The 62,461-nt window shown below is 54.1% G+C and overlaps 1 protein-coding gene across 1 annotated transcript; it reads left to right on the forward strand.

Annotated features, from left to right (window-relative positions):
• The first annotated feature begins 7,771 nt into the window (after nucleotides 1-7,771).
• On the forward strand, nucleotides 7,772-36,095 carry SLC22A2 (solute carrier family 22 member 2). The gene is given in 11 exon segments (NM_001082115.1): nucleotides 7,772-8,224; nucleotides 9,738-9,841; nucleotides 14,053-14,207; nucleotides 17,570-17,738; nucleotides 21,568-21,682; nucleotides 22,410-22,516; nucleotides 24,090-24,304; nucleotides 26,346-26,454; nucleotides 26,746-26,858; nucleotides 30,665-30,764; nucleotides 35,618-36,095. Coding segments are annotated over 11 exon segments (1,665 nt in total). The 5' UTR covers nucleotides 7,772-7,813; the 3' UTR covers nucleotides 35,685-36,095.
• The last annotated feature ends 26,366 nt before the right edge of the window (nucleotides 36,096-62,461 follow it).

Here is a 62,461-nt window from a genome sequence, read left to right on the forward strand (position 1 = left end):
CCTGTCCTTTGCAGGGGGCCCGGCCCTGACCTGTCCTTCGCACCAGCAGCTGTGCTTGTGTAGCTTTGTTGTTGTTGTGTGTGTGTGTTTTTTTGTTTTTTTTTTTTTTTTTTTTGACAGGCAGAGTGGACAGTGAGAGAGAGAGAGACAGAGAGACAGAGAGAAAGGTCTTCCTTTGCCGTTGGTTCACCCTCCAATGCCCGCCACGACTGGCGCGCTGTGGCCAGCGCACCGCACTGATCCTATGGCAGGAGCCAGGTACTTATCCTGGTCTCCCATGGGGTGCAGGACCCAAGCACTTGGGCCATCCTCCACTGCACTCCCTGGCCACAGCAGAGAGCTGGCCTGGAAGAGGGGCAACCGGGACAGAATCCGGTGCCCCGACTGGGACTAGAACTCGGTGTGCCGGCGCCGCAAGGCGGAGGATTAGCCTAGTGAGCCGCGGTGCTGGCCCCATAGCTTTGGTTTTGCCATCCTTGTTTCCTCATCTGCATCCACCGTTTTATAAAACAACAGGGTGGGCGCTGTGGCATAGAGGGTAAGGCCACAGCCTGCAGTGCCGGCATCCCACATGGGTGCCGGTTTGAGTCCCAGCTGCTCCACTTCCAATCCAGCTCCTTGCTAACACATCCGGGAAAGCAGTGGAAGATGGCTCAAGTGCTTGGGCGCCTGACACACGTGGGAGACTCGGATGAGAACCCTGACTGCTGGCTTCGACCTGGCCCAGCCCTGGCCATTGCAGCCAGTGGATGGAAGACTCTCTCTCACTTTCTCTTTTTCTCTCTCTCTCTCTCCTCTCTCTCTTTCCTTCTGTCTCCCCCCCCCCATCACTCTGCCTTTCAAATAAATAAATAAATCTTAAAGAAAAAGGAACTGACAACTAGCAGACAATGTGCCAGTTCATCCATCCGCACTCAGCAGGATGTGTTTTAGACAACTGGGTCTCTGGTGTGATCACAATGATAGCGTCACACTAGCACAAGTAAAAGTAACTCTGTAACATCACCTACTGTCCTGTCCGTATGAAACTTTTCCCACTTGTCTCAAAGCTCATTTTATAATTATATCCAGACATAGTCACTCCTCGTGTTTGGCTAAAACTGCCAACCAGTACATTCTTCTGCTTGCTTCGTTATTGTCCGTTTTTGTGACTTATTCCCAACATACCCCTGAACTGACAGATCTGGAGCCTTGATCTGGTTTAGGTTCCAGGTTGCGTGCCGGGAACTACCCGTGTGTGACCTGTGGCCTGCGAAGTCAAGGTGGCCCCTGTTTTTAACGGACACTTGATGACTGTGTGCACTTCTAGGGCGCCGTGTGCCGTCTCAGCCCAAGTCTGCAGAGTGTAATGCCCACATCAGTACTACTACATTCACCACCTCGAGAGTTCGCTGTTTCTTTGCAGGAAGAACCTTCAAAATCTGCCCTTCCACGTGACGTGAGATACGCACCACGGCTGTCTGCGGCCACGCCAGTGCTGCAGGACGGTGGACTTACTCCTCCTGCTGCAGCTTCGTCCTGTTCACCACAGCTTCACGTGTGTCAGCCTGACCCACCCCCCACCCCCACCCCCGCAGGTGAGCTTCTTCATCTCTTAATGAATTTAGCATCGAGTGTGGATTGATGCCAAGGTGCGTTGTTTTAGGGAAGTTTTAAAGCCTTAAGAAATCACGAATTTCAGATATACTCATCATGTTTGAATCCATTGCAGTCCCAATTGTCCCATTCTGTCCCGTTTGGGCTGAGGGGAACATCCTTCGGGGGCCCCTGTGTCCGCTAGGTAGCCACCGGTCTCTGCTCTCAGGTTTCCTGCCCAGCAGGGTGCCCCAGGCTTATCTGCTGGTTTCCTCCCCCTGCTGTGGAATCAGAGTTTCCCAGGAGATGCCTGCTCAGGACCTGGGTGGCAACCAAACGTGCACGTGGTGGCCAGGGATTCACAGTCCCCGTGGCAGGCGCACAACTCTGCTGTCTGTGAACGCGAAGCTGTTTCTCACACCTGTTTTGTACATTCGAGTCAGTTGAGAATCCATCGCTGCACTGCCTTGGACTCCAGCACACCTGTGTTGAAATCCTGATTAAACAGCTTGGCGTTGGGGGTGCGTATTGCAACTTTCCTCCATGCTCCAGATAAGCTATCTGAAGAAATACCTCCATTGAAGAGGAAATTGGTTGTTAGTCTAAACTTTAAAAATATAAGAGCTTAGAATTATGCAGCAGAAACCTTCCAGATCCTTCTCTTGTCATTCCCCATCTCAAAAGCAGTCTCTGTAGCCTTGTTGCAGTCCCTCTCTTTAAGGAGAGCAGTCCAAGCAAGAAGTGGACTCGCTCCTGGGTTTCTAGAGAGGTTAAAGGCCCCAGAAAATTCTGTTTGCACTCAGATGCTAATGAAAGTTTGCTTTAGGCAAACAGAACCAGAGAAAGGGCCAGAGTCCTTGGACCAAGAAGCCCTGAGTGACGAGGACCTGAGTGACGTCCACCTGCACCTGCAGCAAAAGGAGGAGAAGCAAAGAAGCCCCGGTGGCTTCTGGGAGGACATGCCTTTCCTGCCAGTCAGCAGAGTGCCTCCCACATGAGGGGCTCCCAGGAGGGTCAGTTTTAGGGGAGGAGGGCCCACTTCTGCCGCTGGCTCAGCTGACATATTTGGGGTGGCATGTCCCAAACCCCACCTCTAACCCAGAAGCCTAAGGTGGAACAAAATTCTGTGTACTGAAAGACAAACTCTCTTTGGGAGCAAAATCCTTCCCACTTAACCAGCTGGCTCCTGTAGCTGCTGGCTCCCAACAGCTCGTTACAGAGGCTGGTAATGTCTCTGGGCGGCCTTTGTGGCTATGCGGGGCTCACGCCCAGCCTTGAAAGGAACAGGGTCCTGGCCTTCGGTGACTTCCAAAGCCCCGGGCTGGAGTGAAGGTGGGGGGTGCAAGAGGGTAGAGCAGGCGAGCTGCCTGGAGAGAGGGTCCCTGGGCCCCGCCTCCAGTCTCATTGCAGTTTCCCAGCTCAGAGGACATGAGCACAGAGCGAGCGTGCTCCCAGGAACCCAGCAGCAGGGAAGGTAGGGAAAGGGGAGACTCACCTCCACGCATGGTGAGCTTGCTGGCCACTGCCCGCCTGCACCCCGCTTCAGAAGGGTCCACAGTGCCCCTGACCAGCTGGCCGTGGGGTGTGCCGAGACCCCGCCTCCTCTTAGGAGGTGAGAGAGAAAGAGGGGCACCCTACGGAGTAAGGAGGAGAGAAGCCTGCAATGGGGAGAGCTGGAGTGGGGTACCCCAAAAAGACAAGAGGAAGCTGTCTTCAAATGGCAGCATTCTGCGCAGGGAGGTTCTCCCTGAGTTGTCTCTGACCCCAAAAGGGAGAATGAAGCCCCCGGTGCAGAAGATTCTAGAAGGCGAGCCTGGCTGCGCTGTGAGAACCGTGCTTCCTGCAGCCGTCGGGACGGTCCCAGTGCAGGAAGCATCTGTGTGTGACGACTTGGGGCCGATGCTGTTGAGGAACGGAAGCCTCGGGTGGGGCCACTCCGCTGTCTCTGGGGCCTCTTCCCCCGTGGGGTCCAGGAGTCCTCAGTTCCAGGCTAGGCCTGACCACGGAGCCCTGCGCCCACCCACCTGGCCGCGGTGCCCATGGGCAGTGGGGGTGGAAGAAGATGAAGGCAGGTATAAGGTGGGGGAGGGGCAGAAGGCGAGGGGTCAGGGGAGTCTCGGCTTCGGACTTGGGTTGTAAAGGCTTCTTGACAAGAGAAGCAGTGAGCTTGCCCGCGGACGTGAAACTTGGGGGGCAACTGCACCCATCCATTTCCCGCTCCTCATCCCTCCTGCCCCAAAGCCCTCACCCCTGCTAGCTGCCTAGAGAGCACCCAGCTCCATCCGTGTGAGACCTCGAATCACTTCTCATCCCAGGAGGACCAGCCTAGCAAAGCAGCTTACGCTGACCCGAGTGCACCAGCCACTGGCTGCTGAAATCACGCTGCGGAATGGAAGACCCCAGCCCTGCCCCCTGTTGCCAGCGGGTCCTCCTGTCTCCGCCCTGCCCCCTCCAAACACCTGACTCCCGGCCTGCCATCGCGTGGGTCCCTCCATAAGAAACCACCCTCCGGGACCACCCCAGTCTCCTTGCACTGGGAGCCGAGAAAGGCAGCCTTGGCACAGCCAATCTGCCCTGATGCCAAGCCAAAGACAGCAAGCTGGTCCAATCTGTATTTACATAACCAAGGAGAAAAGATTGAGAAATACTTCCGATATCAATCACAGTAAATTATCAGATTTGGGGGATTAAAAGATTGTTCGGCCTTGGACCAGATGGCCCCTGGCCACCTTTCCGAATGGGTGACAAGCTGCATGGTGAGTGACAAGCAGCCAGAGTCCCAGGCTCGCCCTGCGAGCACTGAGCCCGGGCTCCACTCCCTGGCTGAGCTAGTGCCCCACTGGCTGGCCCCTCTGGCTGCTCACGGCCTGTGTGGCCCTGCCCTAGAGTGACACCTGTCCCTTATCTTGTACAGCAGCTGTGTGGTGGCTTTGCAAAGGGCTGACAACCACACAGATTCGTGCTGTGAGTGACCTGAGGTCTTAGCTCCTCCGTGTCTGGCTGTTTCTGCCCGGCGATCTGCACTGGAGTCCATGGCCCTTCTCCTTGGCCCTAGGCTGTTTCTCGCCCCTGGCCTGGCACCCGCTGGCTCGCGGCATGAAGGTCCCTGGGTGCAGGTGTTGGTGAATTCCCAGAACGAGGCCATCAGGACCGACTCTGAGTTCCTGGGAATGGAGCGAAGCTCACAGCCTTGGTCACTGGCTCTGCCCACCCCCACTGCCAGCTTCCAGTGAACAACAGGGGGGAGGGTCAGGCCAGGGACCCGAGGACAGACACAGTCTCCACTTCTGACTCAGGCGGGACTCGCCTGCCGCCGGAGAAGCCCCGGAGCGGCTCTGAGCCCACACACACGGCGCAGGGCCAGGCGGCGGCAGTGCCTGGACACCACGAAGCACAGCCCTCAGGCCACGGGGCGGGAGCCAACTTGCTCGCTGGTGCCTGATGCCCAGCCTCTCGCTGTTAGAAGGAAACGGAAGGTGGGACTGGCACCTGGGACGCCGGCATCCCATATGGGTGCTGCTTCCTGTCCCTGCTGCTCCACTCCAATCCAGCTCCCCATTAATGCAGCAGAAATGGCCCTCATGCTGGCGTCTCTGCCACCCCCTGGGGAGACCCGGAAGAAGCTCCTGGCTCCTGGCTTCAGATCCACGCAGCTCCGCCTGTTGCAGCCAATTGGGGAGTGAACCAGCGGATGGAAGACCTCTCTCTCTCTCTCCCCTTCTTCCCTTCCCTCTCTCTCTCCCTCTCTCTCTTTCCCTCTCTCTCACACACTCTCTCTCTCTCCCTCTCTCTGTAACTCTAACTTTCAAATAAATAAACAAATATTTTAAAAAAAGAAAACAGAAGCTTGTAGCACAGTGAGGGCGAAGACTCCTATGGGTTGGTACTTTTATTTATTTTTAAAATGGATTTATCTGAAAAGTAGCAGGACAGACAGGAAGAGAAAGAGAACCATCTTCCATCTACTGGCTTCACTCCCCAAATGCCCAAAAGAGCCAAAGCCAGGGTCTGTGAACTCAGCCAGGGTCCCCCGCGTACACGGCAGGGACCCAGCGGCTGGAGCCATCGCCTGCTGCCTCCCAGGCTGCACATCAGCAGGAACCCCGGTCAGGAGCCGAGCCAGGCCTCACACCCAGGCACTCTGATCCGGATATGGGCATCCCAAGCGGTGATTTAACTGCTGCCCCGAACATCCACCCCGAGTCAGCACTGCCAGACCACACTGCCGTAGCCACGGACTAGTCCACAGAAAAGAGGAGGAAGAGGAAGAAGAAGAAAAGGAGGGGCCAGTGCTGTGGCTGGTTAAAGCCCTGGCCTGAAGTGCCGGCATCCCATATGGGCGCCAGTTCGAAGCCCGGCCGCTCCACTTCCGATCCAGCTCTCTGCTGTGGCCTGGGAAAGCAGTAGAGGATGGCCCAAGTCCTCGGGCCCCTGCACCCACGTGGGAGACCTGGAAGAAGCTCCTGGCTCCTGGCTTTGGATCGGCGCAGCTCCAGCCAACTGGGGAGTGAGCCATCAGATGGAAGACCTCTCTCTCTCTCTCTCCGCCTCTCTTCTCTCTGTGTAACTCTGACTTTCAAAGTGAAATAAATAAATCTTTAAAAAAAAAAAAAAAAAACTGTCGTGGCCACAGAGAAAGGTGACCTGGAAAGTGGTCCCTGAGGACAGAGGAAAAGCTGGGGACCTCAGGGACTCCTCAGAACAAAGAGGAGGAGGAGGAGGAGGAGGAAGGGGCTGAGGAAGAAGAAGGAGAGAAAACTGCACTAAACGTCTGTTGCTAGGCCGGTGCCGCGGCTCACTAGGCTAATCCTCAGCCTTGTGGCGCCGGCACACCGGGTTCTAGTCCTGGTCGGGGCGCCGGATTCTGTCCCGGTTGCCCCTCTTCCAGGCCAGCTCTCTGCTGTGGCCCGGGAGTGCAGTGGAGGATGGCCCAAGTGCTTGGGCCCTGCACCCCATGGGAGACCAGGAGAAGCACCTGGCTCCTACTTTCGGATCAGCGCGGTGCGCCGGCCGCGGCGGCCATTGGAGGGTGAACCAACGGCAAAGGAAGACCTTTCTCTCTGTCTCTCTCTCTCACTGTCCACGCTGCCTGTCAAAAACAAAAACAAACAAACAAACAAACAAAAAAGTGTGTTGTTGCGCTCACACATCCACCCCAGGCGGTGTCATGATGGTACACGGTTAGGATCCCCCGTCCACAGCAGAGGAAGATTTCACGCCATCTTGCATTTGGGTGCAGCCAACGCCATCCTGAAGAGACACCCCTAACAGACAGGAACGTCTAGGACAAAAAGACAGCGACAAAAACGCACCTGCCTGCGTCTGCACCCGCACCGGAAGTGCGCTGGACGTTTCCTTCTTTGAGGGACGCTTCCGGTTGAAAGGCAACGCGTGGCAGATCAGAATCAACACTCAAAAAAGCAGAATTACAGATGCCAACCTGGGCCTGCAACGCCAGCATCCCCTCACCAAACCTGTGTTCGAGTCCCGGCTACTTCGCTTCTGATCCAACTCCCTGCTAACGCATCAGGGGAAGCAGGGGAGGACAGCCCAAGTGCCGGGGTCCCTGCCACCCACATGAGAGACCCAGCTGGAGCTCCTGGCTCCTGGCTGCAGCCTGGCCCAGCCCCAGTTGCTGCAGCCACCTGGGGAGATCTCTCTTTCTCTCTGATGCTCAGCATTTTAAATAAATATTTTTTAATGGCAATGGCTTTCCCTTTAAAAAAAAATAGGCAAAATCAAAGCAGGCAGCTGAGTGCACACCCAGGGCACACGGGTGTGAGAAGGAGCCAGCGACTGGATCCGCAAACCACCCTGAAGCCAGTCAAGCGCTCTGACCTGAGCCCCTGGTTCACATTCCTCTGGGCAAGTGCCCCTTCCCCTAGCGCCTTGTGGCTGAGATAGGACTATATTAATTTCCTGGCTAGGGAGAGATTAACGGGCGGTGATAGGGCGAGCACTCGGATTTCTCCCTGTGGGATACAGAGAGGGAATTGTTCGTGGTGCAGGGGAAGGGATGTTCCCATAGGCGGGACAGCACAGCCCGGGGCAGCAGCAGGACACACACCCCCCAGAGTGGGCCCAGGGTGAAGTCAGCCCTGAAGGCGGGCGGCTTCATAACTGAGCCACCCTCACCCTTTGACTTTTGGTCCGGCCTGCGCTGAGCTGGCCGCACCTGCTCTCAGCCGCACTCCGGCAACACAGGGGCCGCGGCAGGCGGACTCTGCCTCCAGACACCATGCCCACCGTGGACGACATCCTGGAGCAAGTCGGCCACTTCCACTTCTTCCAGAAACAAACCTTCTTCCTCCTGGCGCTCATCTCCGCAGCCTTCACGCCCATCTACGTGGGCATCGTCTTCCTGGGCTTCACCCCCGACCACCGCTGCCGGAGCCCTGGCGTGGCCGAGCTGAGCCAGCGCTGTGGCTGGAGCCCCGGGGAGGAGCTGAACTACACGGTGCCGGGCCTGGGCGCCGCCGACGGGGCCTTCGTCCGCCAGTGCATGCGCTATGAGGTGGACTGGAACCAGAGCTCCCTGGACTGTGTGGACCCGCTGGCCAGCCTGGCCCCCAACAGGAGCCACCTGCCGCTGGGCCCCTGTCAGCACGGCTGGGTGTATGACACGCCCGGCTCCTCCATCGTCACCGAGGTAAGTGGGCTTGGGCCGCAGCAGAGAAAAGCAAACAATTGAGCTTTTCAAGAAAAATAGTCAGGGAGAGCCTGGCCCTGGTAGCTGTGCCTGGACATGCTCTTTGGACTCGGTGCACCTTGCAAAATCTTACTCCCCAAATGCAAGGAGGAGGCGTCTCGTTTGTCTGGCGTGTGAGTGGGTTAGCAAAGCTTCCTCAAATCTGACGGTGATGGTTCTAGTCTATGCAAGTCTCCGCAGTAAGGAAAACACCAGGCACATCCGTGCTCCTGCAAAGGAGGTGGGAAAGAGAATGCTCCCCTTCCTCCCTCTCTGGAGGCGCCATTCCTCCACCGGGCACAGGGACCTGAAGTCCGCTTTGCTGTGGGATGCAAGCTGCTTTTCCCTCGATGCTTTTCCCCTCTTTCATTTGCTCTAAGTGTCCAAATCAAACCATCTGGGGCTGGAGATTATGCACCAGTACTGTCATTTTATTAAAATACAGTCTCATGGAAATCGAAGTGTGGAGGCCAGCAGCGTGGCACAGTGGGTTAAGCTGCTGCCTGGGATGCCAGCATCCCACGTGAGCTCCAGTTGGAGTTTTGGCTGCACGGCTTCTGACCCAGCTCCCTGCTGATGCGCCTGGGAAAGCAGAGGAAGGTGGCCCAAGCACTGGATGGAGTTCCAGGCTCCTGGCTTCGGTGTGGCCACGCTCAGGCCATTGTGGCCATTTGGGGAGTGAACCAGCAAATGAAAGATCCCTCCCCCCGTCTTTCAAGTAAATAATTTTTTAAAAAGTGTAATCATGAAGCTTTATTTCAATAAGTATGGAGAGAACAGAGAGAGAGAGAGAGAGAGAGGTTATTGGAGCAAGGCAAAACAGAGAAGGGAAATTACTCTGAAAAAAGTTGCCTGGCTTAGTACAAAAGGTCTGCTTGGTTGCCATGGAGACAATCTGTCCAAGCAGACCTGCAGGCGGGCAGGCTGTGAGGGGGCAGATAGCTCCAGGAATTGGGGGGTGGAGGACTCTAAGGGGTTCTACAGGGCGACCCCGCCCAGCCCTCCACACTGAGGCCTGGAGGAGAGCAGAGCTGCGCCCCAGGCCGCGGAGTGGCTGAGCCGAGTTAGCTCCAGAAGCTGCATCTCCGGACCCCCAGGCCGGCGCCCGCTGCACCTGGGCTCCTGCCTCTTCTTCCAGCGAGAGCAAGTGCCCCGGCCTTTAGCAGGACAGCAAAGCGGCACTCCGCGGCCCAGCCCACGGCCGGGCGTGTCTGTATCCCATCCACACGCCTGTTTGCCTCTGTGTAGTCAAACTAGGACGGGAAAAAGGATTTTGGCTGATTTGGCCCAGACCACAGCTCAGCCTAACGAGGTGGGGCCGTGGCAAGCGCGAGGGAGCTTGCGTGGCAACGCTCGTGGGCAGAAAGGAAGCCAGCGGTGCAGCAGGCGCGTTCCGGGAGCTCCCCGGGCTGAGTGCCCCCAGCCGGGTGCTAACACAGCCTTATTTTCCTTCTCTCCTGATCCGGGCCGGCAGTTTAACCTGGTGTGTGCCCGCTCCTGGATGCTGGACCTGTTTCAGTCGGCAGTGAACATCGGCTTTTTCATCGGCTCTGTGGGCATCGGCTACCTGGCAGACAGGTAGGGGGGAAGCACCTGCAGTGGAATTTCAGGAACCCCATAGGCTTGGCAAAGACCGGGATTCACCTGGCTCCGGCTGAACACCGTCTTTTCCCCAGACACACAGACCGCAGCCCCGGCTCCCGGGCCTGTTGGTTCTGCAGGCTTAGCTTCCCCGGCTTTGATGCCTGATTCCCCACGCTCTGGGGTGGTAGAGCGATGCCACAACACGAGCCAGCAGCTTCGGGTTCGCAGGAAGAGGAACAGACGGCGATTTAATCCCTTTTGTAATCTCCAGTCTGTTTCCAGGCCTCCTGCCACCCACCTGCATGTGGGTTCCCAGGGCTCCTGAGCCCTGTCCCATCCGCTACTTGTCTCCCGTGCACTGGGAGCCGCCGGCACCAGGCCCAGTGCAGGCTCCCCCACTGCCCAGCAGACCACAGGATTCCTGGCCTGTGGGACCCTGTGGCCAGATGTGACGATCCGTGTAGAATGTAGGATATGACCTTCCGAGAGGGAAGCGGGGTCTGTCACGCCAGGAAAGCTGTGGGCGCCTGCACGGGGTCAGCGTCCCCAGAGAGGGAGACGAGGCATGGTCCCCCCAGATGCGTCCATGCTCGGGGGGTTGCTGCGCAGTGTCAGCCCCCGCTGGGGGCCCGGTGCCTTCAGTTGGCCGACGCGGTGGAATTCCACCATCGCTGTGCCACACGTTCCCTGTAACAGCGTCTTCGCCCTGCTGACGACCACTTAGCTATTTCTAGGAGTCCTCAAGAGGGAAAGACATGGAATAACTGGCTTTATACTCGATACGCATTTCGGACAACTTGGCTGTTGGGGTTAATCATTTAATATTCCTAACACCAGGTGGGTGCTGAGTGTTTGCCATTGGCCAGTTTCGTTCTCTGGAATCATCAGGCAGTAACACCTGACGTCCACCTGTGTATCAGTACTTGCGAGAGGTGCTTAGAAAGTTCATGGGAAATGCATGCGATAAACCATACCAGGACCTCAAAAGGTCTTGCACCAAATAAGCTTATCTTTTCAAACTCCATCTTTCCACAAACTCTTTGAGGTAACTTTGTATAATATATATAGATGACATACTGTATGTATTCTGTAAATCTACCCCTTTAAAAAAAAAAGATTTATTTATTTGAAAGGCAGAGTTACAGAGAGAGAGAGAGAAAGAGAGAGAGAGAAAGAGAGAGAGGTCTTCTATCCACTGGTTCACTCCCCAAATGGCCGCAATGGCCAGAGCTGGGGTGGTCCAAAGCCAGGAGCTTCTTCTGGGTCTCCCATGTGGGTAAGGGGCCCAAGCACCCGGGCCATCTTCCACTGCTTTTCCAGGCCACAGCAGAGAGCTGGATCAGAAGTGGGCGCCCCAGGCCCTGTCTACCTCACTCTTACACGCACTCTCCGTGCCTTGCTGTCCAGTCCCTGACGTGCCCCAGTCCTGCGAGTATATCAGACACAAGGAGAACATTCTCACCAAGCGCCTCCTATCCTCAGGCTGGATTCAAACTTGCAAACATGGTAAAGGTGAATCATGACAATTTCATGTGTCACGCGTGCAGACACACGCAGGCTCACGCACACACCCGGGGGCCTGAGGGCCTGCTGGCACAGGAGAGAGGAAGGAGGCAGCCGAGGCACCAGGCCAGCAGCGGCTGCATCCATCACCCACACCCAGCCTCCTGGCCACGGCTGCTGCTGGGCTGGCCGTGGGAGGTGTAGACGCGGATGGGTGTTTTTTATTTTTGTTGCCGCGGGAAGGAGGACAGCTTGGGAGACCACCCTTGAGTCAAGAGTGACTCATCGGCAGGGGAGTCGGAGTCCAGGGAGCGCACAGGGGACAGTTTCAGCCGTGAGTTAATTATTCTCGTCCCACTCAGCAAGTAGGAGGCCGCTCCGGACTCCCCAGGGACGGTGCATTCCTGAGTCACCATCTCCAGTCAATTATCCACCTGCTGAGTGACCTCACTACTCCGTTCTGGGGGCTGAAATCCGCCCCGTCAAGGCGATTACTCATTATTCTTCCCCAGAGGGTTGGACCTCAGGATGCTGCTCAAAGCTCCTGGAAAAATGGAATTAGAACGCAAGCCGATGCGTGAAAGCTTTCACCAATGCACTTTTGTAAACTTCTTGGAGGCCCCCCTGGTGTGCCTGGATTTCAAAACAATATTGCCTCAAAAGAAACGTAATTTTGAATTCCAGTTCTCATGGACTGTTGGAAGGACTCTCATACACACCTCTGATTTTTCTTAAGTTGCCTGGGGCTTTGTCGTCCCTTCTACAGGGTGCAGGTTGGCCTAGCGGAGCTGGGGAACCTTTTATCTGCCAAGGGCCAAGTGCATATTTACAACATCCTTCTTGGGCCGTATAGACGGATCAACCTAAACGTGAGCTGCTGTAGACTTACCGACTTTCGATTCCCAGCTGCGGTTGCCTTGGCAGGACCAGACAAAATGATTTTCCAAGCCTTACAGAGCCCACAGGCTGGGCGTTCCCCACCGCAGGAAAGTAACAAGACAATTACCACAGAGCTGAAAAGAAATGCGAAGAATACAGCTTTTGCATACTGAACGCCTCCCGAGTCGTTTTTAGACTTTCTACAATGTGAGAAGAATCTCACGGAAACCCATTTATCCCAGATCAAACCAACATTAAATAAAACACATCATCTTCCATGGAGGATTCTAAAACTCTACACAAACATCTGACTAGGGTATCTTCTAGAAAACTAAAAACCGGAAGACATTAGGAAGAGGTGGAAAACAAGAATACCGAGTTTTATTCCGAGCCAACACTTTGAGGGTCCGTTTTGCAGATGGAAGAAAAGAAGGGTACAGTCATATGTTAGTGACTTTGAAAATGAATCGTCTACAAGCTAATTAATTCCTTCTTCTACAGCTTCCTAAACAAGCAAACGCTCACCAGTTCTAGGTTCTCACTGAATGATTGCTCGTGCTAGGTGCTATGAACTCGTAGATGGTTAACCATGGGCTGGCTGTGAGGGACATGGTCCATTCATTTCAAGCTATGGAAGTGAGGTCCCCAGACAGAGCCGGCTGGAAATGTGCACGGTTGCATAGCGTTTCCGTGGTTACACTGGACATGAGTAACCTCGTGAGCATCGCGGTCAAGTAGGGTGAAGCGATTAGGAAGCAAGCACTCGGGGCTACGTGCTGATGGCACGTGTGTTGGCGCGATTTAGCCGATTGCCGGTCACGGCTGTGTTCAGCGAGCAGCGGACAAGTTTTCCGAAAGTTGCATCAGCAAGGCTCTGAGAGCCAGCACCACGGTTCACGTACCGTGGGGGCAGCCAGGCTCCCACCCGTCCAGGGTCTTCCCAAAGCACGCACCGACGGCTGCGTACCAGTCACCTGGCATCCTCGTCTATCTCACTCGGGATCAAAACAGACTTTTCAAGTACAGTCTCGGGGCAGGCACGGTGGGGCAGCAGGTTAGGCCACTTCTTGGGATGCCTGCAGCCCATGTCAGAGTTCATATCAGGGTTCAAGTCCCAGCAGCTGATACGGCTTCTTGCTAATGCATCCTGGGAGGCGGCAGATGGTGGCCCCAGCCCCCAGGATGGTGTCCTTGGCTCCTGGCTTCATCCTGGCCCAGCCCTGGCTGTTGAAGGCATGTGGCAGGGGAGGGGGAACCAGGAAGTAGAAGATCTTATATATCTCCTCGCTCTCTCTTTCTCTTTCTCTCTGGCATTCAGGTAGATTAAGATAAATACAAATAAACCTTAAAAGTGACTCAAGTGGACTTTATCCTCAGTAGCTTGTGGATGAGATACCGAAGCACAGGGAAATGAAAGCCCAGCTTCCCATGTGCAAGGCGCACGTCAGCCACACAGGCTCTTGTTAGAGGTCACATCCCGATCCAGGCGGTCCGGGTGGCCACCGTCCCAGCCGATGCCCAGCATGGGTGAGGAGGAGGGTCCTGGAAGGGCCCCTGAACACCTGCCACAGCGTGGACCCAGAAGGGGCCTTGGCCCTGGTGGGTGGGGCTCACCTGTGCTTACATTGAGGCAGAGTGACCTGAACGGGGCTGACTCAGGGATTCCGTGTGGACCTCAGTCCACGACCCCCCGACCCCACCCCAGCATGTCCATAACTTAGAGCTAAGCTCTGCTCTCGTCTGCAGTTCCCTAACTCTCGTGAGTTTTTTTTCTTTGAGAACCAGCCCCAGTTCACTTTCTCTCCCCCCCCCACCCCCCGCAGGTTCGGCCGTAAGCTCTGCCTGTTGGTCACAATCCTCATCAATGCTGCAGCCGGGGTCCTCATGGCCGTTTCTCCCAACTACACCTGGATGTTAATTTTCCGCTTGATCCAAGGGCTGGTCAGCAAAGCAGGCTGGCTCATAGGATACATCCTGAGTAAGAATGCGGGGCTGAAGCTGTGGTGGTGTGGACACGGGTGGCCGGGGGCCGGGTGCTGGGCGGACAGCAGCTTTCCCGTCATCCTGGGAGGTTTCTCTTGCCGTGGAAAACAACTTCTAAAATATTTGCAGTCAACTCGTTCTGCATTTCCCCCAAAAAAAGCAAAGAAGGCAGAAACCAGGGCAGGCAAGCAGCGTGCCTCCCAGCCTCAGAGAACTCTCCAGCTCTTGGTTTCTGGCCCCTGGAGCGCCCTCCAGCCCGCCAGGCCTGTTCACTTAGGAGCCTGGATGCTGAGAGATTTGTTTGACTTTTAAAGGGCCCTGTGGCTTTGCGTAAATCCATTCCAGTAACCACAATGATCCTCCACGTACCCACAATGCAAGTCCTGCAATCAACCTAGCATTCCACACACCGTCTACGGCCCAGGAACATACTTAATACCTCCTCATTAAGAGTCAGAGCGTGGCTAGCTTCCGGGGCGTGGAGAGCACTTGAAGTCTAGCGGGGTAGTGTGCTTGAAAGAAGAGTGAGAAGAATTAGCACCTTAATCAGGTGTTGAGAGTGAACAGCACCTCCCTTCCCCTTCGGGCACATCCCGACAGCAGGTGTACAGCGGGGACACGCACAGATAAAAATACAAATAACACAGCTGTCGTTTCAGATGGGAGAGCTAGAATGTGAGCACATGCTCGCAGCGTCACCCGGTGACCTCACCTGGGGGAGGACCCAGCAGACAGTGGAGCATCTGGGGCCTGGCACGGCTCCTGCCGGGGAGCCCCTGGGAAACGCTCCGCCAGCCAGGAGTCAGCACGCGCGGCTCTGCAGCCAGCCCTCGGGGCTCTGGGAGACGCAGCAGGGAGAAGCGCGGAGCTTCATGGTGCACGTGTAACAGCAGGACGTCCTCTCCCCTCCACGCAGCCACGGCTTCTGTCCCTCTGGATGCCCCCGCCACACACCCTGCATATCCGCCCTGTCACCCCGCCTTGTCACCCCGCCTTGTCACTCCATTGTCATTCTGCCTTGTCACCCCACCTTGTCACACCATTGTCACTCCACTTTGTCATGCTGTCTTGTCACTCTGCCTTGTCACTTGTCACTCCATCTTGTCACCCTGCTTTGTAGCTCTGCCTTGCCACTCCGTCTTGTCACTTGGCACTCCACCTTGTCACCCTGCCTTGTCACTCCGCTTTGTCACCCGCCTTGTCACCCTGCCTTGTCGCCACGCCTTGTTGCTCCACCTTGTCACTCCATTGTCACTCCACCTTGTCACTCTGTCTTGTCACTTGTCACTCGCCTTGTCACTTGGCACTCCACCTCTTTCTGCTCACCTTCCTCAACCCCACCCATGACCCCAACCCTTTGAAACAGGGCTTTCCCATCACTGAGCGCGTATGTCATCTCGCTCAGTTCTGTTTAAAAACACATTTGGATGATTCATACATGCAGAAATACGTTCAGGGTACTAAGTAGTGGAAGTCTGCAACATATTTGTCAAACACCCAAAGCAAAAACTACATCTCGTGGGATGGCCAGAATTTTTTTTTTTATTTTTAATTTTGACAGGCAGAGTTAGACAGTAAGAGAGTGAGAGAGAGAGAGAGAAAGGTCTTCCTTCCATTGGTTCACCCCCCAAATGCCTGCTACGGCTGGCGCACCGCGCTGATCCGAAGCCAGGAGCCAGGTACTTATCCTGGTCTCCCATGGGGTGCAGGGTCCAAGCACTTGGGTCATCCTCCACTGCCCTCCCTGGCCACAGCAGAGAGCTGGCCTAGAAGAGGGGCAACCAGGACAGAATCCGGAGCCCTGATGGCCAGAATTTTAATACTGCTAGGGTTACCCTACCAAGGATCTTCAATAAGTTTATAGGAAATACATATTCTCTTTGTATTTACAAAAAAAAAAAAAAGGAGATTTATTCTATTTAGTTGAAAGGTAGAGTTACAAAGTGACGAGGATAGACAGGGAGAAATCTTCCTTCTGCTAGTTCACTCCTCAATTGGCCGCAACAGCCAAAGTTTGGCCAGGCCAAACCCAGGAGGCTGGAGCTCCATCCGAGTCTCCCACAGGGATGCAGGGGCCCAAACACTGGGGCCGTCTACTGCTGTCTTGCTAGGCACATTAGCAGGGAGCTGGATCAGAAGTCAGGACTCAAACAGGAGCTCCTATGGGATGCTGGCGTCGTAGGCTTAACCCACCACCTACAACCATCATGTCAGCCTGGCATGTGACCTTTGAACTCCAGTTTCCATGAACATTTTGAAATCCCCACCTAGAAAAATAACTATTGCCCAATTCAATGCACCAGACCTTGTGTACTCGTCAGGTGCTGGCCGTGGGGTGAGAGGAAGTTGATTATTACGCACGTGCCCAGGTGTGCGGGCGAATCCACTCTTGCGGGGATAGAGGGCCCTGACTGGTGTTCCCCACCTTCCATGAGCTCGCCATGGCTGCCTTCAAGGTACCCGCCTTGCACAACCAGCCTGCAAAACTGAGAACTTACAAATGAACTCTCGCAAACCAGCACTAGCCGGCTTCCAACCCACTGCTGGTTGCAAACCATGTACACAGACAAAGAGGATTTCAAAGAAAACATTGCACCTGTTCGAGAGAACCCGTTCTGTTCAGGTGTTCACTTATATTAAAATCGTGTACAATCTAGAGTCAAGTGTGGTTCATGCATTGAGTTCTTTAGTTATCACTGCCTTGCTACCTAATCTAGATAGAAAGTTTGTATCCGAAATGTAATTGCGTTTGTCCATGACCGTGTTCTGTGTGTGAAAATCAGTTTTGCCTCTCTTGGTAGGCCTTCATCACATCTAGAGTAGGAATATAAGATTTCTCTGAATTAATACAGCAGCAATAATTATGACAAAACATGCCCCAGTGAACATTTATAATTGTTTGGATTGGCCAGCGCAGCAGCTCACTAGGCTAATCCTCTGCCTTGCGGCGCCGGCACACCGGGTTCTAGTCCGGTCGGGGCGCCGGATTCTGTCCCGGTTGCCCCTCTTCCAGGCCAGCTCTCTGCTGTGGCCAGGGAATGCAGTGGAGGATGGCCCAAGTCCTTGGGCCCTGCACCCGCTGGGAGACCAGGAGAAGTACCTGGCTCCTGGCTTCGGATCGGCGCAGCACCGGCCATAGCAGCCATTTGCGGGGGTGAACCAATGGCAAAGGAAGACCTTTCTCTCTGTCTCTCTCTCTCTCACTGTCTAACTCTGCCTGTCAAAAATCTTGTTTGGAGAGCTCTATGGGAAATTCTGGAATGTGGAGTCTGTCTTTGAGGCTGGGTCTTGTTTCCGCGTCGCTGGGCAGCCGCTCAATGTCCCTCTGCATCGCACTGACCTTTGGAATCTGTGCAGTTACAGAGTTTGTCGGGCTGAATTATCGGAGAACGGTGGGGATTTTATACCAGGTGGCCTTCACCGTGGGGCTCCTGGTGCTGGCCGGGGTGGCCTACGCCCTCCCCCACTGGAGGTGGCTGCAGCTCACGGTGACCCTGCCCTACTTCTGCTTCCTGCTCTATTACTGGTAAGTCCCCCGGGAACAAAAAAGGCGGGACACTGAGACCACCGATTTGCCTCCTGTGCAGCGTGCTGCCGAATTCTGAGGCTTCCCTCACTCTCCAGGCCTTCTCGCGGGCTGCCAATTCAGCAATTTAGAGACGAAAATCCCAGACACCAAGCTGTCTCCTCCTCTGGAAATCGGTGTCCCTTTCGCACTGGGCTGGGTCTCACTTTCACACATTATTGACTTGGGGTTTAGATCTCCATGTCCACGCCCAAGGCAGACATTGCCAATCAATTACAGCAGCTTTTATCCCAGATAGGGCCAACATAGCACTCAAGGTAGACCATATCAGTCAATCAGCTACCAAGGCGAGTAAAACATATTTGTCATCCTTGCCCAAGTGAAGCGCATGGGAAAAGGGCAGAAATGAGAAACCCCTAGCGTGGAGTTCCTTCCAATACAGGGTGATGCTGGATGATCAGACCAGACAGCTCCCCCGTGCAGCAAGCCCACTCATGTGTTCTGCCTGCACGTGTCTGTCTTCCCCTCCAGTTGTCTTGCCTGAGTTTAATGTTCCCTGGCAGCCTGTTTCGTTGCCCTGTTTCATTACCCAGAGGCCAGTGACACCCTGTGTCTCAGTCAGCTCCAGCTGCTGTAACGTATGCCATAGACGGGGTCGTAGACCACGGACACCTGCTTCTCACAGTCCTGGAGGCCGTGGAGACCAAGGTCAAAGTGCTGGGAGATGCAGCTCCTGGTGGGGGCCCTTCCCGTGGATGAGCGGATACTTGTGGTCACGTGACAGAGGGGGGGGGAGGGGGAGGGAGACGGAGAGGGGGAGGGGGGGGAGGGGAGGGGGAGGGGGAGGGAGGGCTCGGGTCTTTCTCCGGATAAGGACGTGGTCTCCTCGTGGGCCCCCAGGCTCAAGGCCTCGACATCTAACGCTGATCACCTGCCCAAAGCCCCACCTTCAAGTTACACACTGGGGGTCAGGGCTTCAGAATCCGGATTTGAGGGGGACGCAAACACCAAGTCTGCAACGGGCGCTCTGAGAGTGGCCCTGGCTCCCTCCTCCCCCCGCCCACTCCTTACACCTGGTTCCACCTCCGTGTGTCTCTGAGCCCACCCCCTTTGCCCAGCTACATTAGGATGTCATCACTTCTCGCCCTGGTTTGCTCTCACGCGGTCCCCGCCGGCCTTCCTGACATTAGCTTGAGGGTCCTCTGAGCCAAGAGTCTTGATGCACTTGAAACACCCGGTTTGGCCGGCGCCGTGGCTCACTAGGCTAATCCTCCGCCTGCGGCACTGGTACCCTGGGTTCTAGTCCCCGTCAGGGCACCGGATTCTGTCCCGGTTGCCCCTCTTCCAGGCCAGCTCTCTGCTGTGGCCAGGGAGTGCAGTGGAGGATGGCCCAAGTGCTTGGGCCCTGCACCCCATGGGAGACCAGGAGAAGCACCTGGCTCCTGCCATTGGATCAGCACGCTGGCCGCAGCGGCCGGCCATTGGAGGGTGAACCAACGGCAAAGGAAGACCTTTCTCTCTGTCTCTCTCTCTCACTGTCCACTCTGCCTGTCAAAAAAAAAAAAAAAAAAAAAAAAAAAAAAAAAAAAAAAAAAAAACCACCCGGTTCTACCACGTCACTTCCCTGCCGGATGGTTTCTCCAAGGAACCCAGCCTTGCCACTGTCTCTCAACAGGATGGATTTAAATTTACTTTCCATTCTCCAAGCTCCACAAGGGGCACCTGTCTGAAAGATCGCTGAGACGCACAGGAGACAGCAGGCACGCTCGGGGGAGAAGGGGGACAGGAGATGACCCTGGCAAGGGAGGACGAGGGCCAGAACCAGGACGGAGCCATGGGTGTGAAGAGGGGCAGGTGATGGATGGCAGAGCAGGTGCCTGGTGGGTGAGCCCCAAGTCGGGCTGTGTGCCTGCGTGGAGGTGCGCGCGGCAGGCAGAGTGATGAGGTCTGGAGGGCACGGTCACGTGCAGGTATCCGGAGACCAGCGAAATGCGAGGCTCTGGAATCCAAGTAGAAAGAGGGCGAGGAAGTAGGTGGGTTAGGACACAGGCGAGCGCCAATCCTATTCCAACCAAAGAAAAGGGGGGGTGGGGGGAGAAGGGAGGAGCTGCAGGAGCAGAGGGAGGAGGGGGCTCCGGTCAAGCTCGGGCCCCCCCCCCAGGCCTTCCCCAGGCAGTCCGTCCGGGCCTGGGGCGGGGGGTGGGGGCTCCTCCCCGCTCAGTGACCCGAGTGCGTCACTGCTTGTTGGACTCAAGTGGACAGCGCTTTCATCAGCACTCAGGTCGCCTGGCCGTAGAACCCAGAGCTTGCAGACAAGAGACCTCGGACTGAGCCAAAACTTCCCATCCCTCGGTTATTTCCCAGCCACTGATTATACTTCTCAGATAATTTTCACTCGCAAGTTCTCCCCTCCACAATTTCTTGCTGGCGTGTAATAACTGCGCCTCTTTGCGGGCTGCAATGCGCTGTTGGAAGGCAGGATATGGAGCACTCTGGTCTGACCACAGTAACCAGCACTCCATCTCCTCATCCCTGTCCTCGGAGCCCTCGAACTACATCACAGACGGCTGGGAGCTGCCGTCAGCCCCTGTGCTGTGGACACCAGAACACGTCCCCTCCAATTGTCCATCCCTGTCCTTTTCACCCGGTGTCGTCAGTCTCCAAAAGCATCGGTCCGTTGCCTCTGGCACTTCCCCGACGATCAGGTCATGGCTGTGCAGACTTCCCAGCCTGAGGCCAAGCTGTCCCGACCCTGCTATCTGCAGCCCCAAGTCCTCTTGCCTCCCATCCCACCCCCCAGCGCAGGCAGCGGTGGCCCCAGCTGACCCTGCCCCCTGCACCACGGTCAGCCCCAGCTGCTCGTGGATCTCAGGTGTCATCCGGAAAATGGCCTTGCAGGGAGTGTCACAGGGCCAAGGTTCACACCTTGACTGACAGCCATGACTGACAGCCGAGGAGCGCCCAGGCCCCTGCTCCTCTGAGCCAACCTTAACCCAGGAAGAGCCCCGACTCCTCCCGCACAAACACTCCTCCCCCCACTCCCTTTCGAGCCCAGAGTGACCCACAAGCAGCCCCGCCAGCCCCTCCTACATGCTCCCTCCTGCCCCTGCTCCCCCTGCACCCCAGAGTCAGACCCACCGGGCGCGTCCTGTTGAGCAACAGGCGAGGGCTCCCTGCACACACCCTGGCTTTGGAGGCTCCCATCGCCTGACCTCAGACGTTCCCTTGGGAAACCAGCTGTGGCCCTAAGATATCCAAGGAAACTCCGAAGACTGTGGGAAATCAGAACTAAAAGACAGCTTATTTTGTTGCAAAAAAAAAAAAAAAAAAAAATTGAAGGCCACATGTGGTTTTTGCATAATACTCACTCTCCACAAACTTTCTGTCCTGTGTGGATTTCAAAGTTTTTTGACCAAAATTAGCTTGTCTTTTCATTCCGTCTTCCGTGAACTCGCTGAGGTCCCCGCGTGCGGGCCTGCTTTTCACCACGATCGTCTGTTTGCTCACTCCCACCTGCACCGCTGGGCCCCAGCTCTCACTTCTCAGGCCCTTGCAAGGCCTGGGGCCCACCCACGGCCCTGCCTCTCCACCCTGGGGGCACAGGTGGGCATTGAGTTGCTACCGGCTCCTCTGCTTAGAAATCACCAGGCCTCCTGGACAAGGCGGGCGCACATCAGCATTCGAGGGAGGCGGGATCCCGTCCCCTGCGCCATCTTCACTCCCATGTGGACCCCCACCCCACCCCCCATGCTGTCAGATGCTCACAGACATGAAAGCAGGAATTGGGGGGCCTTAGCGACAGGTTCCCCTCGCTAATCTTGGACCCTAGGTGCATCCCTGAGTCGCCAAGGTGGCTCATCTCCCAGAACAAGAACACCAAAGCCATGAGGATCATGGAGCACATTGCAAAGAAAAACGGAAAATCTCTGCCTGCATCTCTTCAGGTAAGCTGGGGCCCTGTGGTGGTGGTGGTGGGGGGGGGACGGAGATAAGGGAAGCTGCGGGGAGCCCCACGCACACCAGCGGGCTCCACGGGGGCTGTGGGAAGGATCCACCAGGTGGCGCTGCACCTGCCGGGGTGAAATGCAACAGAATCCTTGGAGCACTGAGCATGGGCTTCCCTGCGTGGGTGTAGAAAAAGACAGAAAACGCCCAGTGAAGAGGCAGCCAGAGGTCATTTCAAAACCCAGTGAGGATTCTGCACCCCTCACGTCTCGGCTCAACACCCCATCGTGTTTACCCACACGTCCTGCACCCTCGCAGGGCTGGAGTCGCAGGCCAGGAGTGCAAGCCTTTTGGAGAGAAATTGTCTTGCAGCGTTGTAGGCAATCCCCGCCTTCTCTCACAGAACTGAGTTGCGAGGAGCCCGTTTCCCGCTGTGTTTGGGGTTTTGCCCTTAGCACAGCTCAGCACCCCGAACTCGGGCCTTCTCAGCCAGCTGAGTTTGGGGCGAGAGCAGGAATGAGTCTGAAAGTTCATCAGCGTGAGCGGGGATCGCTGCTGCTCTGTGAAATGGGATAAAAGGAAGCAGGGTTTGTGAAGACTCCGGGGACGGGCGGCCGTGCGTGGTGGGTGGCAGGCACACAGTGAGGGAAGCCACTGCCGTTTCCCCCTGGATGCCCCGGCAGGCCGACGGCAGCCACACAGAGCGCCTCTCTGCTGTTCCCTCAGAGCCTGAGAGCGGCCGAGGACGTCGGCGAGAAGCTGAATCCCTCCTTCCTCGACTTGGTCAGGACCCCCCAGATAAGGAAGCACACCTGCATCTTGATGTACAACTGGTGAGAGCTGCTGCCGCCCTCAACCTCGCTCCAGCTCCTTCCCCACAGCCGTCCACCCTGCAGGCGGGACCCCGGGTGCCTCCAGCCCGCCGCCTAGCCCCGGTGTTAGCATGGGCCGCAGCCGGCCACGTGCGGCCCCTGCACAGCGGGCTCCCCGGCTGGTGTTTCCTCGTGTTGAGATCAGCTCAGGCCCCCACGCACAGGCCAGAGTGTCCTCACCTTGGCTTCCCCATAGAATCACCTGCAGGGCTGTAAAACCCCAAAACCACACTCCCATCCCCACAACTACTGATTTAATTGGTCTAAGACGGGGCCCAGGGGCCAACAGCGCTTGGTTCTGCAGGTGACCCTGATACACGGCCAACACCCAGCACCACTGGTGCACACGCTGACCGTGACAGGAGAGCTCTACCACACAGCAGTGCAGAAAACACCTTTCCCTTCTGTTCTGCCTGGAAGGGAAAAAAAAAAAAACTGGACAAGAATAATCCACTGGCTCCACAACCCAGGGACTTGAACTTGAACTTTGCTTGTGGTTCCAGGTCACTCCCAGCGCCTTGTTAGCGCAGCTCGCTTCCCTCTCAGGCCAGCCGGGGAGGATTTACAATCCCAGACAGAAGCCACACGCCGGGGAATTAAGGCAGCGGCCGCCTTCACCACCCGGCACAGACAGGGCGTTGCACCCCCAGCTCTGCGTGCCTGCTTTCCTTTTCTGAATAACTGGGACTCTGGCCCACCAGCCTCATATTTTCCATGACACACAACGACTGTGGTCGTCCACCAAACCAGAAGCAGCGCCAAAATGTTTGTCTCAGGCCAGGAGAGGAAGCAGCCAGGAGCGAGGCGGCACCCCTGGTCTTGGCGTCCCCCAAGCTTGAATGCAGCTGTCGATCCTGTAGATCCCCACAGAGAGAGACTTCACAGCCACTAATTACTTGGTGTCATTTTGAAATACTCGTCTTGGCCAGCGCCGCGGCTCACTAGGCTAATCCTCCGCCTTGCGGCGCCGGCACACCGGGTTCTAGTCCCGGTCGGGGCACCGGATTCTGTCCCGGTTGCCCCTCTTCCAGTCCAGCTCTCTGCTGTGGCCCAGGAGTGCAGTGGAGGATGGCCCAAGTGCTTGGGCCCTGCACCCCATGGGAGACCAGGAGAAGCACCTGGCTCCTGGCTTCGGATCAGTGCCATGCGCCGGCCGCAGCACGCCGGCTGCAGCGGTCATTGGAGGGTGAACCAACGGCAAAAGGAAGACCTTTCTCTCTGTCTCTCTCTCTCACTATCCACTCTGCCTGTCAAAAAAAAAAGAAAGAAAGAAAGAAAGAAAAGAAAAAAGAAAGAAATACTCGTCTTGACCTTGAGCTAGGCAGGTGCTGCTGCAATGCTGCACTGACCTTGTCCACTCTCTGGCTCTGGGGTCACAGCCGACGCCGGGTGGAGTGGACGGTGCAGAGCGGTGGGGGGAGGGAAAGCAGGGAGACCCCTCGGGGAAAGGTGGTCTGCAGCCACCTCCCGCTCTTCCAGGAGCCCCTCCCTGCGGCTGGTCCTCAGCCTGACCCCTGCTCTCTGGCCTGTTCAGGTTCACCAGCTCGGTCCTCTACCAAGGCCTCATCATGCACCTGGGCCTCGCAGGGGGCGACATCTACCTGGATTTCTTCTACTCTGCGCTGGTGGAATTCCCGGCCGCCTTCCTCATCATTGCCACCATCGACCGCGTCGGTCGCCGGTACCCGTGGGCCGTGTCCAATATGGTGGCAGGGGCTGCGTGTCTAGCCTCCGTGTTTGTCCCTGATGGTAAGTCCGAGGCCAGGCCGGGGGCTTGTCTCTGGGGCCTTGAGAGAGGGGCGTGGCACGGCCGGCTGATAGGAACAGGGTGTCATTTACCCTTCAACCCCGTTCATTTCCTTCCTGAGCGGGTAACCCCCGCTGTTGCCTGATGGAATGGACTAGGAGGGGCTGTGTAGACCCACACCACGGCCACAGGGGGGCCCAGGTCACAGTCCCACCCGGGATTGCCCAGATAGGACTCAGGCAGCTGCCTTGGTCTCTCTGCACCTCCTTGCAGAGTGAGGAAGTCTGGGTAAAGGCCACCGGGAAGCACCCAGCCCCCTGCTTCCCTCTTCAAACGCTGTCTGCGTGGAGGGCAGAGTCCTTCCAGCACGTGCAGTCTTACGTTATTAACAATTATTTCAAACAAGGCAGTATTTTGCTGTTTCTTTGGGGCGGTCTCTGTAAAGATGGCCCTACCTTGAATGTGCCTGCAGTTCTGTGGCCATTAATGACCAAGGCCTAAAGAGACAGAAAAAGACCGCTGGTTCCAGGGGCTGGCGGGGTGGGGGCTGAGGGGGTGGAGCACCCAGGCCGCCCTGCACCCTGCATGTGTGTTGCTGACCATGACGCCACAGACTGCCACTCAAGGAAAAGGGGCTTGTCGAGGCTCATGGCTCTGGCCCAAGGTCAAGGGGCCAGGGCTGGTGATCCTCTTGCTGGCAGAGTCCCAAGGCGGGGCGGGCATCACACGGCAAGAGCCAGGGAGCGCATGCTTGTGTGCACATCTCTGGCCTCCCTATCCCATCACGGGGGCTGCACCTGATGGCCTCGTCCAGTCCTGACCGCCCCACAGAGCCCCCGCTGAACACCATCAGACCAACTTCCTGCTCTGGGACTTAAAGTCCAGCACAGATTTGGAGGGGACATACCATGTGATACCACAGTGGTGGACACACCCAGTGTTAGGTTTGTCCCAACCCATAGCTTGGTCCCCACCAAGAGTGCACGCTGACGGCAGGGCGCCAGGGGCCTGGGGTAATGGCAACCTGGCCATGCAGGTGCATCAGCCGAAACACCCTGTGTGGGGAGGTGGTGATGACAAGGGAGGCTGCACCTGTGCAGCCACACGGGGGCCATGGGAGAACTCTGTGCCTTCCTCTTAATTTTTTTAAATTTTATTTATCTATTTAAAATGCAGAATTACAGAGAGGCAGAGAGAGAGCGAAAGAGAGAGAGAGAGATCTTCCATCCGCTGGTTCACTCCCCAATAGCCACAATGGCTGGAGCTGGGCCTATCTGAAGCCAGGAACCAGGAGCTTCTCCTGGGTCTCCCACGCAGGTTCAGGGGCCCAAGCACTGGGGCATCTTCTACTGCTTCCCAGGCCATAGCAGAGCGCTGGACCGGAAGTGGAGCAGCAGGGACTTGAACCAGGATGCCGGCACTGCAGGAGGTGATTTTATTGCTATGCCACAGCACCATCCCCTGCCTTCCTCTTAATTTTTCCATGAACCAAAAACTGCTTTTAAAAAATCATCCTTTTTTGGCCGGCGCCGCGGCTCACTAGGCTAATCCTCCACCTAGCGGCGCCGGCACACCGGGTTCTAGTCCCAGTCGGGGCGCCGGATTCTGTCCCGGTTGCCCCTCTTCCAGGCCAGCTCTCTGCTGTGGCCAGGGAGTGCAGTGGAGGATGGCCCAAGTGCTTGGGCCCTGCACCCACACGGGACACCAGGAAAAGCACCTGGCTCCTGGCTCCTGCCATCAGATCAGCGTGGTGCGCCGGCTGCAGCGCGCCGGCCGCGGCGGCCATTGGAGGGTGAACCAACGGCAAAGGAAGACCTTTCTCTCTGTCTCTCTCTCTCTCACTGTCCACTCTGCCTGTAAAAAAAAAAAATCATCCTTTTTTAAAAAAATATATAAAAGGAGAGAGTATTGGAATTGCGTCTAAGATTGAAACGGGCGTGGGGAATCTCTTGGCACTTTCTGGGTCCTAGAGGAGCGGATTCGCTGTCTGGCCCGGCTCTGGGGTGCGGAAGTGCCCACACACACGGCCTGTGCCTCCCCCAGATCTGCAGGGGCTGAGGATCGCTGTGGCCTGCTTGGGCAGGATGGGGATCACCATGGCCTACGAGATGGTGTGCCTGGTCAACGCCGAGCTGTACCCCACGTTCATCAGGTGAGACTTCCCCACACAGGCACAGGTGGAGGCGGGGCTCAGGGGCAGACAGCACATGACCACAGCAGGGGCTGAGCTGGGAGGGAGGACCCCGGGGCTACAGGAGAGAGGGCAGCAGGCAGGTGCACTGGGGGCCAGGTGTGGGGAGGGACAGCGAACACCTCAGCGAGTGGGAGGGAGAGGAGGCGGGCACACATGGACCCTGGGTGCTGACAGTGATTGGCTGCCTGCCGGGAAGGGTCTTGGGGAGGGGCAAGAGGGTGAGGGCGTCCCGTACCGTCCCGGTCACAGGAATCTCGGTGTCCTGGTCTGCTCCTCGCTGTGCGACATCGGCGGCATCGTCACGCCTTTCCTGGTCTACCGGCTCACGGCCATCTGGCTGCAGCTGCCCTTGGTGGTGTTCGGTGAGACGCCCACGTTCGGTCCCCGCTCTGCTCCCAACTGTGGGTTCTCAGCTCCTGCAAGGCCCTTCCTGGCACCCAGGGAGTGAAACAGCGGGGGTGGGAGCTCCCACTTCCTCCCTCTGCTCCCCAAACAAGAAGAGAGAGATCCTCCTAGGTATTAGCAGGAAAGGCTGTTTGCTAGGGACCCCGGTCCCCACTGAAAACAGGTGCTGTGCCTCCTGGTGACATTGGGAGCCACCGTGCTGCAGGTCTGGGCTGATGCTCATCTGTGGGCCTCGGTCTCCCCAGGCTCCCTCAGCCGAGCTCTGGCCTGCAGCCAGGACTGCGAAACACAAAGTCCTGACCCTGCTGCTTCCAAACCAGGCCGCTGAAATGTAGCCAACAACATGCCCCAGCCCCAGAAGAAACAAAGACCCACATGACGGCCGTGCACCAGCCTCACAGGGGACCCAGGCTCAGGGGGACCCCACAGGCGCCTCCTTAGCCAGTGAGATCCCAGGAGCATAGCTCAGCTGCAGTGAGCAAGGGGAACCATGCTGGCCTCTGTCACGGCAGCTGACAGGTGACAGGTGACAAGTCTCCCGACCAGAGGCAGAGTCCAGCACGGCGCCCGCAGGGCGTGCGAGGGTGCCAACCCCCCCACCACCACCCCCATACACCCAACATCCACTCCCTTCCCCACGGCTACAGACCAGCGCCCAGACCTCTCAAGGCGTCCCCACCACACACACCCCTGACGTCACTGCTGGGTTCAGACTCAGACACTCAGCACCCACCTTCCCGGGTTAACCAGATGCCTCCACACACCCGTCCCCGACGCCCCCAAGGCCTGTCTGAGCTGCTTCCGGTTTGAATCTGTTCCGCTTTTCCGTGAGCACCCCACACCGGCTCACTTCCCGGGAAGCGCAGAGGCAGCTCGCTCAGGTGCACAGAGGGAAGCTCCCACTGCTTCTCCTGCCGCTGCGCCGTGGCCCACGCAGGTGCCCTGCTCACCCCTCCCCCTCCTTCCCAAGGGATGGGTGAGGGGGATTTTCCGTGCTGTAGAGCTGCCTGTTGACGTCCCAAGGAGTTCGAGAGCTCACCCTCAAAACAGACCGGGTGAATCCTTCACCTTCCACCCAGTTAACGACAGCAGGGCCAGTGCTGGCAGCATGCGAGTTCTTTACCTGGAGACACCAAGGCTGGGACACAGGGAAGCTGCCGGGCTGACAGGACCTACATGCCCCAGACGCCTTCCTCCCCAGCACTGGCCAGCGGCCCGTCCCCAGAGCCCCCTAGGGGACAGTGGGTGGCCGAGGGCTCAGCAGGGTAGCTCCGGATAGTGGACAGACACTTTACGTTTTTCTGTTATTTAACGGAGCAGTGCAAAGCCCGCACCCAGAAAAGCCACAGTTAAGCCTCATTCACAGCTCACACTCGTTCTGCTGGAGGAAATAAGGGATTGAGAACTGCCTGCTGATAACGCTCCTAACTGCTATTTTTTAAATTTGTACTTATTTAAAGACAAAGAGACAGAGGGGCGAGAGAGCTCCCTTCTGTTGCTTCACTCCCCGGATGTCCACAACAACTGGAGCTGGGCTGGGCCAACGCCGGGAACCAGGCACTCAATGCAGGTCTCCCCCATGGTCACTGCTGCCTCCCATTGTCAGCACCAGCAGGAAGCTGGGGTCAGGGCCAGAGGCAGGCACCAAAGCTCCAGTGCGGGACGCGGCTATCCTAACTGCTCAGCCAAATGCCTGCCCCAACGACTGCTTGTTTCAGATTTCAGCATTTAAAAGGAACTCAAAGGCCATCTCAATGTTTTTAAAAATATTTTATTCAGGCCAGCGCCATGGCTCACTAGGCTAATCCTCCTCCTGCAGCGCTGGCACACCAGGTTCTAGTCCCAGTCGGAGCTCTGGATTCTGTCCTGGTTGCTCCTCTTCTAGTCCAGCTCTCTGCTGTGGCCCGGGAGTGCAGTGGAGGATGGCCCAAGTGCTTGGGCCCTGCACCCACACGGGAGATCAGGAGAAGCACCTGGCTCCTGGCTTTGGATCAGCACGGTGCGCTGGCTGCAGCTGCCATTGGGGGGTGAACCAACGGCAAAGGAAGACCTTTCTCTCTGTCTCTCTCTCACTGTCCACTCTGCCTGTCAAAATTTTTTTTAAAAAATATTTTATTCGTTTATTTGAGAGGTAGAGTTACAGACAGAGACAGAGAGAAAGGTCTTCCATCCACTGGTTCACTCCCCAAATGTCTGCAACAGCCAGAGCTGGGCCAATCCAAAGCCAGGAGTCAGGGGCCAGGAGCTTCTTCCAGGCCTCCCATGTGGGTGCAGGGGCCCAAGGACTTGGACCAGCTTCTACTGCTTTTCCAGGCCACATCAGAGAGGTGGATGGGAAGAGGAGAGCCGGGACTAGAACTGGCACCCGTATGGGATGCTGGCAGTGCAGGCACAGGCTTAGCCTACAGAGCAGCCCCTCAATTTTATTTTTGCTAGTAGGTCATCTTCTTCCCTTTCCAACCTTTAATCGGTTAGCCCACAGGAATCAAAACTCACAGCTTTGTATTTTGGGTTTTTTCCCCTTTCTTTCCCACCCAACACTAGTGTGCTCACTGTGGACTTGAAAGAGCCATGAACCAGTAATCTAAGGAGCCTGGGGGAAGCAGCAGCAGCCTGTTGGGAAATCCTGGGTAAAAGAACTCTGGGAAAATGGATGAGGATCACCCTGGCTAGTTGAGGTTGTCTTTGCCAATACAAAACGCCCAATGGGTGGTGGCTGGATTTACATGCTGTGTTCATAACTCACTCCCTTCCATGATTCAGATGCCGACTGAATGTGGCTCTTACCGGCATTAATTAATTACAGCACAATTCATTGCTTACTTGATGACCACGCAAATCTTGGGTAATTTGGAGAGACCTGGGGAAGCACTTGCACAGTTGGTGGCATGGCCAGGCACTCTGCTAAGTGCTTGGCAAGCTCTCCTTCATCTCAGCCTCGTGGAAGTCCAGGATGCAGGTTTATCAGCCCAGTGTGCACGGGGGCCCAGACAGCCAGGGAACGCGGGTCTTCCTCCAGCCCTGAGACCAGCCCGAGAGGGAGGGAGTCCGTGCCAACCCCAGGCTTGTGCCAGAGCTGGGTTCCGAGCTGCTGTGCTGGGGGGCTCTGTCTCTGCCATTTGGAGGGGAAGAAGAAATAAAGTCCAGCGTGCTGTGCTTGGAGACCCCCAAACTGGTGAAGAACCCACATAAAAATATTACGTAAGAAATTAAAACCTCTATCACAATTTAAACACACACACACACAAAATCAGTCTACTAGTAAAGATTAGAGCTGGGGACAAAGTAAAAAAGGAACACGACTATAGCAAATAGCAGAACCTGAACTACGGGCCTGGTTAGACTTTGGATACCCCTCGGCCGCCATGCACGAGTCCTGAGTCTCATTTGCGGGTCGTGTTCCAAGTTCCTGACTTATTTTCGTCACCGAGCGCTTTATGTGGCCAAGTTATATTCGTCCTTTTCACGGAGTTAAATTTTTTTCAAAGTGATGTTCCAGTTCCAAAGTATCTTGAGATCGTGGCAACGGCCCCCGGCCTAGAATTACCTTGACTCATGTTGAGGATTTCATTCCCCTAAAAGGAGTAGTAACCCAATGGAGCTGGGAATTGGCAGCGCATTTATCATGGAAAATAGCGCAGTCAGAGATGGCAACAAAAAATCTATAAATAAGCATAGGAAAACACAAGAAAAAGAAAGGGAGCGCTAATTATAGAAGCTGCGAGTTCCGTTCCTGCCGTGACTTGCGTCTGTTTGGTTTCAGCGGTGGTGGGCTTGGTGGCAGGAGGACTGGTGTTGATGCTGCCAGAAACCAAAGGGAGAGCCTTGCCTGAGACCATCGAGGAAGCTGAAAACCTGCAGAGGTAGGGAAGGAAGTGCAATACCCCCCCGCCCCACCAAATGTTGGCACAACTCTGCACCCAGTAGGAAAGGAGGGCTGGGTTGAATCCGTGCCTCACACCGCACACTGAGATGGAGCCGCTAGATCAAAGACTTGCAGAGAAACAGCACGACCACCAAGGCAGAGCGAGGGTTTATTCCCACCTTCCTAGTGGGGGAGGCCTGTCTAAACACGACCCCGAAACCCAGGACCTGTAAAAGAAAGATCAGTGTGTTTGCCTTCGCGCTAGAAAAAATTCTGCATTGGAAAACTGCCATCAGTTAAAAATAAAACGATAGACTTGGAGAGAAAATTGACTGCTCCACAAGGGACTGACTGACCCAGCGTATAAAGAGCCACATTGAATCCCTGAGAGCAGCCACTCCATAGAGAAAATAGACCAAGGCCCGAGGCAGACGGAGCTCAGTGAAAAGACGTTAAGACAGCTCCTAGAGAGGGAAACGTGCCCACCTCCTTTGTAACAAGAGACGCAGAAGGCAAGTCTGCACTAACGTCCCCTTGGTTGTCAAAGATCCAGTTACACTGTGGTGGCAAAGGACGTGGGGGAGGGGCTGTCTCCAGCACCAGGGCCTATGGGAGCACCGTTTGAAATCTTGATGGGCATGTGTCGAGAGCAGCAAAATGACAAACGTGCCTGTCCTCTGACCCAGCAGGAACATACATGAGCCAAACAACATGCACAGGGTTAGCCTTAGAAGCATTAATTTATACAACAGAAAATCGGAAACAACCCAACTGCCCATGCGTTGGAAGATCAGTTAAATAAATGATGGTAAATAAAATACTATACAGCCACTAAAAAGAATGAGGCAACTTAATAGTCACTGATTAAGAAAGTTCTCCAGGATATATCATTAATGGGGGGAAATCAAAACATAGAAATGCATATATTCTGTCATTTTTGTAAAACTAGTGAAAGGCCGGCGCCGCGGCTCACTAGGCTAATCCTCCGCCTAGCGGCGCCGGCACACCGGGTTCTAGTCCCGGTCGGGGCGCCAGATTCTGTCCCGGTTGTCCCTCTTCCAGGCCAGCCCTCTGCTGTGGCCAGGGAGTGCAGTGGAGGATGGCCCGGGTGCTTGGGCCCTGCACCCCATGGGAGACCAGGAAAAGCACCTGGCTCCTGGCTCCTGCCATCGGATCAGCGCGGTGCGCCGGCCGCAGCGCGCCGGCCGCGGCGGCCATTGGAGGGTGAACCAACGGCAAAGGAAGACCTTTCTCTCTGTCTCTCTCTCTCTCTCACTGTCCACTCTGCCTGTCAAAAAAAAAAAAAAAAAAAAAAAAACAACTAGTGAAAATATCTAATAATGGGAGCATAACGATATTAAATGTATGTCTGTCTACTTACTGTGCACCCCTGGAAGAACGTGCAAGAATTCACATTGGCTGGCTGTGGAACACAGCTGGGGGTACTTTCCACTGCACTCCCTTGGTAATGTCTGACTTGGAGTCCCAGGAACCTATGCAAAAAGCAACCTGGAGGTAAAAGATCTGAATCAGCAGAAGCCGTGTGTGGCCTCCCCACCAGCTTGCAGGACGCTTGGATATTTTCACTGGTTTTGTCCTTGGTCCATTTTCTTGGTGCTTTGGTGCCAGGAACTAAACTGAATTTTACCCAGTCCGCAAAGCCCTCACATGTGATCAATTCACACTTGGACTAAACGTGGCCGAATTGCTGGGGTCCGAGGCTTTTCCTAGAATGTGACGGTTAGAGGTGAACGTGACCTCTGGGTTCTGCCTGAGGTCACACCCTGGCAGCTCGCAGGGTGCCAAGTTCTCAGAAGCTGTGTTTGGCCCACACGGTGTCTTTTCAAAGTGGCAGATTCCACACAAACTGGAGTTCCAGGATCTGTTACAAGCGAGTGAGGGTTGGTAACACGGAGCAGGCTTTGCCTCTTGTTGACAACTCATAGGCACTCCGTTGTTTGAAGGTCTGCACGGTGGGTTGGCCACAGTCCCCACCATTCCCTATTGATGCTGCCAAGACTCAGTTTCTTCACTCTGTAAATGGGGACACAGTACCTGCTCTGTGGCCTTTTGTAACCAATGAGACCACACGTGTAAAGTGCGTGGTGACCACTCTTATTCCCGGGTGCTTTCCCAGCTGTCCATCAGGGATTACTTACTGGAAATGAAATTTTAAAATATATTTTGAGTTGCTCTAAGAGGGCAAAGTGCAGCTGTAACACACACACACACACACATATGCACACACGTGCATGCACACACATGTGCACACACTCACACACATGTGTACACACATGCACACAAATGCACCGCGTGCACGTTCACACACGTGTGCACACATGTGTACACAAATGCACATGCTTGCACACCCGTGTGTGCACATGTGTACGCACATGCGCACAAGTGCCCTGCATGTGCATTCACACACATGTACACACATGCACACACGCACACACACCTGTACTTGTTAGTGGGTTTCATGTTCATCAGGCCGGTTCCAACCAGACTAGAGTTTTCTTGTTACTGGAGCTGCTTTCCGCGTATGTGACCCACAACGCTGCTCTGAGGAGGTGCCGTCTTCTTCTCTCTTACGACACACTCCAAGTCACCGTGCCCAGACAGGAGACAGATCGGTGCATGGCTTGGGAGTGGCAGGAGGGTGTGAGAGGCTGAGGGCTGAGACAGGCCTGGGAGAAGGGTCCATCTGCCCAGGAGGGGTGGAGGCCCGAGCTGCAGGAGGCGGGCTGTCCAGAAGCAGGAGGGTAGACCAGTTGGCGCTGAAGCTGTGTGTCCCAGCCATGGGGGGACAGGGCAGGCAGGGCAGGAGCCCCTCCCTGAGTACCTGGTCACTTGGTTCCTAGGCCCACTCTGGTTGCAAACAAGGCTGCTGCCTGCCCAGTGTGCATTAGTCCTCCCTGTGAGCCGCTTGTGAGACGAGGAGAACAAGGGCTTACATTTGCTGCGAGCTCTCGACCTGTGCCTCACTCAGAGTGCAGGCAACAATCCTACGAAACAGTGTGATTGTCACCCTCGCTGACAACTGAAAACAAACCAGGGAGACAGACTAAAGGGACACAGCCAGGAAGGGCCATGGTTCCAACCCTGAGCCAGGTTCTACGGCCCAGGCACTCGCCTCACCCTCGCAGGGCGAGGCACTGGAGCACCCTGCACCAGGCCAGGCACCTAGGGCGCAGTCGGCGGCCATTGTTGGTGCTGCTAAGCTACAGGCGCTGCTGCTGCTGTCACCGCTGCTGTCATTGCTGTGGCTGCCGATGCTGTTGTGACTGCGATGTGGTGGTCGCTATTACTGTTGTTCCTGTTATCATTGCTGCTACTGTCACTGCTGTTCTCACTCCTGTAGCTGTTGCTGGTGTTGTGACGGCTGCTGTTGCCGCTGGTTGTGCTGTTGCTGCTGTCGCCACCGCTGCTGCTGCTACTGTTTATGTTGCTATGGTTACTGCCGCTGTTGCTGTTTCTGTTGCTATGGCTACTGCCGCTGCTGCTGTTTCTGTTGCTATGGTTACTGCCACTGCTGCTGTTTATGTTGCTATGGCTACTGCTGCGGCTGTGGCTGTGAGTGTCGTTGCTATGATCGCTGTTGTTACTGCTCTCGCCACTAGGACGGATGTTGTTGTTTTCGCTAGTGTTGTCGCTGTTACTATTTTTTTTTTGACAGGCAGAGTGGACAGTGAGAGAGAGAGACAGAGAGAAAGGCCTTCCTTCCGTTGGTTCACCCCCTAAATGGCCGCTATGGCCGGCGAGCTGCGCCGATGCAAAGCCAGAAGCCAGGTGCTTCTCCTGGTCTCCCATGTGGGTGCAGGGCCCAAGCACTTGGGCCATCCTCCACTGCACTCCCTGGCCACAGCAGAGAGCTGGGCTGGAAGAGGGGCAACCGGGACAGAACCGGCGCCCCAACCGGGACTAGAGCCCGGGGTGCCGGCGCCGCAGGCGGAGGATTAGCCTAGTGAGCCGCGGCGCCGGCCGTCGCTGTTACTATTAATGCTGCTTTTGTCACCATTCTTGCTTCTGCCACGGTTGCAGTCGCTGTGGTCGATGGTCTTTGTTGCTGCTGCTGCTGTTCACGTAGAGACCACGGTGGCTCAGCAGACTTGGCTGAACTCCAGGAAGAGTCTGAGACGGCTCCACACCAGTGTGTGACCTGGGGGAGTTTCTGCTACCTCCTTTCCTTCTCAGGTTAGACTGATCCGGTAATCGGGGAAGCACTAGCCATCTCCAGGGAAGGGAATTTTCTAAGGGGCTGGGTGCTAAGGAGCAGTCCACACCTGATTCTATAGCACTACAAATGGGAACGTGTCCAAAGGACACACCAAGAATGGCAAAATGAAGAAGGCAGCATTTCTATGATGCGTATCAGCAACACCCTGGCACTGAGAAACCACACAGTTCCAACAAGTGTTTTAATTACATGCTTCCACTTGTCAGGCTGTCTGAGAGTAAGTGAACTCTGCAAAATAATTTCTTAAATTCTATTTGCAGAACTGAAGATCACAGTTTCTAGGGTTTGCCGTCATCACCTCATTGATAGAAGATTAAATCCAGTCTTAAGTCACGTTCTTTACTACAGAGGAAGGCGAAACGCCCTGAGCAGAGGAACCCCCCCCCCAGGGCAGCCCCACTTCTAGAGGGAGTTTGGTGCATACCCCACCCACCCTCGGGGTTCACCGAGCTCAGTCTGCTCTCCTTAGGAGACACCAGCATGAGCACCGGGCGAGACTCAGCCCTGACAGCGTCTACCCGTTTGCTGCCCCGCGTGTTCATCACCCAGCGTATTTCGCTTGCAGCCTTTTGTAATCTCTTTCTCCTCCTCTTCATCTTTATTTCTTATTGCAGACCAAGAAAAAACAGAGAAAAGGTGATTTATGTCCACGTTAGGAAAGCGGACGGTCCACTAACGTAAGGAGGCTGGTGCTCCTGCGGCGGCCTCGCTCTGTGATGCCAAGGCGAGACGCGGACACTTCCTGTCCCACCACGAAGCCCTTCCAGCCTGACCTCGCTTGCCCTCGAGCGGTGAACCTGGTCCACCACACGCAGAGTTTGCTGCACAACTGTGCAAACGCCGACTACGGGACCAGATCCTGCCACGTCCTTCCCTCTCCCCCTGTTCTCGGCACTGGAATTCCATGGTTTTCTGCAGTATTTCTCCATCCTTGTGTTGCTTAATTTGATATCTTCCCCCACAATGACAACAAACCAAAATACATATGGGAACTGGGGGCCAGGAAAACCCCATAGAAAAATTCTAAAAAGCAAGAGAGTTGGGAGAGAAGAGTCTATTTTCTTAAAGAGAAGTAAAACTCTCAAAGCCAAATCAAGTTCTCTAGAATATGTCAAAGCTTTATGTAGGTCTTCCGGTATCGTGGGTGAAGAGATTTTAAAATGTGCTGACTATTGCTGGTGTGAGATTTGAAGGGAAACTCAAGCGGAAGAACCAGTTACACACGCAAGCAATCACCAGTCCCTCCACAAGTGCAAGCGTGTGCTTCTACAAAGCAGGCCTGGAGTTCCAGGAGCAGTAGCAGCAGCATTAGTAAACGGTAGTGAACAATTTTTCATTCTGGCAAAATTTCCTTGAACTTGGAACATTGAGAGAGAGAGACTGCCATCTGCTGGTTCGCTCCCCGATGGCTATAACAGCCAGGATTGGGCCAGGTCAAAGCCAGGAGCTAGGAACTCATTCCAGGTCTCCCAGGAGGATAGAAGGGACCCGGTTTTACTCAAAATATCACGGCTGGCATCCAGGGTCTGTCCTAACTGCTAGGCTAAATAGCCCCTCCAAAATCTGTAGATTGAAACATTTATTATCATGCACCAAAGGACTAGAGTAAGTATATTTCTAAGAGCTGAATACTACAAGGCGTGTCTGAGTTCATTTCTGTTGCGCTAATGAAACATTTAAGACTTAGGCTGGAGAATCCAGGAGCCCAGCACTGGCAGGTGCACGGCTGTGGGGAGCAATCCGGACTAGACTAAGTTACTCGAATTAGCACTTATTCTATGCATCTGCTCTCCCACAATATGGCGCTGGGAGAGAAGTAAACAGCTTCCGCACAGCTGCCTCCAGTTCAACTAATAAACTGTAGGACTTGCTCCTGATTGGAGGAGAGCAGCGTACTCGGCGTGTGGGCAGCCGAGTTGGGATTGGCGGAGGAGGACTATAAAGGAGGAGAGAGACGGCATGCACCAGGAACATCTATGGGGAACATCTAAGGGAACCCGTGCAGCCCCCGAGAAAGCCGGCCGGCGGTGTGCCGCTCCCCTGCGGAAGTGGGGAATGCGGCCAGGGGGAACTGCCCTTCCACGGAGGTGGAAGGGATAGTAGCCAACCCGGGAAGAACCAGCAGCAAACCCGGGGAGGGCCGAGCAGACCAAAGAACAACGCAGGGTCTTGTGTCGTTCCCCCACGAAGACGGGGAGCGACATAATGGTGCCGTGACTCGGATAGGAAACCTGACTCGGATAGAAAACCTAGGACGGATAGGAAACTTAGGACGGATATGAAACTTAGGAGGGAAGAAACGGGAAGAACTAGGGAAAATATCGGAGAGAGAAACTAGCAAACAGCCTAGGGAAAAGCCGGACGAAAAAGGAGCCGGAAGAAGCTATTGAAAGCCTAGGCATAGACTCGAAACAGCCTACGGAAAAGCCGGACGAAAAAGGAGCCGGAAGAAGCTATTGAAAGCCTAGGCATAGACTCGGATACGGACTACGGGGGGAAGCTGGGAGAAATCTCTAAGGTCGAAAGCGAAAGTGAAAGCTAGAACAAACAGACTCGGACGCGGACTGTGGGGAGAGGCCAGGAGAAATGAGGGAGGAATATCGTTGGAGGAAAGTTTGGGGAAACATACCGGGTAGAGAAAAATGTTAGGGAAATTGAAGCCGCGGGGGGCAGGCCAAGGCGGACACGAAAGCCACTTTGGGATTCTCAAGTTAGCCCGGGAATAGGGGGCGAAAAGTTGAAACCAGAAGCTGAAACGTGAGCCTGGTTGGGATCCGTCTGATTAGCCCGGGGAGCAAAGGACGGGAAGCCAAACCGTGGGGCGGAGACGTACGCTGGGTTGAATTCGCCAGGCTAGCCCGGGGAACTTAGATTGAATGCTAGTGGCGGACACGTAAGCTACGCTGTGTTACTCGCGGAAGCCGCCGCGTGCAGAGAGAGCACGGGGCATGAATAGATAGGGAACGGGGCTGGCGTAGGCCGTGGTTCAGACGTGAAAGGGTTAAGCGTGGAGACCGCGGAGCGCGCGAAGCCAAGCCGCGCAAAGCCGGGAAGCTGCGCAGATGAGAGAGGCGCGCGGGCTGAAGCGGCGCAGAGCCGGGAACCCGCCGGCGGGGCGAGGTGCCGGAAAGCCGCAGGGATAAGAGAAACAGAAGTTTAGAAGTAAAGTGAGAAAAATAGGAATGCTGGAAGATAGAAGTAAAATGGGAGAAATAGGAATGCCCGGAGATAGAGAAATAGAGAAATAGAAAGGCCTCCCCTCAACATGGCAACGAGAAAGTTTGGATTCGGTCTGCCTGATTAAGTGAGGCGATGAGCACGATGAGCACCTGCGGCGGCTAGCAGCTTATGCGCCGCAGGTCACCGAAGACAGGCACGAATTAACATCAGTAAGGCTTCCCCACAATACCGCAATTAGAAGGCTTGGATTCGGTCTGCCTGATTAAGGCGGTAAGCGCCAGCAAGCAGCTCGACCAGAGTATGAGCTGCAGGTCACCGAAGATGGGCACGAACCAACACTAATAAGTCTCCCCCACAATAAGGCAATGAGAAGGCTTGGATTCGGTTTGCCTGATAGAGCTTGTAAGCCCCTGCAGGCAGAGCAAAGCATGCGCTGCAGGGCACCGAACACAGGCACGCATCAGCGCCTAAAAACCTCCTCACAACATGGCGAAGAGAGGACCCGGATTCGGTTTGCCTGATGGATAGGACTTGTAAGAGCCTGTGGCAACTCTAGCAAGTAGAGCAGAGTGTGTGCCGCGGGACACCGAAGACAGGCGCGTATCAACGCTAAAAAATAAAAAGAAAGGGGGATCTGTGGGGAGCAATCCGGACTAGACTAAGTTACTCGAATTAGGACTTATTCTATGCATCTGCTCTCCCACAATATGGCGCTGGGAGAGAAGTAAACAGCTTCCGCACAGCTGCCTCCAGTTCAACTAATAAACTGTAGGACTTGCTCCTGATTGGAGGAGAGCAGCGTACTCGGCGTGTGGGCAGCCGAGTTGGGATTGGCGGAGGAGGACTATAAAGGAGGAGAGAGACGGCATGCATCAGGAACATCTATGGGGAACATCTAAGGGAACCCGTGCAGCCCCCGAGAAAGCCGGCCGGCGGTGTGCCGCTCCCCTGCGGAAGTGGGGAATGCGGCCAGGGGGAACTGCCCTTCCACAGAGGTGGAAGGGATAGTAGCCAACCCGGGAAGAACCAGCAGCAAACCCGGGGAGGGCCGAGCAGACGAAAGAACAACGCAGGGTCCTGTGTTGCTCCTCCACGAAGAGGGGGAGCGACACACGGCCCCCAGCGAGAGCCTTCTTGCTGCATCACCATGTGGCGCAGGGCGTCAGGAGGGGCCGGGGCAGGCGAGCTAGCTCAGATCACTCGTCCTCTTCTCGTGAAGCCACTCCTGCCTTCCCAGGGTCCCACTCTCCTGGCCCCAGCTAATGCTAATTACTTCCCAAGGACCTCACCCCCAATCTGCCAGCAGCAATGAATTTGGGGGTTTAGTTTCCAGTGCATGACCGTTTGTGGGATGCCTTCAAACCATACGAGGATTCCAATGAAAAGCAAAGCTCCTGCCCCTCTGCGCTCCTCCAACCCCACAGAGGACGGGGCAGCTACATCAGCTGTGTCTCCCCAGAGAATTCCCTCTGTCCATCCAAATAGCTTCTCTGCGCTGACATTTCTTGAGTTTTCCATTCGAAATATTATCTGTGGGCTGGCATCATGGCTCACTAGGCTAATCCTCCGCCTGCGGTGCCAGCACCCTGGGTTCTAGTCCCGGTTGGGGCGCCGGATTCTGTCCTGGTTGCCCCTCTTCCAGGCCAGCTCTCTGCTGTGGCCCGGGAGTGCAGTGGAGGATGGCCCAAGTGCTTGGGCCCTGCACCCCATGGGAGACCAGGAGAAGCACCTGGCTCCTGGCTTCGGATCGGCACAGCGCCGTTTGTAGCGGCCATTTGGGGAGTGAACCAACGGAAAAGGAAGATCTTTCTCTCTGTCTCTCTCTCTCTCTCTCTCACTAACTCTGCCTGAAAAAAAAAAAAAGAAAAGAAATACTCTGTAACACAGAAGGTGAGAATTCGGCCCCCACTCGCACCTTCTCTCTTTCGCTCTGACTTGGTCCTAGTGTGTTCCTGTGATGTCAGGAGTCACATCACGGTGACTGCAGCTGCTACAGCCAAGCCCCATGGTGTTCATTACAAAGTTGCCTTCGTTCACTCCGCTTTGCTTTTCCTGAGCCCTGGGTGTCACTGCTTTGCTTTCCAGGAGTCCTTAATTTTCTTTCCTTACTCTCTAAGGGAGCAATGCATCTGCGCTCCGTGTACTCACACACATCACATGCTGGTTTCTTTCCTGGTTCCCTGAGAGACCTCTCCATTGCCTCTTTCCCAAGTTGGGTCCTCTGTCTCGCAGATCCCAGGTCATCCGCTTTCTCGGTTTTTGGTCTCATTCAAAGAAACATGTCTCTCAGTAATGTACAAATCCACTTTCTGTTGGTGCAACACGCAAGCTGAGCATTGTATAGGAATGTTGGAGGCAGAAATTCCAGGTACCACAGTGCCAGCTCTAGTTAGGGCCTGTGGCCGTGACACCTCATGGCAGGTGACATGATGGTGGGGGTACGTGAGGGAGGGAGCATTCACCTGGGGAAGCAGGAAGCCAGAGTGTCCGCAGGGAGGTGCCAGCCTTACTTTTTTATAACAACCTGCAAACCAGGACCCCTTGAAGGCTACACTGATTCCTCCCACGGGCAGTGCCCCAGTGACTAAGGACTTCCCACTGGGCCCACGTTGCAGAGCTCCATCACTCCACGCTGCCACACTGGGGACAAGGAAGTCGGGAGCGCACCGGAACCGCATCCACACCACAGCCGGGGGCTGCCTGAGAGACGGCACACGTCTGCCCTCTGCGCCCCGGCTGCGATGTCAGGAATTAAACCTGCAAACCACGTGTCCAGGCCTCCACCCGCCGGCTTCCTCGAAGACTCGCCCAGTGGGTGGTGTTAGCCAGAGACTAGAGGGAAGGGGCCAAAGAGAAGCTGCTTCTCGTGTGTTGGGAAGACTTGTGAGCAGCGGCAGCCACACCGGCTGGCAGCCGGGCTCGGTAATGCGGGCTCCGGCTTCTGCTCCGCGGCCTCAGCACGGCCCTAACAGCCTGTCCCACCATGGAAGCGCCCATATCAACCTCACGGAATGAGTAGGCTCTCGGGCCCCAGCCAGGAGCAGCTGCTGCTTTCCAGTCTTCGTGTACAAGCCGTCTTCTCTCTCTAGCACCCTCCTCTCCTGTTTCCCAAGGACTCTGTACACCAGCGTCTTACTCATTGCTTCTCTTGGGGCCGGAACTGTGGCGTGATGGGGTAAGCTGCAGCTTGTGATGCTGGCACCATCGTGTATCAGACGCTGGTTCAAGTCTCAGCTGCTCCGCTTCTGATCCATCTTCCTGCTAATGCGCTCAGACAGCAGTGGAAGATGGCCCAGGTGCTTGGGTTCCTGCCACGCATGTGGGAGACCTGGATGGAGTTTCAGGCTCCTGGCTTCAGCCTGGCCTAGCCCCAGCCATTGCAGCCATTTGGGGAGTGGAACCAGCAGATGGAAGATTCTCTCTCCCCCCTACCCTTTTCCTCTATCCCTCTCTGTCTCTCTGTCAATTGGCCTTTCAAATACATAAAATAAATATTTTAAAAATTGCTTCTGCTTGGAATAGCTTGAGCAGCCCCTGGGTTGCTGATTAATCACAGATGAACACTCTGCCTGGTTCCATGGGTAGACCCTGAACCAGATGCCCCAGGGTGGGGATCTGGGGTTGTTAACTGACGCGATTGGGACTGACCACACCCAAGAGCTTATGGTCCTGGTAAACTGGGACACAGCAGCACCTGTGTGCAGCATCGCAGACAATGGCACAGCAGGTGTTTAGATTACCTGCTGTGGTTCCCATTCACTCTGGGGTAGCCCAGCTCCACTGGAGAGGTTACGAAAAGAAAGTAAAAACTTGAGGGCCTTACAATATCAACTTGGAGCATTGCTGAGAAGGAGAGAGCCTACTGTAACGGCCCTAAAAGAAATCCGTGAGTTTTGAGGGGGCAAAGCTGAAAACCACACTCAAAACTTGGTGCAGGGGTTGCAGAACCGCATCACAGGTTGAATTCATAGCCCAGCCAGGGCTCCTAAATGAAAGCTACACAGTAGGTGAGAAGGAGGGGACCTCTGAGAATCGCACTACGTGGATGCAAATGAGGCCGAAAACCTTGAGCCCCTAAGTCCCCTTCGCCTCCTTGGCCTGAGGAAGCAGCCCCTCTTTCTCGTTTTGAGAATGCACTCCTCCTTCTCTGGAACACTTTCAACGACCTGGTGGGAGGCAGGTGCCAGAGCTCCCAGCCCTCCCCCCGACGGCCCAGGGTAGAGCCAAGCATGCATCTCCAGGGTGTGAGAAAAGACAGCCTACACATTACAGAATGTCAAGATTCTATCTCGTACGTGGCAGAAACCAAGGAGGCGAGATGGGGTGGAGCAGATTTGGGACTGGATTGTAATGACCCAGAATGGGGACATGAAGTTGGGTCAGGTCAGATTTATGGATGAGTTCCCTAACCCCCGATCCTAGACGTGCTGGGCTAGCTGAAGCCTTGGGCACTGGCTCCAGCACGGGCACTCCTCGGCTTCTGATGGAGTTATGGCCCAATAAACCCAGAGTTTATTCTGGGAGCCAAAAATTGCATGGACTCACCCCACTTCCTGCAGCCCAGTGCTCCGTGAAGCATTGATGATCCCCCCTGACGACCACAGGACTGCCTGGGAGCTGAGCTCGCTGCCACTGCCAAGCCTTGCGGGAGGGTTGGACTGCACAGGGCGAGGATGAGCAGAGACCAAGTTCAAAACTCCAAGTATAGTGCCTACTAAGCTGTGACGTTGAGAAGTTGTATGTGGAATGAACCACTGTTAACTTGGTGACCACCAATAGTCTTCGGACCAACAACTTTGGAAATGATACAAGGGACTTCTTTGGCAAGGACCAAATCTAGGAGGCATAAAGCAACCGATGGCTCAGAACACGACTAAATGCAATCAACTATGTCACATGCACATCGCCCATGCAAATTTAATAGTTGAGCAAAATATTTGCATCACATGTAAAATGTGCAAAGGACTAACATCCAAAAGAAATAAAGAGATACTAAAAATCAATAAAGGGAAGGTATCATGGCTTAGCTGGTTAAGCCACCACTTGCAACGCCCTCATTCCTAATTATCAGAATGACATTTTGAGTCTCGGCTGCTCCACTTCCAATCCAGCTCATTGCTGATGCACCTGGGAAGGCAGGGGATGATGGCCCAGGTACTTGGGCCCCTGACCCACATGAGAGACTTGGATGCAGTTTCAGGCTCCTGGCTTCACCCTGGCTTAGCCCCAGTTGTTGAGGGCATTTAGGGCAGCAGCTGGAAGATCTCTCTCTGTCTCTCTATCTCTCTCTCTCCATCACTTTGCCTTTCAAATAAATAATTAACATTTACAAAATATTAACTTAAAATGGTCAATAAGGAAAGAATAAATGTGGAAAATTGGCCCAAGAACACAAGTAATTTTATTGAACATAAAAATGATCAAGTAAGTTATAAAAAAAAAGATATGCACCTGTACCATGCTGTTTTGATTATAACTGCCCTGTAGTATGTCCTGAAATCTGGTATTGTGATGCCTCTGGCTTTGTTTTTGTTGTACAAGATTGCTTTAGCTATTCGAGGTCTCCTGTGTCTCCATATGAATTTCAGCATCACTTTTTCTAGATCTGAGAAGAAGGTCTTTGGTATTTTGATTGGTATCTCATTGAATCTATAAATTGCTTTTGGGAGAATGGACATTTTGATGATATTGATTCTTCCAATCCATGAGCATGGAAGATTTTTCAATTTTTTGGTATCCTCTTCTATTTCTTTCTTTAAGGTTTTGTAATTTTCATCATAGAGATCTTTAACGTCCTTGGTTAAGTTTATGCCAAGGTATTTTATTGTTTTTGTAGCTATTGTGAATGGGATTGATCTTAGAAGTTCTTCCTCAGCCATGGCATTGCCTGTGTATACAAAGGCTGTTGATTTTTGTGCATTGTTTTTATATCCTGCTACTTTGCCAAACTCTTCTATGAGTTCCAATAGTCTCTTAGTAGAGTTCTTTGGGTCCCCTAAATAAAGAATCATATCATCTGCAAAGAGGGATAGTTTCACTTCTTCCTTCCCAATCTGTATCCCTTTAATTTCTTTTTCTTGCCTAATAGCTCTGGCTAGAACTTCCAGAACTATATTGAATAGCAGTGGTGAGAGTGGGCATCCCTGTCTGGTACCAGATCTCAGTGGAAATGCTTCCAACTTTTCCCCATTCAATAGGATGCTGGCCGTGGGTTTTTCTTAAATTGCTTTGATTGTATTAAGGAATGTTCCCTCTATATCCAATTTGCTTAGAGTTAGGGTGTTGTATGGTACTGGTATAGAAACAGATGGATAGACAAATGGGACAGAATAGAAACACCAGAAATCAAACCAAACATCTACAGCCAACTCATATTTGATCAAGGATCCAAAACCAATTCCTGGAACAAGGACAGTCTATTCAACAATTGGTGCTGGGAAAACTGGATTTCCACATGCAGAAGCATGAAGCAAGACCCCTACCTTACACCTTACACAAAAATCCACTCAGTATGGATTAAAGATCTAACAACCCATCACCATGAAATTATTAGAGAACATTGGAGAAACCCTGCAAGATATAGGCACAGGCAAAGACTTCTTGGAAAACACCCCGGGGGCACAGGCAAGCAAAGCTATAATTAGCGATTGGGATTGCATCAAATTGAGAAGTTTCTGTACTGCAAAAGAAACAGTCAGGAAAGTGAAGAGGCAACCAACAGGATGGGAAAAAATATTTGCAAACTATGCAACTGATAAAGGGTTAATAACCAGAATCTACAAAGAGATCAAGAAACTCAACAACAAAACAAACAACCCACTTAAGAGATGGGCCAAGGACCTCAATAGACATTTTTCAAAAGAGGAAATCCAAATGGCCAACAGGCACATGAAAAAATGTTCAGGATCACTAGCAATCAGGGAAATGCAAATAAAAACCACAATGAGGTTTCACCTCACCCCGGTTAGAATGCCTCACATTCAGAAATCTACCAACAATAGATGCTGGAGAGGATGTGGGGGAAAAGGGACACTAACCCACTGTTGGTGGGAATGCAAACTGGTTAAGCCACTATGGAGGTCAGTCTGGAGATTCCTCAGAAACCTGAATATAACCCTACCATACAACCCAGCCATCCCACTCCTTGGAATTTACCCAAAGGAAATGAAATTGGCAAACAAAAGAGCTGTCTGCACCTCAATGATTATTGCAGCTCAATTCACAATAGCTAAGACCTGGAACCAACCCAAATGCCCATCAACAGTAGACTGGATAAAGAAATTATGGGACATGTACTCTATAGAATACTATACAGCAGTCAAAAACAATGAAATCCGGTCATTTGCAACAAAATGGAGGAATCTGGAACACATCATACTGAATGAAATAAGCCAGTCCCAAAGGGAAAAATATCATATGTTCTCCCTGATCAGTGACAACTAACCGAGCACCGAAAAGGAAACCTGTTGAAGTGAAATGGACACTATGAGAAACAGTGACTTGATCAGCCCTTGCCCTGACTGTCAATGAACAACTTAATACTTTATCCCTTTTAGTACTTTTTGTTCTAGTACTATTGGTTTAACTCTTTAATTAACACACAATTATTCTTAGGTGTTTAAATTTAACTGAAAAGTGATTCCTGTTAAATCTAAGAGTGGGAATAAGAGAGGGAGGAGATGTACAGTTCGGCACATGCTCAGTCAGACTTGCCCCAAATGGTAGAGTTAGAAACGTGCCAGGGGATTCCAATACAATCCCATCAAGGTGGCAGGTACCAATGCCATCTCACTAGTCAAAGTGATCGGTTTCAGTTCATAATTAGTCATAATGATAGGATTAAGAGTCAAAGGGATCACATAAACAAGACTAGTGTCTGCTAATACTAACTGATAGAATTAAAAAGGAGAGAACTATCCAACACCGGAAGTGGGATACACAGCAGACTCATAGAATGTCAGATGTCCTAAACAGCACTCTGGCCTCAGAATCGGCCCTTAAGGCATTCAGATCCAGCTAAAAAGCCCATGAGAGTATTTCATGCGTGGAAAGCCAAAACACTGTGAAAAAAAATGACCTAAATGAAAGATCTCTGTGAGTGAGATCCCAGTGGAAAGAACAGGTCATCAAAGAAGGAGGTACCTTTCTCTGAAGGGAGGAGAGAACTTCCACTTTGACTATGACCTTGACTAAATAAGATCAGAGTTGGCGAACTCAAAAGGCTTCCATAGCCTTGGCAAGCCATGACAAGAGCCTAGGGTGATTACTGATGCCATAAACAAGAGTGTCAAATTGTTAAGTCAACAACAGGAGTCACTGTGCACTTACTCCTCATGTAGGATCTCTGTCCTTAATGTGTTGTACCATGTAAATTAACAGTATAACTAGTACTCAAACAGTACTTTACACTTTGTGTTTCTGTGTGGGTGCAAACTGTTGAAATCTTTACTTAATATATACTAAATTGATCTTCTGTATATAAAGATAATTGAAAATGAATCTTGATGTGAATGGAATGGGAGAGGGAGCGGGTGATGGGAGGGTTGTGGGTGGGAGGAAGGTTATGGGGGGAAAAGCCAGTGTAATTGAAAGGTGTACTTTGGAAATTTATATTTATTAAATAAAAGTTTAAAAAAAGATATGCATCCTCTTTGTTAATCAGATGAGAGAAACACAAATTAAAATAAGGAAATATTTTTCAATCATCAGATTAATGAATAAAGCCAAAAATAATAAAATTGATAATATTTGGTGTTGATGAGGATGTAAAGAAACCCTCGCAGATTGCTGGCAGGGTGCTGATTGGTTCATCCTTTTAAGAAGGCGAATTGGCACTGTCTATCAATATGAACATGGAGGGGCCGGTGCTGGTCAGCTGGTGGTCCAACAATTTCCCTTGGTCTATCTCTTCGAGAAATGTGACCATGCACACAGGCATTTCAGAGATATTTGCTACATCACTTATTGGTGACAGGAAAAATTTGGAATAACCAAAGTCCACAAGATGAGAGACGCGTAAGTAACCCATGGTGTAGCACGCATCAGCTGGAAAGGAATGAAGAAGCGTGTAGGTGCCACACCAGAAAACCTCTAAGACGAGGCTCAGGGGAGCGTGTCGGGTGATGACGCGGGGCTGATTGATAACCTGTTGGAAGGAGGGCTGGGGCCGGGGACCAGACAAGGAAAGATTTTCAACTTTTCTATAATTATTGCATTTTAATCTTTTGATGTGCATTTTCATGTTGTGTGTTTATGTTACTTTAAAAAAATAAATGGTTGACTCTGTAAAATAGTGTGACAGCTTCCTTACAGATGAGATGTGCACTTACATGACTCAGCAATTGTACTCATCGGCACTCATCCCGGAAATGGCAATGTCTGTCCACACAAAGCCCTAGGGAGAAGGGAACTTCCACTTTGCTTATGGTCTTGTCTAAATACTGATGGAGTCTGTGGATTCAAAAGGCTTCCACAGCCCAGGCAGCTCATGTCAAGAGCCTCGGGTGGTCACTGACGTCATACATAAGAGTGTTAATTGTTAAATTAACAACAGGAGTCACTGTGCACTAGCTGCCCACGCAAGACTCTGTCCTCAATGAGTTTTATTATGAGAGTTAACTGTAAAACTCATTCTCAAAGTAAAAAAGTAAAAAAAGTACTTTGTTTTAGTGTATTAAGTGGAGGATAGTCTTGTGTCTCATAAGTTATAGTTACATCTAAGTGCTTACAAAACATGTAATTCTTGGGTTCTTCTTTAAAGTTAATTAAGTTTCTAAAAAAAAATAATGCTTAAAAATTAAAAAAAAAGAAGTGAAATCAACTTCGAGATGCAATGACTGAGCAGCCCTTGTTTTGACTGTTGAACAGTTTTTTATATGATTTGTTGAACTTTTTATTTAGTATAAAATTAATCTTCTGTGTGTAAAGTTAATTGAAAACAGATCTTAGTAAAAAATAAGACTGGGACTATGAGAGGGAGGAGGAAGAGGAGTGAGAGTGAGGGTGAGAGGGTGGGTATGGCAGGAAGAATCACTGTGTTCCTAAAGTTGTATTTATGAAATGTGTGAAGTATGTATTCCTTAAATAAAAGCTTTTTGGGGAAAAAATAAAAATAGCCTCTGCAGCACCGCTTCTGCCTCCGGCCCGGGACAGCCAGCCCCTCTGTTTCTTCGGGCGTCCCCAGACCAGAGGTGCCCAACTCATGAATCTCTGCTTGTGCTCCCTTGACCTTTCAGCCAGGTAAGTGGTTAAACAAACTGTGCAATACACAAGCAAAAAGTAATCAGCAAGAAAAAGCTCAGCTCACCACGGGAACGGGTCTCAAAGGCAGCATGCTGCGTGACAAAGGCCAATCCCAAAGGTCATTCCTGAAATGAAAACGAGAGCGATGGGAGGCAGGCCAGCACTTGATTTCAGCACTGGTCACATAAAGCCAGGGTGGGACCAGAGCAGCTGCACCTGCCAGTCGGTACGCCAGCACCCTGCATCAGAACGAGGAGGTTCAGGTCCTGGCTCCGCTCCCAATTCCAGCTTCCTGCAAGTGTGCGCCCTGGGAGGCAGCGGGCAATGGCTCAAGTAGGTGGGTTCCTGCCACCCGCGTTAGGGACCTGGGCTGAGTTCTCAGCTCCCAGCCTCAGCGCGGGCCCTGGACAGGGCAGGCATCTGGGGAGTGAAACAGCGGGTGGGATCTCGCTCTCTCGCTCTCTCGCTCTTGCTTTCTCTCTCTGCCTCTCAAATAAATAAATATGTTTTAAATGACAAAACTATACTCACACTCCACAACTGCCGGTTTCCTGCTTTCCATGTTGTCCTGTAATGATATAGGGAGCCACCTTTGGGGTAAATTGGAGACAGGACCTGTCTGTGCCGCATTTGCAACTTCCTGTGAATCTATAGATTATCAGGGGTCTTCAAAGGCTCAGGGAAAATGCATATTATGAAATACTTTGCATGGACTGCAACCTTTTACAGTGAAATAAACTTTACATATACATAAGTATGTGTGTGTTTATATATATAATATATATAATTTTGTGAGAGGCAGAAAAACAGAGAAAAGAGAAAGACAGACAGACAGTGCACATCTGCTAATTCACTTGCAGATCCCTGCCGTGCCAGTGTCGGGCTGTGGCTGGAGCGGGGAGGCAGGAACTCAATCCGGGTGTCCCACGTGGGCAGTAAGAGCCCAGCCCCTTCACATCATCACTGCCCCCAAGAGACCACACTGGCTGGGAGCTCAGTGAGGAGCTGAGCCAGGAACTGAACCACTCTGCAGTGAGGTACAGATATCTCAGCCAGCGTCTTAACCACCAGGCCAAATGCCTGCCTCTAAACTGACTTTTTTATTTTTTTTTATTTTTTTATTTTTATTTTTTTGACAGGCAGAGTGGACAGTGAGAGAGAGAGACAGAGAGAAAGGTCTTCCTTTGCCGTTGGTTCACCCTCCAATGGCCGCCACGGCTGGCGCACCACGCTGATCCGAAGCCAGGAGCCAGGTGCTTCTCCTGGTCTCCCATGCGGGTGCAGGCCCCAAGGACTTGGGCCATCCTCCACTGCACTCCCTGGCCACAGCAGAGAGCTGGCCTGGAAGAGGGGCAACCGGGACAGAATCCGGTGCCTCAACCGGGACTAGAACCCGGTGTGCCGGCGCCGCAGGCAGAGGATTAGCCTAATGAGCCGTGGCACCGGCCCTAAACTGACTTTTAAATTCCATTTTCCAGGAACTATTTGAAGTACCCTCACATTTCAAAATAAAGCTTTAAAATAAACAAATAAAAGTATAGTATTCGGGGGCCGGCATTTGATGTAGCAGCTAAGACACCACTTGGGACACCCACATCCCATATTGGAGTCAGTGGGTTCCAGTCCCAGCTCCATTTCCGACCCAGCTTCCTGCTGATGCACACCCTGGGAGACAGCAGGTGATGGCTCAAGTCCTTGGGTCCCTGCCACCCACATGGGAGACCTGGACTGAGTTCCTAGCTCTGGCCTCACCCAGCCCAAGCTGTTAAGGCATTTGGGGAGTGAACCAGCAGATGGAAGATTGATCTGTCTCTCTCTCCCCTTTAAGTAAAAATGAAAATAAATTAAAAAGAAAAAATTCAGAACTTTAGGGGCAGGTGTTTGGTCCAGTGGGTGAGATACCACCTGAGAAGCTTGCAACCTACGGAGTCTCCGCTCCATTCCTGATTCCCACTTCCTGCTAATGTGCACCCTGGGAGGCCCAGCGATGGCTCACGTGGTTGGGTCCCTGCCACACACATGGGAGACCTGGGTTGAGTTATGGGTTTCTGGCTTAGACCTGGCCCCACCGCAGCCATTGCAGTCATTTTGGGAAGTGAGCCAGTGAGTGGGAGAGCTCTGTCTGTCTCTCTGCCTTGCAAGTTAAACAAAAGCACAACATTTTTAAAAAATCAAAAGCTTTGGCTGGCACTGCAGCTCAATGGGCTAATCCTCTGCCTGCGGCACCAGCACCGCAGGTTCTAGTCCCGGTTGGGGCACCAGATTCTGGCCCGGTTGCCCCTCTTCCAGGCCAGCTCTCTGCTGTGGCCCGGGAAGGCAGTGGAGGATGGCCCAAGTGCTTGGGCCCTGCACCCACATGGGAGACCAGGAGGAAGCACCTGGCTCCTGGCTTCGGATTGGCATGGTGCGCCAGCCGCAGCGGCCACTGGGGGGTGAACCAACGGCAAAGGAAGACCTTTCTCTCTGTCTCTCTCTCACTGTCCACTCTGCCTGTCAAAAAAAAAAAAATCAAAAGCTTCGAGGGCCCAGAGAAGGTCATTTCTCTATGGCAATGTCACGACGTTACCCATTGCATTGCCTTTAAGACTGAAGACAAATATATTAACCAAAATGCACAGGTCGTATCTTCACCCAGCGAGCGCTCTTGACGGGACACAGGGCTCAGCAATCAGCCACGGCCCCATCTAGCCACCACCTGTCCTTTGAAGAAAGTCTTATTGGCACAGACATCGTCTGTTGTCTGCAGGGGACCCTGGCTGCAGCCGCAGAGCTGAGTGGCCACCTCAGGCTCTCTCCCGACCACACACCTCACAGTGTCTCCTCTCTGGCCCTCCATGAAGAAAGCGAGCCCAGCCCCACGTAGAACCCCACCTCTATCCCATGACGGCATCGTGGGGTCCAAGCAGCGCACAGCGAAGTCCGCACCTCCGCCTGCCTGCAATGACGCGTCTTTCTTCTACAGACAGCACACGGGAGGCTGGCGGTTTACAAAGCTCAGGTTGGTGGAATCTTTGTGCGGGGCTGTGCTCCAGGCTCGGGGGACCCCTCCCTGCTGCTCAGATGAGCCCTGGGTGAGCCCCGAAGCCGGGGTGCATTCAGGGTGTGGTGCTGCCAGCAGCCCTGGCACGCTGGGGACCAGGGAGGTGACTTGTGCCTGGAAGGCCAGCAGGCGGCCTCGCTGCTACACCCCGCATTGTTCAAGACATGCTCAGGAGACTCCCTCTTATTCCCCACCCGCGTAGCTGAAGCATATTGTTCTAATTTAGTCAAAAAAAAAAAAAAAACCCACATGTATGTGTCTTCGGTGGGGGGGGAGAGTCTTCTCTAAACAGGAAGCTCCCAGCGGGAGTTCATGCTGCTGCTTGCACAAACCAGTCACGTGCGCTGCTCCTGGTGCGCCGTTCTGCTTTCTTCCAAGTGAAGCTGGAACACGGAGCACCCCGGAACATTCCAACTCGAAAAACCCGGGTTTCACAGTCCTCTCTCGTGTACCTTCGATTGGCCTGCACCCCGTTTGGTGACACCTTTTCCGCGATGCACACTTACTGAATAGGATGAAGGCAGTTGACTTACGGTAACGAAATGATAAAGACGACGTAGCTTGCTTCCACACGGGCATAGGACATTGAGAGAGCGCTGTGACCTCCCGTGAGGGCCCCCTGGGGTGCTGCAGGGCAGGGGAGGGGCGGGGCTTCAGCTAAGCCCAGCACATCTCTGGAGCGGCTTCTCGGACCAAAGCTGCGGTTTCGCACAGGACACAGAACCGTCTTGTCTCAGCCAGCCTCAAGGACAAGGCCGATGTGGACTGGACCCCACAGCCTCTCCAGCACCGGAAGGAAGCTTGCGTCCCCTTGGCTCGTGCGGCAGAGCGTAGCCCAGGCTGCCCGCTTCTCAGGGACTGCCAGCAGCCACGCAGGCCCGCCTGAGCCACCTCCCTGCAGACACCTCTCCCACTCTGTCACCCGTCACACGGACCTGGGGCTCACGGTGCAGCTCAGAAGTCTCTAGAAACCCTGTCCTCCAGGAGGAAGCTGTGGGCGGAGCGGCCAGCCCGTGATTGGCGCTCCAGGCCAGCAACACTGCTCTCCGCTCAGCCTGCACCTGCCCCAACTGCTCCAGACCGGAAAAAGTCTTGCCCCACATTCCCACATGTGGAGCACAAGGGCTGGGCCCGGCACCACTGAGGGGTCTGCCCCCAGGCCCCCTGTTCCCAGTCGCCTCTCCTCCCTCCCCACATCAAGCAGGCTCCCCCAGCGTTCCTCGGAAGACATCCGCTCCACCACCCAGAATCCCCACACTCTGCCACCCGCCAAGAGAATTTAAAGGGCGGAGGACATAAATCCTGTGACCCGGTCCGGCTGTGTTGTAGAAACCAGCAGTCACCATCCAGAGCCCGGGAGCCTTGGGTTACGTGAAACCCAGAGGCTCCTAAAAAGCAGGCGCTCTGCCCGCCAGGCACCTGCTACGCGGCCTGGACCAGAGGCTCTCCAGCTCCAGAGGTCACCACCAACGTGGCACAGAAGGGCACCACCTCTGGCTGGGGTTTTACAGCCGACTCTGGAGTGGTCATTGTCTTCAGATCTTCATAAGAAGTCTTCTGAAAAAAGTCCTTATCCTATTTTTGCCTGCCTGCTTCCTGAGCCATCTGTCATCCCCAGGAAAGTCCAGAGCTCCCCCAAAACCAGATGTTCAGTGGCTGCCTGGATGTCAGGGTCAGGGACACAGACTCAGCCCCTGAGCTCTGAACTCCCAGGCCAGCAGGGCCACACTGGCCACAAATGACCTCGCTGCACCAGGGCTGCACCACGGGCCAAGGCCACTGCCACTGCCACTGCAGGGCCAGCAGAGCCACGGCTGGTGTCTACTCTTCCGCCCAGTAATCCCTGCTGCTGACCCGGAATGCACGTGGCGCTGGGGCGCGATGAACAGGTGGATGTGGGTCTGTTCTCCCTGGGGGGGAAGGAGGAAGGGAGTGGGTGATGACAGCACAGAGATCCACTGCCCTGGGGACAGGAAGCCAACTCCTGCCTGCTGAGAAGGAGCCACCATCTAGAAATCAGCAGGGGTACCCGACAAGGAGCTTGAGCCGGGACCAGGGTGGGAGTGGGGTGTCAGGGACAAAGGGAGAGAGATAAGACAGGTTTGGGGGGAAAGAAAATGGTGACTGTTTGGATGTGGGTCCAGAGGTAAAACAAGGAATTTAAGCAGAGCAGAGCCAGGGGAACTAGCCCCTGAAATCCCCCAAAACAAACCGGAAAGAACCCAAGCGCTCGGCAGCTTGCGTGAGGAGGTGGATGAGCCGGTGGGCAGCTGGGTCGGGTCCCTGTTGCAATGAGCAAAGAGGCACTCAAGGCGCTGTCTGTCCCCAGAAGCTGCCTTTAGGGAGACAAAAGCACCCATCCCGCTCCTGTGAGACCCGAGCGTTATGGCGAGAATACAGAGAAGGCACCTATCCCACCCTTGGAGGGCTTTTCTGTTTTGTCAGGAGCAGCCTAGACAGTGTAGGGATTGGAGTCCCTAGCTTGCTAAATGCTGGTTTCTCACTCTGGCTTGCTTGCTTGCCAGCTGTAAGGCCATGACAGGCCTCATTCTGGACCGGGAAGGGGGCAGGCCGGGTCCTTGAGAACAGAGAGAGAGTGAGCTCCCCTGGGATTTATGACCTCCTACCCCCCATCAGCTCCCCTGGGATTTATGGCCCAACGCTTCCCGCCAGTGCCTCCTCCTGCCATCCCGTTTGTGTGGCCTTCCCGCCACATAACGTATGCAACCTATACGTTTAAATGAACCAAAGAACATGTTAGGTCCCAATACCTTGCCATATAGAGAGTAAGAAGGTAACCTACGTAGGAGATGACCTGCACCCTTGCAAGTGTGAGGCTATAAAAACCTCTCTTATGCAAACGAAGGGGCCTTTTGCCTGTGCGCAGGTAGGGGGTCCCAGCCGGCTGGTAACAAATAAACCTCTGCTTTTGCATCCGTGACTGTGCCTGGTGCATTGATTGGGAAATTGGGACACAACAACAGGACTACGGGTCCAGCCCTGGGAGGGGTTTTGTCCCCACCCTCTGGGTGACTGTTGGCTGCTGCGCTCCTCCCACCCTGGCAGTTTCTGGGGTCTTCCTCCCTCCTGATCTCTGCGGGGAGCTTTCTCACTTCTAGGAGTCTCGTGTGGCTCACTCTGCTGTCCTCGTGGAAATTCTGCTATGTGAGGCCAGAACCAAGGTAGCCTTCAGCATTGCCATTTTCCCCCCACACTTGGAGGCGTCTCGGGGCCCAGATCCAGAGGCAGCTGTGCAGGTCCCGGAGCAGGAGACAAGGACGATCAGAAAACACGACCACTGGAGGCACTGGAGGTGCTCTCCGGGGGAGCAGGGAACCAATCCGACGTTTTAGAAAGAGTGTCACCTGGCACTGGGGTGTAGACACCCCCAGGGCTGCTTGAAGAAGCTGCCATAGAACCCCAAAACTGAGTGTGCTCTCCAGACGTGCAGCAGGGTGGAAGAAAGTGTATCTGTAGCGCGCAGAGCAAGGAGCTGGGCAGCCGTCACTTGATTCTGGAACTCCCCCAAGGGTGGGGGATGAAGGCTCGGCTGGGGTCCTGGCTGGCCTGGGGTTCCCAGTGCCCTCCTCTGCTTGGTGGGAGACAGCCTGTTCTTATGGGAGCTTTGATGGTAGCAGAGGGGGCTCCAGTCAGCCTGGGTCCCCGCGCAGGTGCAGTGACTGCTTCCTTGGGATTCCTAGAAAAGAAATCCCTGCAGACAAGACGGGAAGTGAAGATGTGATCTACAGGGCAGATGAACGACCTAGTCTGAGTCTTGTGTTCAGGGTCCCCGTAGAACCAGCGGCTCCACTCCATTGCTTCAGTGAGCCAGTTTCGTAGGGGTTGCTTTGCCATCACAATAGCAGGGCAAGGAAATGTTAAGATAAGGGAAGGAGGCTGGGAGATCCTGGGAGACCCTAGGAGACCAGGCCCTGGTGACATGGAGCACCTGCCCGCGAGGCACTGCGCAGGGACCCAGAGTCAATGGCTAAAATGGAAGAATGGTTTCCATTTGCTGCTACGATGTGTCCCCCACCAGCTTGGTTTTGTCTTGACTCTTCCTTTTTTGTGAACTAGTGAGTCCAACACTTTCGTCTGCTTAATTTGCATTTCTTTGATTTCTGGCAAGGGCGACCATCTTTTCATACGTGTGTCCACCGCGCATGCTCACCACCTGGGCTCTTTCCTCCTACGTGCCTGCTCTTAGGTTTTGGCCATTTTGGCTTTTCAGTTGAGTTGTTTCTGCTTTATAGATTTCAGATGCCAATTTTTATCAGTTGTGTTGCAAACATCTCTCAGATGGTGACACGCCTTTTTCCTACCTTCAGATGAGTGGAGACTCTCAAGTTTAACACGACTGAATCCATCAGTCTTGAGACTTGCGTGGCCGGCGTCTCGTGGTCTGCAGAGGCCAGACGCCGTAGCCCTCTAACCCTCTCCCAGTCTTGCCCTTGGCATTCAAGCGGTTGGTCCATCAGAACTTAACTTCCATGAGTGGTTAAGTAGAGAAAGAACGGAAGACACACGTGAGGTCCGCACTGCCTGGGGACTCTGCCAGCAAGCAGGACAGCTTCAGATGTGACCCGCGACCCTGGACCAGAGCCATAAGCCAAAAGAACACGTTTTCATGAAAACGCCTCCAGGCTGTGGTATTGTGTTCCTGGAGCAGCAGTGGACCGGCAGCATCTCAGAAGCATGGCGTTCCGGGGTACGGCTTCGTCCTGTGCACCATGGCGTCTGTGTGAGTCTCAGTCCTACTTGCTGCGACTGTAGCAAGAAGCTGCCGTGTTTGTCCATAAACAAAGTGCGATGTGATGACTGACCAAGGGAAGAGCCCTCAAGTTCTCATTCTGTGCAAGCAAATGAGCTTAATAGGTGTTGACTGGGAAAAAGAAACATGTGGGTGTTCTCTTGAGGGTTCTCAAGAAACATGCAAACTCTGACACATTAGGGGGCAGTGTTAACTCAGCTGGCCCAGGAACCCCTAAATTTGGAAAGCAAGCTGATGAAATGATCTATTTGCTTTTATTCATTCAAACCAGATGACAGTTATAAAAATCTGGTAATAATTGAAAGTGTGACTTAGGATAACATATCTTCTTTCTTTGACATGCTTTAAAAAACCCAAAGTTTCAGTACTTGGAGTGGCAGGGAGCTAACACTGTGCTGTGATGCAAGCTAATTCCATCAGTGAGAGAATAAGATCAGCGAGATTGCTGCTAACCACAGGAAGTACCGGCAGCACAAGCAGTGCCCAACACAACGAAGAGTGGCCAGTGGTAGATACGCTTGACAGCTTCCAGCTCCGGAACCGCTACCCTCAACCTTATCTATCCGTTGTATGGGGAAACCTCCGCACAAGACAAAAACAGTAGTGAAATCTGCAAGGTAAAAGCAAAAATCACATTTTATTGAGATTCTCAGTAGGGTTCCTTCAACACAGCAAGGATGAGAGTTCCAGGCTCACACGATGGACTGAACACACCATCTAGAAAAATCTAGAGACCCCACCTGGAGCAGTGACACAGAGGCCACACCTAACAAACGGCAGCCCCAACAAATGAAGCAGACGAGACAGGGAGGCCTGACCTAGACTGGGAGCCAAGGAGGGCTTCCTGGAGGAAGAGACGTTTCCACTGAGACCTTCAGGATGAAGGGAATGAGCCGGATAGAAGTCAGATGTGTGGGAAATAGCCTAACCTGTTGGGTGCTTGAGCAGGTTTTGCCATGAAAGGAGAAACGTCCCCGGACATGGTGGGCATTTAGCTCGACACATCTTTTACTGTGGTGGAATGCACACGGCACGACACCACCTGAGCCGCGTGGAGTGGGCAGTTCAGGAACGCCGAGGACTTCCACACGGTGCTCTCACACTCACCACCGCCCAGCGCCAAAACTCTCCTCGTCTTGCAAGACTGAAACTCCATGCCCACCAAACAACGGCTCAGTCTCCCCAGCTCCAGCCCCAGGCGGCGACGGCCCTGCTCTCCACGGGACCTCACGGTGGGGGGGGGGGGTGATGAGCGTTTCACTGGGCACGGGGGCACGGTGCTCCCCAGGTTCTGCCCTGCAGCAGTGCATGTCGGAACCCCACCTTCCTGGGGCTGAGCCATAGTCCGGCCTCTGTGTCAACCGCATTTGCACCCATTTGTCTGTGTGGGGACAACTGAGTTGTGCCCACCTTTTGAGGATTAGTAATGATGCAGCTGTAAACACACACACACACACACACACACACGCACACACACACAGAGGCATAGCCAGGGCAGGCTACTTTAAAGAAAAGAGGTTTATTCAACTCACAGCTCTGCAAGTTCAAGGGTATGGCCCCTCCATTGAGGACCACATCACACCGTGGCAGATGGCGGTGGTGGGGACATGGGGTCGCACCTGGCGACAGCAAGCCAGAGACAGACAGAAAAGAAGGCCAGGCCCAGGCTGCTGCAGCAACCCTCATATGACCAACCAGGCTCCCGTGAGAAACACCTCAACCCCTCCTGAGCACAGCCCCCGAGTGACGTAAGGGCCCCCCAAGATCCACACGACTCCCCAGCACTGCCACCCTTGGAACCACGCCCACAGCACACAGCCCTCCGGGGACACTCACACCACGTGCAGGCTGCGGCAGTATAGAAACAGCCATCGCGGGCCGCTGGCTCCTCTGGGTGTGTGCCCGGAGTGGACTTCCTGGATCCCGCGGTAGCTCCGTCTGTATTACTCAGAGGACCTCCTGCTGTCTCCAGGGGGCTGCGGCACATGCCTTCCCACCAATACCCAGAGGGGTCCCGTTTCTAGCTGGACACGTGTCTGGGCAGGTGGCCCTTCCATTGTACGGTCTGCAGGCTCGCACGGAATCATCACACACCTTTGAGAAACACACTCTGGAAAAAGCAGGCTTTTTAAGAAATTGTAATGGGGCCAGTACCGTGGCGCAGTGAGTTAACCCTCTGCCTGCAGCACCAGCAACCTGTATGGGCGCCAGTTCGAGTCCCGGCTGCTCCACTTCCGATCCAGCTCTCTGCTATGGCCTGGGAAAGCAGTGGAAGATGGCTCAAGTCCTTGGGCCCCTGCACCTGCATGGGAGACCTGGAGGAAGCTCCTGGCTCCTGGCTTCAGGTCGGCGCAGCTCTGGTCATTGTGGCCATTTGGAGAGTGAACCAGCGGATGGAAGACCTTTCTCTCTCTCTCTGCCTCTGCCTCTCTGTCTGTAACTCTGCCTTTCAAATAAATAATTAAATCTTAAAAAAAAAAAGAAACTGTAATGAATCACGCTTTTCTTCAGTTTCCCTAACACAGCCGTGGAAGCCACAGGCACACGTGTTCTAACTTCACATTTTGGTATTTATTAGCGGAAATGTGTGTTTTACAATGACCAGGGCAAAAGCCATCCACACTCTGAGCACAAGCCAGTGGACACACTGGAATGTTGGGTCACTCTTGGATCAGACGCTGCCACCAACTGGGCAGTGTCCCCACGGCCCACTGTCCCCACATGCTCTGACTGTGGTCCTCTCATGAGGACATCACTGAGCAAGACAGGGCCCAACATGCCCTGCGTCCACAGCCCCCTAACAACACGAGTGGGTACCGAATGCAAAAAAATGTGTTCTGACAGCCAACAGGTTCCTAAGTTTATTTAAAAAAATTTGTTGGCCGTTGCCACGGCTCACTAGGCTAATCCACCTGCGGCGCCAGCACCCAGGGTTCTAGTCCCGGTTGGGGAGCCAGATTCTGGCCCGGTTGCCCCTCTTCCAGTCCAGCTCTTTGCTGTGGCCTGGGAGTGCAGTGGAGGATGGTCCAAGTGCTTGGGCCCTGCACCCACATGGGAGACCAGGAGAAGCACCTGGCTCCTGGCTTCGGATCAGCGCAGCGCCAGCCCTAGCGGCCATTTGGGGGGGGTGAACCAATGGAAGGAAGACCTTTCTCTCTGTCTCTCTCTCTCTCCCTGTCTAACTCTGCCTGTCAAAAAAAAAATGTGTCTATTTGTAAGGCAGAACGATAGAAAGGGAATGATAGAGAGAGATCTGCCATCTGTCACAGCTGTGTCAGGGCCAGCCGGAAGCCAGGAGCCGGGAACTCCCTCCAGGTCTCAAACTTGAGCCATCCTCTGCTGTTTTCCAGGAGCTCCCCCAGGGAGCTGGATTGGAACTGGAGCAGCTGGGGCTCGACCCGGGGCTCCCATGGGATGCCAGTATGGCAGAGCAATTGAACGCGCAGTCGCAACGCCAGCCCGTGACGCCGTTCCTTTAGTCGTGATGTGTGAGAAGGCTCCACAAATGACTGTGTCCCCCAGGTTTCACATGTCGGGACCCAAACCCCGAGGCGGGGTGTTAGGGGGTGGAGCCTGGGAGAGGAGGCGAGGAGGGAGGGCGGGGTCCTTGGGGATTCAGCCCCTCAAAGAGAGGTGCCTCCCCCCTTTTGTCCTGCTCTGTGAGGATTGCACCAAGAAGGCACCATCGAGGAAGCAAAGAGCCCTCGGCAGGAGCAGGATCTGCTGGCACCTCGACCTGGAACTCCCAGCCACCGGAGGGGGAGTGATCCGCGTCTGTGGATTATAAGCCGTGTCTGTGTTCAGAGAGACTCCTGTCCTCTGAACTCTGGGAGGAAGGGCTCGCCCACCCCCAGGAGGGGAGCTGACAAAAGCCACGTGCCCTTAATCAAATGATCCCCGAGGCCATTGTACCTCTGTTCTTTGTGAGCTCATCAGTGGCCCAGGGCCCAGGCAGCAGAGTGACACGTTAACAGCATCACTATCGTGGAAACCACAGAGACTTTCTCCATTTCCTAGCTCTGTGGCGCACAGTTTAATGCTTCACTACGGGGCTGGCATCGTGGTGTAGCCGGTAAAGCCTCTGCCTGCAATACCGGCATCCATATGGGCGCTGGTTTGTGTCTTGGCTGCTCTGCTTCCAAACCAGCTTCCTGCTATGGCCTGGGAAAGCAGCAGAGGATGGCCCAAGTGCTTGGGCCCCTGCACTCACATGGGAGACCCAGAGGAAGCTCCTGGCTCCCGGCTTCAGCCTGGCCCAGTCCTGGCTGTGGTGGCCATTTGGGGATGAGCCAGCTGGTGGAGGATCTCTCTCTGCCTCCCTGTCTCCATCTCCCTGTTTCTCTCTCTCTCTCTGTCTCTCTGTCTCTCTCTCTCTCTCTGTAACTCTTTCAAATAAATAAATAAATCTTTTTAAAAAAAGAACTATCTAGTTATCTAAAAAGACTTTGCTAGAGACATCAGTTTGCACTTCAGAACATGTTACAGATTAATTCCGCCAACACGTCCCACCATAGTGCGGTATTCCCGTACCTGCCCGCCACACACAGTGCTCTCTCCCTAACACACACACAGCCTCATGTTTAGAAAGTCTTGCTGAGACCAAAACTACATGAATCGTGACCTGCATTTACTAATTTCCCACGCTCCAGTAGTCAGCCAGAGCGTATTTGATGTCAGTTAGAAGGTGTTGAGGAACCATGCAGCCTCTGCAGTGCCCAAGGCGGCTCCCAAGCTGCAGGGATGACGTTGGTGTGAGCGCACTGGGTGCTTATGGGCCTTGATCGCGGCTCTTCAAGATTGGCACAATGATGCTTCCTGGTCGTGGCTCAGCACCGCCCCCCAACTCTGATCCCTGGGTCCCAACACTCTGATCCCTGGGACCCTGTCCCCCAACACTCTGATCCCTGGGACCCTGTCCCCCCCAACACTCTGATCCCTGGGATCTTGTCCCCCCAACACTCTGATCCCTGGGATCCCATCCCCCCACTCTGATCACTGGGATCCTGTCCCCCCACTCTGATCCCTGGGATCCCATCCCCCACTCTGATCCCTGGGATCCCGTCCCCCTCACACTCTGATCCCTGGGATCCCATCCCCCCAATACTCTGATCCCTGGGATCCCATCCCCCCCAACACTCTGATCCCTGGGATCTCATCCCCACACACACTCTGTCCTGGGATCCTGTCCCCACACACACACTCTACCCCCGGGATCCTGTCCTACCCCCTCACACTCTGATCCTTGGGATCCCGCCTCCCCCACTCTATCCTGGGATCCCGTCCCCCCACACACACTGTATCCTGGGATCCCATCCCCCCCACACTCTGATCCCTGGGATCCCGTCCTCCCACACACTGATCCCTGGGATCCCATCATCCCACACACTCTATCCTGGGATCCCGTCTTCCCATATACTTAATCCTGGAATCCTGTCCTCCCACACATACTCTATCCTGGGATCTTGTCCCCCACACACTCTCTGATCCCTGGGACCCTGTCCCCCACACACACACTCTATCCTGGGATCCCATCCCCCCCACTCTGATCCCTGGGATCCCATCCCCACACACACTGTATCCTGGGATCCCATCCCCCACACACACACTCTATCCTGGGATCCTGTCCCCCCCACACTCTGATCCCTGGGATCCTGTCCTCCCACACACTCTATCCTGGGATCTTGTCCCCCCCACACTCTGATCCCTGGGATCCTGTCCTCCCACACACTCTATCCTGGGATCCCGTCCCCCCCACTCTGATCCCTGGGATCCCGCCCCCCCATCCTGGGATCCCATCCCCCACACACACACTCTATCCTGGGATCCTGTCCCCCCCACACTCTGATCCCTGGGATCCCGTCCTCCCACACACTGATCCCTGGGATCCCATCATCCCACACACTCTATCCTGGGATCCCGTCTTCCCATATACTTAATCCTGGAATCCTGTCCTCCCACACATACTCTATCCTGGGATCTTGTCCCCCACACACTCTCTGATCCCTGGGACCCTGTCCCCCACACACACACTCTATCCTGGGATCCCATCCCCCCCACTCTGATCCCTGGGATCCCATCCCCACACACACTGTATCCTGGGATCCCATCCCCCACACACACACTCTATCCTGGGATCTTGTCCCCCCCACACTCTGATCCTTGGGATCCTGAGAGACACGGAAGTGTAATTTCTGAGGTCACCCCTCCACCTGTGCATAGCGCATC

Source organism: Oryctolagus cuniculus, chromosome 5 (assembly GCF_964237555.1).
Source record: "Oryctolagus cuniculus chromosome 5, mOryCun1.1, whole genome shotgun sequence".
Classification (NCBI taxonomy): Eukaryota; Metazoa; Chordata; class Mammalia; order Lagomorpha; family Leporidae; genus Oryctolagus; species Oryctolagus cuniculus.